Genomic DNA, 72,089 nt, shown 5'->3' with positions numbered 1-72,089 from the left:
AGCAGACTTTGTCGCTACAGTGCAGATCCAGCACTGCCTGGATGCGGAACCACAGGGTGTACATTGTGGGTGACCAGCCTGCAGAATTTCACCAGGCCTAGGAATGCAAACCAAGCAAGGTTTTCCGCTTGCGTCCGAAGAGACGCCGCCAGAGGAATGAGGAGAGGCACCAGCTAGCCCAGGAGAAGTTCACCACCAGAGGAAACCAGAGAGAGAAATATCGGCAAGCCCACGAGAAGGTTGCCAGCAGAGGAAATCAGACAAAGAGATACCAGCAAACTCACAAGAAAGTTAACATAGCATAAGTGTCAAGTTCATTTTATTAGGATTATCAAAACACTTTGGAAGTTAATACCTTCTTGCACTACGATTTACGCTGCAGCTTGTGCTTTAAAGTTAGTTAGGCAACAGAGTGCCTCGGACCACACTCATGCTCATCAATTAATGCAGGAGTCCAGAATTATCTGTGACACAGTTCTTTAATACAAAATTCCTTTCGACCTATACAGCAGATGGGTAAACATCCGATAGCGTGATTCGCGACTGACCTGTCGCTTGTTCACATACAAAGAGTAACACAGTCAGGTTTAATATTTGTACAGAACTCTATGGTATGTAGCATATGCCTTTCATTGTTTCTACTACTCATATTGCTTTTACATTAGACAGAACAGACTGCCATCTTGGAGTGCATCCATTCCAATAACAAAGAATATAAATCTCACACTTTCTTACAATTCCAAGGAATCAAAACCCACAATGTTCACAGATTCGGGTAGGTGTAAACATGGACTCAACATAGTGCAAAGCACCCTGAATTGAAATCAACAGTCAGTTCACAAATGTCTCATGTAAACAAACGTGATCTAAAGTGGCTAGTGCTCAGAACATTTGAGTGTAGAAATGCATGTGAACAATTCACTCAATAAAGTGCCTAGTGCTATAATGCCACCATTGAATTACACATAGAAAGTACTTAATTTATAGCTACATGTGTACACTTCAGAAAGAAATATAATACATAAATATTATCTTTTCACAAAACGTGTCACATTGGCCAGATTTACAGGCGGATTCATGGAATTAATGTGTGCTGAAATTTTTGGCTCAAGCGTGCGAAATCGTGCAAATCGCAGTGCCAGTGCAAAAATCGCAGCGAAACCCGCGCACAGCAATTCATGGAAGTCTGTGCGTGTGTAAATCCCAGGATGTGCGCCAAAATTCTGCGTGGCGCACGCTGGCGCACATGTCTCCAAACATCGTGCGCTACGCGCACAGCGAAATCGCACATAGCGCGGTGCACACAACAAAAGTAGGAGGAACAGGGGGTGTGACACGCGGAATGGGGAACAACGCGTGAAAATGTGGGCGTCACGGGGGGGAAGTACAGGAGACAAATGCACGGAACGCCCACACGCACGTTCAAAACACGTATTCATGGTATCGAATAGGGCTAATGCGTGTGCTAAAAAAGACGCGCTAATCCGGAAACAGGTACGCCAGCAGGAAGCAGGCATACGTGGACCCACGCAGCATAAAAAGTGCGTGCAAACAACAAACAAGCTCAGACGCCAGGATGAATATACCGTTCCTAGCAGCAGTGGTCGTGGGATACCGCAGGAGGAGGAGGAGGATAGTCAGGCCCAGAATTTTCACAGCCAGAACCAGCCTTTTTGGGATGCCTGATGACCAGGTGTATGGGAGGTACAGGTTTCCACCTCAAATAATACTCGACCTGGTCAGTGAGTGGGAGGATGACCTCACATCACCCACCCTGTGATCCCAAGGGTGTCTAGTCAAATGGTCGACAGACAAATGGTCAACACAATTTGGTTGACAGGTCAAATGATCTAATTTTTTTTTAGTTATACATTTTTATACATAATATATTTATACGTAATACACGCACCCTACAATGACCTCTGAAGGGGAACGCGACACATGGGGCAAGCACAGTTGTTAAGTACGTGCGGAACTCACCGTCTGCCTGGAAAAAGAACATGAAAAATATGTGCGTGTGCACGTTGGCAACACCCCCGCCAAAAGAAGAATTGTACGCTGTCTGAGGAGACAGGACAAAAGGAGAAGTGAACCCTGTTTGAGGAAACAGGCCCAACAAAAAATCAGAAAAGAGCTGTCAGAGGTAACAGGGAGTACGAACTAGAAACGCTGTGAAGTAATCGCGTGTCAACCGACAAGAGTTACAGATTTCACCCACTCGCTCTCCATGAAAAGCACGTACAAGGAAATGGCGTCCTACATGTAGCTTTTAAACCGGCCCACACGTACACGTCAGATACGCGTGTACGCGGGCCCTTTCCTCCAATTACACGCGATGACACTGGGACGTGCAGTTTTTCCACGTGTGCTCTGTCATCACGTGCTATGAGGGAAATGGCCGCGCGCGTAATGTAATTTACGCGCTTACGCGCTAAGGGCCTTTGGTCCAATGAAATCTCGTGCGTGTGCTGACGCGCTTACGCGCTAGGGCCCTTTCCTCGAATTACATGCTGACGTTCAATTTATTCACGTGCCAAATCACTCCGTATCAAGCTGGCCACGCGAAAACGCACGGAAGACCATGCTCCTGCTCAGAAGGCTGAATTACTGCCCCCCAGAGCCCCGAGAACGCTCCCACCTGCCATCTGCTGCTGCCTGACTGTCTGCTGGCCACGTGCCCTGCTATTTGGTGTCTGCACATCAGCCATCTGCAGGGGTCCAGTTGCTGTGTCCACCCCTGCTGGAACAGAAGACTCCCGACTGGGATACCATCGCTCCACAGCCTAGCCCCAGGACCCAGTTGCCCACCCACTTCTGCCTCTGGGGTTGCCATGTCGGGCACATCTCCATTTGGCACCACTGGCAACCCCCAGCCAGAGAGGCAGAGGGCCACCAGCTTCACTGCCACCGAAGTTGGTGTCCTGGTGGAGCATGTCCTGGGGCATTATGATGCCCTCTTCGGAACATCACGCACCAACAAGGAAGGATGGGAGAGGATCTGGGACGACGTAGTGGTTGCCATCCACGCGGAAGGGGTGGCAACCCGCGACATCAAGCACGTCAAGAAGCGCTGGGAGGACTTCAGGTCCAGGACACTCCACGCGGCCCGGCACCTCACGGAGGGGGGCCGGGCACGCATGAGTAACATCCAGATGAGGGTCCTGGAACGGGTAGGCCCAGCGCTCCATGTCCAGATCCTTCGGAGGCAGACCTGTCTGGAGTTGAGCGGTAAGTGGCCAAGCATTGCTGTGTGAGACAGGGCATGTTGCAGTGTGCTGGTAGTCTGATGCTTGCCTGTATGTGTGACATAGGCCATGTATGGATGTGTGTGTGCAGGGACATCATGGTCATGCATGTGAGACCAGTTATGTGTGAACCACATGGTTGGTGCATGTGTTTTAATGCAACATGGGGAGCTCTATGCGGAATGCACACATGAAAGCATGGCTGTCTCTGTTCCTGGACATGGAGGAGGGGTGAGGAATGGGTGCTGATGTCATGTACATGTATGGTGCACATGTGTGTGTGTGTGCCTGAGAAGTGTGTGTGTGACTTTGAAACGCCATGGATGCATGTGACTTTGAAGGCAACATCTTGGTTTACAGGGGCCCTTCTACATGGATGTTGATGTTGATTGCAGGCGCCGGGACTGTTTCTGCATGTGTGTTGTGTGCATTCACCCATGTGTTGTGGAATGACAGGATGGAAGTGACATTTGACAGTGCCACTCATGTGTTATTGCTTCCTGTCTAGGGTATTTTGTACTGTACCCTGATGCTTGTGTTCTATGTCTCCCTCTACGCAGTGTCAAGTGAAGAAGAGGGCAGAGACGGCGCTGTGTAGCCAAGTGGCGGGGATGCCTCCACTGGGCGGCGACGCAAGGCCCAGCCAATCTCCCAGGAATTACCATCATCTGGGAGCGAGGGGGCTGGTGCTGCGTCTGCCACAACGGCTGTGGCGGAAGGGCCGGGTGAGCCCCCACAGGGGCTTCCAATGGCGGAAGACGGTGTGGAGACATCCAGGTTGGTGGTCTCCACTGAGGAGGAGGAGCCCGTTACTGAGCTGCACATGGGGCCTGGTGGGGGTAGTACCACTGGTGCAAGTGGTGCAGACCAGGGCCAGGGTCAGGAGGCAGCACAGGTCACCGCAGAGGGGCCTGTGCATGTCGCTGTCCCTGACCCTGTGACTGCACCACCATGCACCAGCAGGGAGGCGCCGTCCCAGGCCCGTCCGCAGGTAGGGTAGAGTGCCATGTCATCTGCCTCTCCACTACCTGCGGACGAGGGGTCCCACGAATGTATGGTCTCCGTCCTGGTTGGTGTCGCGTAGCGCACGCGTGTCAGTCGTGATGACGTGCATTCTTCCTGGGTGAAGAACGCACACCATCACGGAGAGCAGCGTCGTGACGTGGCACTGCTGGGAGGGGCCCTGGTTGGTGGGTTCCTACATGCGTCGCGCACTCTGGCGGACCTCTCCTCCTCTGTGGAGACATGCGCCAGTCGTTCTCCACACCGTCTTCCGGCCCAGATTCCACCAGGGCCCCCTGTGGACCTGGCCCGACCAACACAGCCAGCTGGTGGAGCTCAAATCCCTGCCACAGTCGGGAGTCGGCGGCCCAGCAGGGGTGGACACCACAACTGGAGACTAGCTGATGGAGGATGTGCAGGCACCATCAGACACGGCACATGGAAAGCAGGAGCAGGCTCTAGGTGGGAGCAATGATGGCTCAGGGCCATCAACATCGGAGGGGAAGGCATCGGCCAGAGGGCAGGAGGACCCAGGAATGGGATAGGTGCGGAGCGGCGGGCGGGCGGAAGAGGCGTGGCTCACCATGGTCAGGGCGGAGTTCTCCATGCGTCTGGCATTGAGGCGGGCAGAGTGCCTCGAGGCAACTCGCAGGGAGTTGGAACAGGCCATGAGTGCCTCCCTTCGAGACCTCGGGGCCAGGGCAGAGACCCGCCTCCGGCAAATAGACATGGAGTTCGGTGATGCCCTGGCCCGGGACACCACAGAGTGAGCCGCTGGACTTGCCCACCGCCATTGTATATAGTTAGATAGTGTTAGGTTTCCTTTCGTATTTTCTTTATTTTGGTTGCGCTTGGACAATGCACCACGTTTTTGTATGTAGTTTTTATTAGGTAGTATTTTTGATAGGTTTCATTTCATCAGTTGGGCTCATGGACCCTGGATTGTTCATCTGTACATAATTCACCATTGGATTATTCTCTTTTTTTTATTTTCACCATGGAGCAATGGTTTTCACTTTTTTTTTCTTCACTTGGATTTGCTTTGTTGGACTGTGACTTTGGACACCATTTCTTTTGGATTTCTTTAGATTATGATTTCTTGTTTTTTATTCTTTTACGGACATGCAGCTTTTCTTTTATTATTCCCATTGTTGTGTGTTGGATTTTAATTACATTCATGTTGTGTTTAATACATTTTTTTCTTCATACTTCGATGTGTGGTATTATCTCATTGGTTTCATGCATGTCATGATATGGGTTTTCACATTCACTTGCACCCATTGTGTGTGTGTGATGGACATGTGTTCATTTACATACTTGCCATTGGGGTTGTATCATGTAATTGCCTTTTCTATGTGGGTGGATGCAATACTTGGTTGGGTCTTTGGGCTAGGGAGGCTGGCCATAAGGGCCATGATTGAGGATTGACATGACCTGGGGGCAGGGGGACATGAGTGGGACATGAGTGGGGGCCTGCTGGCAGATGCCCTGCACTGCTGGGGGGTGGGGGTGCAGGGGGACATGAGTGGGGGCCTGCTGGCAGGTGCCCTGCACTGCTGGGGCGTGGGGGTGCAGGGGGACATGAGTGGGGGCCTGCTGGCAGGTGCCCTGCACTGCTGGGGGGTGGGGGTGCAGGGGGACATGAGTGGGGGCCTGCTGGTAGGTGCCCTGCACTGCTGGGGGTGGGGGTGCAGGGGGACATGAGTGGGGGCCTGCTGGTAGGTGCCATGCACTGCTGGGGGGTGGGGGTGCAGGGGGACATGAGTGGAACATGAGTGGGGGCCTGCTAGCAGGTGCCCTGCACTGCTGGGGGGTGGGGGTGCAGGAGGACATGAGTGGGATATGAGTGGGGGCCTGCTGGCAGGTGCCCTGAACTGCTGGGGGGTGGGGGTGCAGGGGGACATGAGTGGGGGCCCGCTGGCAGGTGCCCTGCACTGCTGGAGGGTGGGGGTGCAGGAGGACATGAGTGGGACATGAGTGGGGGCCTGCTGGCAGGTGCCCTGAACTGCTGGGGGGTGGGGGTGCAGGGGGACATGAGTGGAGGCCTGCTGGCAGGTACCCTGCACTGCTGGGGGGTGGGAGTGCAGGGGGACATGAGTGGGACATGAGTGGGGGCCTGCTGGCAGGTGCCCTGCACTGCTGCGTGGTGGGGGTGCAGGGGACATGACTGGGGGCCTGCTGGCAGGTGCCCTGCACTGCTGGGGGGTGGGTGTGCAGGGGGACATGAGTGGGGGCCTGCTGACAGGTGCCCTGCACTGCTGGGGGGTGGGGTTACAGGGGGACATGAGTGGGGGCCTGCTGGCAGGTGCCCTGCACTGCTGGGGGGTGGAGGTGCAGGGGGACATGAGTGGGACATGAGTGGGGGCCTGCTGCCAGATGCCCTGCACTGCTGGGGAGTGGGGGTGCAAGGGGACATGAGTGGGGGCCTGCTGGCAGGTGCCCTGCACTGCTGGGGGTGGGGGAGCAGGGGGACATGAGTTGGTGATCAGTAGTGCAAGCTGACATGTGGCTTGGCTGGGGGGCATGCCCATGGTGGATGGGCTGCCTGCGGGACATGACCAGGGGTGCAGGGTAGTCCCCTGTGGTGTGGGCTGCCTGCAGGGGCCGTGGAGGGTGTAGAGGGAACACCTGGGAGGACCCACACTGCCAATTCACGTGTTTGACTCCCTGCGCACCCCCGAAATACACGTACCCTGCTGAAATCACGTGTGAAACTTCCCGCGAACCCCAGTAATACACGTACCCCACTCACACAGGCCCTTTCGCGTGTGAAACTTCCCACGCACCACCGAAATGCACGTACCCTGCTGAAATCACGTGTGAAACTTCCCGCGAACCCCAGTAATACACGTACCATACTCGCACAGGGCCTATCGCGTGTGAAACTTCCCGCGAACCCCAGTAATACACGTACCCCACTCGCACAGGCCCTTTCGCGTGTGAAACTTCCCGTGCACCCCCGAAATACACGTACCCTGCTGAAATTGTGTGTGAAACTTCCTGCGAACCCCAGTAATACACGTACCCCACTCGCACAGGCCCTTTCACGTGTGAAACTTCCAGCGCACCCCCGAAATACACGTACCCTGCTGAAATTGCGTGTGAAACTTCCTGCGAACCCCAGTAATACACGTACCCCGCTCGCACAGGGCCTATCACGTGTGACACTTCCCGCGAACCCCAGTAATACACCTACCCCACTCGCACAGGCCCTTTCACGTGTGAAACTTCCCATGCACCCCCGAAATACATGTACACTGCTGAAATTGCGTGTGAAACTTCCCGCGAACCCCAGTAATACACGTACCCCACTCGCACAGGCCGTTTTGCGTGTGAAACTACCCACGCACCCCCGATATACACGTACCCTGCAGAAATCGCGTGTGAAACATCCCGCGAACCCCAGTAATACACGTACCCCGCTTGCACAGGGCCTATCGCGTGTGAAACTTCCTGCTAACCTTAGTAATACACGTACCCCACTCGCACAGGGCCTATCGTGTGTGAAACTTCCCACAAACTCCAGTAATCACATACCCCACTCGCACAGGCCCTTTCGCGTGTGAAACTTCCCATGCACCCTTGAAATACACGCACCCTGCTGAAATCGCGTGTGAAACTTCCCGCGAACCCCATTGATACACATACCCCACTCGCACAGGCCCTTTCGCGTGTGAAACTTCCTGCGCACCCCCGATATACACGTACCTTGCTGAAATCGCGTGTGAAACTTCCCGCAAACCCCAGTAATACACGTGCCCCGCTCGCACAGGGCCTATCGCGTGTGAAACTTCCCGCGAACCCCAGTAATACACGTACCCCACTCGCACAGGGCCTATCGCGTGTGAAACTTCCCGTGCACCCCCGAAATACACATACCCTGCTGAAATCACGTGTGAGACTTCCCGCAAACCCCAGTAATACACGTACTCCGCTCGCACAGGGCCTATCGCGTGTGAAACTTCCCGCGAACCCCAGTAATACATGTACCCCACTCGCACAGGGCCTATCGTGTGTGAAACTTCCCGCGAACCCCAGTAATACACGTTCCCCACTTGCCGTGCTGGTACAGGGTTAGCGCAGTCCTTTGCGCTGGATTGGGGATTTTGATGGCTTTTCCCTGCGCGATGGGCGTTGTTGGGGGCGTAACTGGCGCTGCTGCAGGGTCGCTGCGCCACTGTGCGCCACGGCTGGTTTTGGTAGCTAAAATCCATGAATACGTTGTGCGCGGAAATGGATTTTAGCGCACGCGGCTGGCGCAGAGATTCGCACGAGCACACTGTGCGCCAGCCGCGTGCGCCACTTGTGCGCTAAATTCTATGAATTACCCCCATAGTGTTCAAAAACACAAAAACCTTAAAACTGCTCTCCAACAAGCTCATAATAAATGTTATTGAGGTACAAAAATTGTCTTTTCTTTTTTCATGACAAATTAGATGTAAACATAGACTGATGAAAATGCCAAGTGCCCAAAATATACCTCGCAAATGAGTTCATAATCATCTCATGTAAATAGATCCACTCCGAAAGTAGCTAATACTTAGAACATTTGAGTGCAAAAATGCATGTAAACCATTACTCAATAAATAGCTGATGCATTATACCGTTGCTTTTTTCTTTCTCTTACATGCTACAAAGGATGCAAATATAGACTGATGAAAAATGCCAAGTACCTAAGCTATACCTCACTAATGAGTTCATAATCATCTCATATAGATGAATCACAGTTCCACAGTGGTGCTCAATGGGTACATGAAGACCGAAAAATACATTTCAACTTTATAAGACACATTCAGCCCTAATATTCATTATTACATGAAGAGCTGCAGGAAACAGGAGAATATGACTCTAAAAAATGAATGAAAAAGGAGTGCAAATGTGCTAATAGTTAACTCAAGCAAAACCCAGACCATAATAAATCACTATTCACATTGATATGTTAAACATAAAACTAATAATCACACTAACGACAATATGAACCCAAATAAAATGAAATAAACAAAATGATATGGTCAAAAAAGAAAAAAACACAAAACTCACTCTGTCAAAAAATATGTATGCATTATATATGATTGAAAATGACACTTGTGACTAAAATGTCCACAGAAAGAGAAGGAAAAAAAGAGAAGGGAAACGAGAAGGAGAAAACCAATGTCTAAACAATTAAAGAGGGACCCAGAAGATATATATATATATATATATACGTATATATATATATATATATATATATATATATATATATATATATATATATATATATGTGTGTGTGCATATATTTATTTATTTCCCAAAGAAGGAACAAGTTACTTACCTGTAACTGTTGTTCTCCAGCATGGGTCTGGCATGGATTCACATGCTCATGAATATTCCCCGTCGTCAGGCTGGGAATCCTCGGTAAAGAAAAAACCAGTATCAGTTTCGTTTCTGATCTGTCTTTCGTAGTAATAACCAATCACTGGTCTCTGCGTCATACTGACCACAGCCAATGACTGCCCTCTACCTAAGCACCGCCTCTGGCAGCCATCTTCAGATTTGGAAGCACGTGAAGTGGCAGTATGACCAAGTGAAGAGCCGCAGAGGGGTAGGCGGGAGGGTTCGCATGTGAATCCATGCCAGACCCATGCTGGAGAACAACAGTTACAGGTAAGTAACTTGTTCCTTCTCCAGCATGGGGTCTGGCATGGATTCACATGCTCATGAATAAAGAATACATAGCAGTACACACATGCACAACCACGGGAGGTGGCAAAGGCTCAACATTAAGCATCACATCAACTCAACATTAAGCATCTTACCTCCTCACCAGGCTCACCTCAGGCGAACAGGTTGCGCAGCACTGCTTGGCCGACCCTGGACTCCTCCCTGGAATCCCGGTCGACGCAGTAGAATTTCGTGAAGGTGTGCGTCGACCTCCACGTAGCAGCCCTGCATATGTCCAGCAGGGGCACACCAGATAGGAACGCCGTGGTAGCTGCGATCGCTCTGGTGGAATGGGCTCTCGGACGGCCAGGCAGCGGTCGGTTTGCCAACCGGTGACAGTACATGATACAGCCGGAGAGCCATCTGGAGATGGAAGCCTTCGAGAGAGCCTTCCCCTGATTGACAGGTCCAAAGTTCACAAAGAGTTGTGACGTCTTCCGAAAACCTTTCGTGCGGTCCACGTAGAACTTCAGCGCTCTAGCTACATCCAGCGAGTGCAAAGTCCTCTCAGCCGGCGACGAAGGCGACGGGAAGAACACGGGTAACACCAAGGGTTCGTTGAGATGAAAGTCCGACGGTACCTTGGGCATGAAGGAGGGGTGCGTCCTGAGCACTACCCTCGTGTCGTGGAAAGTCAAGTACGGTGCCTTGCAGGAAAGGGCCTGGATCTCTCCCACTCGTCGTGCGGAGGTGATGGCCACGAGAAAAGCTGTTTTCCACGATAGAAACTTCAACGGGGCCGAGTGCAGAGGCTCGAACGGAGGTCCCATGAGTTTGGTCAGTACCACGTTGAGCTCCCACGCCGGGGCCGGAGCCTTCACCGGCGGGAACGATCTGAACAGTCCCTTCATGAACTCTTTCACCAGACGATGAGACCACAAGGACGTCCGGCCCGTGGTTCTGGTGTATCGGGAGATCGCAGCAAGATGAATCTTGATGGACGCGTGTGCCAGACCAGCTTTGGCCAGCGTCAGCAGGTACGGCAGCACTTGGGGAGCCGTAATCCGTAGAGGGTTAATCTTCTGTGCGTGGCACCAGACAGAGAACCTCTTCCATTTGTGTCCGTAGCATTTAAGAGTCGAGGACGCCCTGGCCTTTGCAAGAACCTCTCTGCAGTCGGCCGGTATGTCGTATCCTCCAAACTCTAGCGCTGCAGGAGCCAGGCCTGCAAGTTCAGCGACTTCGGGTCGTGGTGGAGGATGGCGCCTCCTTCCCTGGAGAGTAGATCCGCGTCCGCCGGCAGCTTGATTGGCGGGGACGCCGACAAGTCCAGAAGGTCCGGGAACCATATCTGCCTCGGCCACGCAGGTGCGACGAGGATCATCCTGCACCGTGACCTCTTGAGCTGGTTGACGAGCCGGATTAGCAGAGGCAAGGGAGGGAACGCGTAGAGGAACAGGCCCTCCCAGGGGAACGAGAAAGCATCGCCCATGCTCCTCGTCTGGGGAAACCTGCTGGCGAACCTCCGGCACTTGGTGTTCGTCGCCGTCGCGAACAGGTCGATCTGGGGTGTGCCCCACCGTCGGAAGAGGCGATCCACCAGATCCTGCCGTAGTTCCCACTCGTGGCACGAGCGCAGCTCCCTGCTGAGTGAGTCGGCGATGGTGTTTTTTATCCCTGCCAGATGAAACGGCACCAGAAGAATCCCTTGGGCGACGGCCCAATGCCACAGGTCCTGCGCCTCCTTGGACAGCGCTGGGGACCTGGTTCCGCCCTGTTTCCTGATGTAAAACATGGTGGTGGTGTTGTCGGTGAAGATCCTCACCACCTTGCCCTTGAGGGACGGAAGGAAGGACCTGAGGGCCCAAAACACTGCACGGAGCTCCAGGACGTTGATATGCAGGGACTTCTCCGTCGGGAGCCAGAGTCCCCTTGCGTGCAGATTTTCGGTGTGCGCTCCCCACCCTTCTAGGGAGGCATCCGTGGTCACAGTCACCTGGTGGGCTGGGGTCTGGAAGTCCATGCCCGCCGTCAGATGCGCGCGGGTGCCCCACCACCGTATCGCTCGTCGGAAACTCTCGTCGAGCTTGATCCTTTCCTCGAAGCTGCCCGTCGTCTGGATCCAGCGCGCATCCAGGAACTCTTGCAACGGGCGCATCCGGAGCCTGCACATGGGAATGAGGTAGATGCAGGAAGACATCATCCCGAGGAGGGACTTGATGGACCTCACCTTGGCCGCGTCGGCCACCAACATCCGTTGCACCTTGCCCAAGATGGTCCTGGTCCTCTCCTCCGACGGGGAGGCCAGAAGGGACACTGTGTCGAGCCTCGCTCCCAGAAACAGTGCGACTTGCGCGGGCACCAGGTGGGATTTGGCGCAGTTCACGGAGAATCCCAGGTCCGTGAGGAGTTGGACGGTCCTTGCCGTGTGGACCACGGCGAGCTCCCTCGTCTTGGCGCGGATGAGCCAGTCGTCCAGGTAGGGGTAGACGTGAATCCCCTCGCGGCGCAGCTGCGCCGCCACCGGTGCGAGGCACTTGGTGAAAACCCTGGGTGCCGACCGCAGTCCGAAGGGAAGGGCTTTGAACTGGTAATGACGCCCTTGGACCACGAATCTGAGGAATTTTCGGTGCCCCTTTAGGATGGGAATGTGGAAGTAGGCATCCTCCAAATCCAACGACGATAGGAAGTCTCCTTCCTCCAGCTGACCCAGGACGTGCTGGAGGGTGACCATCCGGAACTTCTGCGCCTTGATGAACTTGTTCAGGCGTCGCAGGTCCAGGATGGGGCGCCATCCTCCCGTCTTCTTCTTCACGAGGAAGTAACGCGAGTAGACTCCGGAGCCCCGAAGCCTCTTTGGGACGAGTTCGATGGCGCCCTTCCTGAGCATCGCCTTTACCTCCAGGAGAAGTTGAGGGACGTGAAGTTCTTTCCTGGCCACGGGGGGGACGCGCGGGCACCTTCTTTGAAACTCGAGCGCGTGGCCCCGGGCCAGGGCGTCCAGCACCCAACGGTCGGTGGAGATGGACTCCCACACGCTGACGAAGCCCGCCAGCCGGCCTCCCACCGGGGTGCTTCGGTGGGGGCCCGACCCCACGGCCGGTTCAATCCTGCTTGGACGCGGCCTTGCCGCCTTGGCCTCCTTGGCGACGACGGCGGGGGCCGCCAGACTTGCCTCGTCCTCTGTAGGCCTCTTGCGACGACGAGCGGGCCGCTTGACGGTAGGAAGCGAAACCGCCGCCGGAACCTTTGGAGGCGCCCTTGCCTCCGCCGCTCCGAAAGGGCGTCCGCCGTTGCTGCAGCACTCCAAGGGCCCGGGCCGTCTCAGTATCCGCCTTGATGGCCTGAAGGGAATCGTCCACTGTCTTCCCAAACAGGTTGTTCCCGTCGAAGGGCATGTCCAGGACCCTGTTCTGGACGTCCTGCCGAAAGTCCGTAGCCTTGAGCCATCCGCGACGTCGAAGGCAAACGCCGTTGCCCATCTGGCGGAACCCAGTGTCGGCGATGTCCGTCGCCACGGTGATGGCGTGGTCCGAGGCCACCTCACCTTCCTGCAGGATCTCAAGGGCCTCCGCCCTCTTGTCGTCCGGCAGAAAATCCAGCAGGGGAGCTATCTTGTACCAGAGTTCCCTGTCGTAGCGGGCCACGATAGCCAAGGCGTTGGCCGCTTTAATCGTCGTCGCCGCCGACGAGATGACTCTGCGTCCCATGGCATCCAATTTCTTTCCCTCGCCGTCCGGCGGGGAAGTCGACGTGGAGGCCGCACCCCCCCCCGCTTTCTTCCTGGCTGCCGCGGAGACGACGGAGTCCGGGGTAGGCTGCGCCCGGAGGCATAGGGGGGCCGAGTCCGGGACCCGGTACTTTTTCTCGTACCGGTCTCTTTTCGCTGGCGTCGTGGAAGGGTTCTTGAGGAGGGAAAGGCCCTCATCCCAAATGTCGTCCAACAGAGGCACTGCGAGGACCGTCTTCCTCTTGGTCTCGCGCCGTTGGTAAAGGAAGCCTTCCTTTTTCTTCTCCTCAGGGCAGAGTTGGAAAAGCTCGGATGCCCTGGCGATCATTGAGTGGAACGATCCAATCTCGTCGGGCGGAGAAGCCCTGGGGGGAGGCGACGACGGAAAATCCTCGTCGTATGCCTCGTCGTCCGTACCCGTCGCTGCCGTGTCAGTCCCCGTATCATCCCCTCGGGTGGACGGGGAGGAGGGCTGGACGGGGCGCGATGGTTGAAAAGGAGGCGGTGGATGGATCCTTCTTTTCTTGGTAGGGGGAACACCAGAAGGTCCCGGTTCTGGATCCCCCGACGGGAGAGGTTCCTCCGTCGGTAACGGTAGTCTCGTCCTTATCTCGGAGCATAAGGACTGTATAGCCAACAAAATGGCCGCTGAGTTGTCTTGCGGCGCTGGCAGAGGGGAATCCGACGGGCGAGCAGGGGCCCCGTCGGTATCCTCGACGATGTCGTCGTCGTCACCTGCGTCGGGGCCCATTCCGACGGGCTGGTCTTGTTCCACGCCTAGGCCGTGGCTTAAGACCTCGATCAGTTCCTCTTCTGAGGTTGAGGCCGAATCTACGACGACGCCCTGCCCCCCCTTCTTCCCCACGGAGGGTTTCACGGGGGTCCTATCGATGGGCACGAAAGAAGACTCCCTCCGAGGAGGCAGGGAGATTCTGGGCCCCGAGGCCGCCACCACTGGTGCAGCCTCCACAGGCTGGGCCAGGGCCGCCGCGACCGTTTCGATAGAGGGCTTGGTCGAATGGATCAAGGCCTTCACCACCTTAGGTGCGCTCACCGCCTTATCCTTGAGGGAGGGGGCACTGCCACGCTCCTCCTCTGCCTTAGAGCTCGACCGGGGTCTCTCCAGGAGCTTCGCCGGGTGCTCGGCCTTCCTCTTACCCGACCCAGAGCGTTGGCTCGTGGTTGATGGTGCCGGGGAGGGTGCGCCCTGCCTGGCGCCCGTAGAGCCCGACCGTTCGGCGCTCCCGGTGCCAGCGGACTCGCGGTGCTTGGCCTTATGTTGGGCCCCCGTCGCCGGGGCGCCCTCAAAGGTCTTAGAAGACCGCTCAGATTTCTTCTTCTTCTCGCCAGACGGGCTCTTACCCTCCAGCCAGCTGGCGAGACGTTGATGGCGGTCCTTCATGGTCCGTTCCGACATGTTGCCGCAAAACGCACAGTCCTTCTCCACGTGCGTCTTGTCCCCATGAAGGCAGTAAAGGCAGAAAGAGTGTTCGTCCTCCTTGAAGACGTTCTGCAGCTGGCATCCAGGGCAGGCCCTGAACAGCTTTCCGGGCGTCGAGCTTCCCTTCTCCTGGGCCATCTCCGAGACCGGGCCTGAGAAGCTTCTGGAGTCCTCCGAAGTGTAGCTCGACGAAATCTTCACCCTTGAGGGGCACAGATGAATCCGACACGGGTCCCCGTTGATCGGATGTAGGATCGGTGGAGCTTGAGGCTCTTTTGACCGAAAGAATCGAAGTTTTTGTGAAAAAGCGCGAAAAAATAGCACTAACGCTCGAGAGCAATAGCACGAGGATCCCAACACATGAACGTGCGGTAAAAATCTGAAGATGGCTGCCAGAGGCGGTGCTTAGGTAGAGGGCAGTCATTGGCTGTGGTCAGTATGACGCAGAGACCAGTGATTGGTTATTACTACGAAAGACAGATCAGAAACGAAACTGATACTGGTTTTTTCTTTACCGAGGATTCCCAGCCTGACGACGGGGAATATTCATGAGCATGTGAATCCATGCCAGACCCCATGCTGGAGAACTGACAAACCGCCAGTCATCGAGGAGCACTCTCCTTCCGGTGCGTTATTCGCTCGAATCAGAACACCAGTTTAGTTCACATTTCTTCTTTATTAGTTTTCACCAATTCGTGTAGCACATCATGCCTCCACAATGTGCAGCCACCATTCATCCCGGCTCTCCCAACGAAAAGTTAACGCGTTTCACTGCAACCTTGCCAGTCTATATTGGGTGCCCATTTTGCACATCATGCAAATGGTACTTATTGCATTTGCACTTTAATTGCTGCTCTTTAGCATGCTGAATGTTATAGGAGCAGTGTTATCAATGCATGTCTTTGCACTTCAAATCAGTTATTTTAACCACTTTGGTTGTTTAACTTCTATGCATATCATATCTGTATGATTTCACCATTGTTTGCAAAGAATCATAATCTAGAATTTGGTTTTAAACATAATTTTGCATTTGTTTGCAATTTGGTCTCTTAACACAGGTTTGATGCCTATTCTAACATGTGTGCCTTCAGTGCAAGTTCCACATTCATTGATATGTGCATTTCCAAGAGTAAAGAAGGACTTCTTAGTTTTAAAAGGTCCCTTGGATCACGTGAGCAAGCACGCAGGAAGTGTGAAACATGTCATTTTTCTCACTTTGTACCATGCATTTGTCAGTGAATAATTTTAACAATAAAATTCTGTATCATTCTCTAATCACGGTTTTGCCTTTTTTTTTTTGGTGCCCTGCGGCTTTCATTCTCTTTGTTTATATATATGCAAAGTTTTCTTTCTTTCCTTTTTTACTTATCACTTTTTATCTTTCACTTTTACTGTGACTTACAATATGACTCAAAATCTTAATTTACTTGGCAAACCAGTGTACACAAGGGGGCATTTATATTCATGACAACACGATTTTAGCATGTTATCTGAGCAGTGGTATCTTTTATACATCTTTTAGATATCTGATGTTTTTATAATAGTGCGATTAGAAATGTATTTTAGTGTTAGGACTGTTATTCTTTGTCCTATATATGCACATGGCACTTTAGAACATATTTCTCTTGTACACCCATTTCGATACTACTATGCCTAAAATAGCAACTATAGGAATACATTATTGCAAACTTATTATTTGAGGTAGATCCTATGTATGTGATTCTGCAAGAAATTTGGTTTTTAGTGTTGTATTATGCAATTTTTAATGTATCAAAGCAGTTTAGAGAATGTCAGTAGTTTGCACTATGCACTTTATACTATGACAATGTTGTTCTTTTTAATGTGAAATTATCCCTATCATAGGAATGCATTTTTTGCACATGAAAATATCTATGTATACTGAAATATCCTTGAATACATTACATATGCACTAAGCACTTTATATTTTTACAACACTGTCCATTAACTGAGACACTAATTTGAATCACATACATATATCTCCATTATTATGGTGATACACATATGCAATGACTACCTTGGTCTGCATACATTTTTTGCAGATTTTAATGCATTATATAATTTCTGTCATGGCTCAGGGTAGAGATTGTTCCATGTCTATGCACTTGGCAAATATTTTTTCTTAAAAATCAGGCTCCGCCTTTTTATCATGGACCGAGCAACATGCAATTGTTCAGTTCGTAAATACTAACATCTAAAGGCTATACATTGTGTTTTCATTACTCTTGTTTAAAAGTCATGTTTTACTTGTGTAATACAAACTAAACAGGTTAAGAGGCTGATTCATGGAATAATTAGCGCGGCGCAAGTGGGCAAAAACGTGCGATTCGCAGTGCAATTGCGAAAATCGCACGAAAAGCAGCGCACGTCGATTCATGGAAGGCTGTGCGCGAGAAAACCAGCGGATGCGCGATAAAAAAGTGCGTGGTGCACGTTGGCGCACAGGCCATCTAACAGCGTGCGCCAGGTCACAGCGAAAATCGCACAGGCCATAGCGAAATTCGCACATAGCGCGGCGCACGCAACAAAAGTAGGCGGAACACGGGCGTAACACTCGGAATGGGGAACAACTTGCCAAAACGTGGGCGTCACGGGGGAAGTACAGGGCACAAGTGCGCGGAACGCCCACACGCTCGCCTACAACATGTATTCATGGAATAGAATAGGGGAAAAAAGCGCACGCTCAAACCAGCGCACAGGCACAAACACGACCGCCACAAGAAAGCAGGCGGTAGCGTCTCTGCGGCTGTAAGAAATGTGCGCCAAAAGGTGCGCCAACAAATAGCACCTATATACTGCCATGATGAATGTCCCATACTGTGGCCCTCCAGGAAAAATGACGTGCAAAGGGGTACCCACAAACACGGACACCCGCTGACAAAAAATACGTGTGCGTGTATACCGGGGTGCGCGGGAAGTCTAACACGCGATTTCAGCAGGGTACGTGCATCACAGGGGTGCGCGTGAAGTTGCACACGCGAATAGCCTGGGCGCGTGTATTTCAGGGGTGCGCGGGAAGTTCCACACGCGAATAGCCTGGGCGCGTGTATTTCAGGGGTGCGCGGGAAGTTCCACACGCGAATAGCCTGGGCGCGTGTATTTCAGGGGTGCGCGGGAAGTTCCACACGCGAATAGCCTGGGCGCGTGTATTTCAGGGGTGCGCGGGAAGTTCCACACGCGAATAGCCTGGGGGCGCGTGTATTTCAGGGGTGCGCGGGAAGTTCCACACGCGAATAGCCTGGGGGCGCGTGTATTACAGGGGTGCGCGGGAAGTTCCACACGCGAATAGCCTGGGCGCGTGTATTTCAGGGGTGCGCGGGAAGTTCCACACGCGAATAGCCTGGGCGCGTGTATTTCAGGGGTGCGCGGGAAGTTCCACACGCGAATAGCCTGGGCGCGTGTATTTCAGGGGTGCGCGGGAAGTTCCACACGCGAATAGCCTGGGCGCGTGTATTTCAGGGGTGCGCGGGAAGTTCCACACGCGAATAGCCTGGGCGCGTGTATTTCAGGGGTGCGCGGGAAGTTCCACACGCGAATAGCCTGGGCGCGTGTATTTCAGGGGTGCGCGGGAAGTTCCACACGCGAATAGCCTGGGCGCGTGTATATCAGGGGTGCGCGGGAAGTTCCACATGTGATTTGACAGTGTGGGTCCTCCCAGGTGTACCCTGTACACCCTCCACGGCCCCTGCAGGCAGCCCACACCACAGGGGACTACCCTGCATCCCTGGTCATGTCCCGCAGGCAGCCCACCCACCATGGGCATGCCCCCCAGCAAAGGCACATGTCTCCTTGAACTAATGAACACCAACTCATGTCCCCTTGCACCCCCACCCCCCAGCACTGTGGGGCACCTGCCAGCAGGCCCCCACCCATGTCCAACTCATGTCCCCCACCACCCCCACCCCCCAGCACTGTGGGGCACCTGCCAGCAGGCCCCCACCCATGTCCAACTCATGTCTCCCACCACCCCCACCCCCCAGCCACCAGGGTCATCCTCCACCAGGCCCCCACTCATGTCTCCCACCACCCCTACCCCCCAGCCACCAGGGGCACCCTCCACCAGGCCCCCACTCATGTCTCCCATCACCCCCACACCCCAGCAGTGCAGGGTCACCCTCCACCAGGCCCCCACTCATGTCTCCCACCACCCCCAAGCCACCAGGGGCACCCTCCACCAGGCCCCCACTCATGTCACCGACCACCCCCACCCCCCAGCCACCAGGGGCACCCTCCACCAGGCCCCCACTCATGTCTCCCACCACCCCCAAACCCCAGCAGTGCAGGGTCACCCTCCACCAGGCCCCCACTCATGTCACCCACCACCCCCACCCCCCAGCCACCAGGGGCACCCTCCACCAGGCCCCCACTCATGTCTCCCACCACCCCACCCCCCAGCCACCAGGGGCACCCTCCACCAGGCCCCCACTCATGTCTCCCACCACCCCCACACCCCAGCAGTGCAGGGTCACCCTCCACCAGGCCCCCACTCATGTCACCCACCACCCCCACACCCCAGCAGTGCAGGGTCACCCTCCACCAGGCCCCCAATCATGTCACCCACCACCCCCACACCCCAGCCACCAGGGGCACCCTCCACCAGGCCCCCACTCATGTCTCCCACCACCCCCACACCCCAGCAGTGCAGGGTCGCCCTCCACCAGGCCCCCACTCATGTCACCCACCACCCCCACACCCCAGCAGTGCAGGGTCACCCTCCACCAGGCCCCCACTCATGTCACCCACCACCCCCACACCCCAGCCACCAGGGGCACCCTCCACCAGGCCCCCACTCATGTCTACCACCACCCCCACCCCCCAGCCACCAGGGTCAGCCTCCACCAGGCCCCCACTCATGTCTCCCACCACCCCCACCCCCCAGCCACCAGGGGCACCCTCCACCAGGCCCCCACTCATGTCTACCACCACCCCCACCCCCCAGCCACCAGGGTCAGCCTCCACCAGGCCCCCACTCATGTCTCCCACCACCCCCACACCCCAGCAGTGCAGGGTCACCCTCCACCAGGCCCCCACTCATGTCACCCACCACCCCCACACCCCAGCAGTGCAGGGTCACCCTCCACCAGGCCCCGACTCATGTCACCCACCACCCCCACCCCCCAGCCACCAGGGGCACCCTCCACCAGGCCCCCACTCATGTCTCCCACCACCCCCAAACCCCAGCAGTGCAGGGTCACCCTCCACCAGGCCCCCACTCATGTCTCCCACCACCCCCACCCCCCAGCCACCAGGGGCACCCTCCACCAGGCCCCCACTCATGTCTCCCATCACCCCCACACCCCAGCAGTGCAGGGTCACCCTTCACCAGGCCCCCACTCATGTCTCCCACCACCCCCAAGCCACCAGGGGCACCCTCCACCAGACCCCCACTCATGTCACCCACCACCCCCACCCCCCAGCCACCAGGGGCACCCTCCACCAGGCCCCCACTCATGTCTCCCACCACCCCCAAACCCCAGCAGTGCAGGGTCACCCTCCACCAGGCCCCCACTCATGTCACCCACCACCCCCACCCCCCAGCCACCAGGGGCACCCTCCACCAGGCCCCCACTCATGTCTCCCACCACCCCCACCCCCCAGCCACCAGGGGCACCCTCCACCAGGCCCCCACTCATGTCTCCCACCACCCCCAAACCCCAGCCACCAGGGGCACCCTCCACCAGGCCCCCACTCATGTCACCCACCACCCCCACACCCCAGCAGTGCAGGGTCACCCTCCACCAGGCCCCCACTCATGTCACCCACCACCCCCACCCCCCAGCCACCAGGGGCACCCTCCACCAGGCCCCCACTCATGTCTACCACCACCCCCACCCCCCAGCCACCAGGGTCAGCCTCCACCAGGCCCCCACTCATGTCTCCCACCACCCCCACCCCCCAGCCACCAGGGGCACCCTCCACCAGGCCCCCACTCATGTCTACCACCACCCCCACCCCCCAGCCACCAGGGTCAGCCTCCACCAGGCCCCCACTCATGTCTCCCACCACCCCCACACCCCAGCAGTGCAGGGTCACCCTCCACCAGGCCCCCACTCATGTCACCCACCACCCCCACACCCCAGCAGTGCAGGGTCACCCTCCACCAGGCCCCGACTCATGTCACCCACCCCCCCCACCCCCCAGCCACCAGGGGCACCCTCCACCAGGCCCCCACTCATGTCTCCCACCACCCCCAAACCCCAGCAGTGCAGGGTCACCCTCCACCAGGCCCCCACTCATGTCTCCCACCACCCCCACCCCCCAGCCACCAGGGGCACCCTCCACCAGGCCCCCACTCATGTCTCCCACCACCCCCAAACCCCAGCCACCAGGGGCACCCTCCACCAGGCCCCCACTCATGTCACCCACCACCCCCACACCCCAGCAGTGCAGGGTCACCCTCCACCAGGCCCCCACTCATGTCTCCCACCACCCCCACCCCCCCAGCACTGTGGGGCACATGCCAGCAGGCCCCCACCCATGTCCAATCCATGCCCCCTGCACCTGGGTCCCAACATTCCCCAATCATGTCCGTAATGCCCATCCTCCCCTGCCAAAAGGCCCAACCAACTATCACACCCACCCACATATCAAAGGCAATTACATGTTACACCCCCAATTTAAATAATGCAATTGAACACATGTCTGTCACACACAATGGCTGCAAGTGAATGACAAAACACCCAACATGACATGCCTGAAAGCAATGAGATGATACGACACATTGAAGATTAAAAAAATAATATGTATTTAACAGCAAGTAGAATGGAAATGAAATAAGAAAAAACACAAAGCAAATCAAACAAAACAAGATGAATGTCCAAGAAAATAATCTGAAAAATTAAAATAAGCCAATGAAGAAGATCATCCTGGGTCCATGAGCCCTACCAAATTAAACCTAACTATGACTACTAACTAAAAAGTGAACTATATACAAAAAAGTGGTGCATTGTCCAATCGCAACCAAAAAAAAAATCAAAAAAACAAAGGAAACCTAACCCTAACTATACAACTATATACAAAGGCAGCGGGCTATTCGGACGGCTCACTGGTTGTTGTCATGGGCCAGGGCATCATCGAACTCCTGGTCAATGGCTTGGAGGCGGGCATGTTCCCTGGCCCCGAGGTCCCGCAGGGATAACGCAGTGTCAAGCTCAAACTCCCTGCGAAGACCCTCGAGGCACTCAGCCCGCCTCAGCGCCCTCCACATGGTGTCCTCCGCCCTGACCATCGTGAGCCGTTCCTCCTCTGCCCGCTGCCGCTCCGCACCTATCCGCTGGCACAACCGCTCCCACACGGAAGCCACTCCCATTCCAGGGTTCTCCTGCCCTCCGGCCGATGCCTGCACCCCTGATGTTGATGGCCCCGAGCCATGATGCCTCCCACGTTGAGCCTGCTGCTGCCTCCGACGCAACTGCCTGTGCCAGCACGACGGCATCCAGGCTGATGGAAACCACCAACGCCGTCGTGCACGTGCCCTGCCCGATGATGCCGTCACATCCTCCATCTGCTGGGGTCCAGTTGCTCTGGTGTCCACCCCTGCTGGATCTCTGACTCCCGACTGTGGCAGGGATGGGATCCCCACCGAGCTGGCTGCATTGGTCGGGGCAGGTCCACAGGGGGCCCTGGTGGCATCTGGGCTGGAAGACGGCAAGGAGAACGACTGGTGGATAGCCTGCACAGAGGAGGAGAGGGCCGCCACATTGGCCAACACATGCAGGAAACCCCCGAACATGGCCGATCCCAATTGGGCCACGTCGGCACGGTGCACTTCGTGATGACGTGCGTGCTCCTCCCGGGAAGCACGCACGGCATCACGAATCACAGCCGTGCGCATCGCGACCCCAAACAGGACCTTCTCCGCACGGCCAGGGGTTCCCACGTCCGCAGGTGGAGGGGAGTCAGGTGACATGGACATCCCCTCTACCTGCGGACAGGCCTGGGACGGGGCATCCCTGCTGGTGCATGGTGGTGCACTCACAGGGTCAGGGACAGCGACATGCACAGGCCCCTCCACGGTGATCTGTGCTGCCTCCTGCCCCTGGCCCTGGACTGCACCACTTGCACCAGCAGGGATGCCCCCACCAGGCCCCATGTGTGCCCCAGTGGCGGCCTCCTCCTCCTCTGTGCAAACCACCAACCTGGATGGCTCCTCACCGTCTCCCACCGTAGCAGGCCCCTGTGGGGGCTCACCCACCCCTTCCGCTGCAGCCGTGGGGGCATCCCCGCCGCCTTGCTCCACAGCGCCGTCTCCGCCCTCTTCTTCACTAGCCGCTGCGTAGAGGGAGACAAAGAACACAAGCATCAGGGCACTGTACAATGGTCCCCTAGACAGGAAGCAATAGCAGATGAGCACCACTGTCAAAGTACACTTCCATCATGTCCCTCCACAACACATGGGTCAGTCCAGGCAAAACACACACAGTAACAGGCATGGTGCATGCCATGGACATTTCCATGCATGTCCAATGGACTCTTGAAACATTCAATGATATGTAACTCACATGCATCATGGCTCATGCCCATCACATGCACACACTTCACCTCAGTCACATCCATCTGGCCCCAAACACACCAAACACAGCGGATACAAGGGTAATTTGGCTGCTTTACTGAATCTCTGCATTGTCACACACATGTGACATGCATCCATGGCATGCACAAGTCACAGACACGCAGGTCAGGCACACAGACATGGCTACCATATATGTACCTGGCATCAGCACCCATCCCTCACCCCCACCCATGTCCAGGTACAGAGACTGGCATGCTCTCATGTTCAAAATCTGAATAGGGCTCCCCATGCGGCATTTCAACACATGCAACAACCATGTGCATCACACATCACTGGTCGCACATGCATTACCATGATGTCCCTGCACACATACATGCATACATGGCCTATGGCACACATACAGGCAAGTATCATAGAACCAGCACACCGCAACATGCCCTGTCTCACACAGTAATGCATGGACACTTACCGCTCAACTCCAGACGGGCCTCCCTCTCAAGGATCTGGGCGTGGAGCGCTGGGCGTACGCGTTCCAGGACCCTCATCTGGATGGAACTCATGCGGCCCCGGCCCCCCTCCACGAGGCGCCGGGCCTTCACAAGGGTCCTGGACCTCAAGTCCTCCCAGCGCTTCTTGATCTTCAGGACGTCGCGGGTTGCCACCCCCTCCGCGTAGATGGCAACCACACAGTCGGCCCAGATCCTCTGCCGTCCTTCCTTGCTGGCGCGGGACGATCCAAAGAGGGCATCATACTGCCCCAGGACATGCTCCACCAGGACACCAACTTCGGTGACAGTGAAGCTGGTGCCCCTCTGCCCCTCTGGCCTGGGGTTGCCACTGGTGCCAGATGTGGAAGTGCCCGACATGGCAACCCCAGAGGCAGGTGTGGGTGGGCAACTGGGTCCTGGGGCTGGGCTGTGGAGCGATGTAATCCCAGTCGGGAGTCTTCAGTTCCAGCAGGGGTGGACACAGCAACTGGACCCCTGCAGATGGCTGATGTGCAGGCACCAAATGGCAGGGCACGGTGGCAGCAGGCAGGCAGGCAGGCAGCAGCAGATGGCACGTGGGAGGCTGCTCGGGGCACTGGGGGGCAGTAACTCGGCCTTCTGGGCAGGAGCGTGGTCTTCCGTGTGTTTTCGCGTGGCCAGCTTGATACGGAGTGATTTGGCACATGAAAATCCTGCACGTCAGCGTGAAATCCGAGGAAAGGCCCTTAGCGCGTAAGCGCGTCAGCACGCATACGCGATTCTATTGGACCAGAGTCCCTCAGCGCGTAAGCGTGTCTGTGACGTGACCCGCACGGGTGTTCCCCACTCAGCACGTGATGACGGGGCACACGTGGAGATACTGCACGTCAGAGTGTCATCGCGTGTAATTGGACAAAAGTGCGCGTACACGCGATTGGCCTATGTACGTGTATTTAATGGGTGCGCGGCCACTTACACATGCAAGTACGTCAGCGAACCTGTATCCCGTGGTGCGTGTGAATTTCCACACGCTATTGGACTGGGAACTGGATTCCAGGGGTGCGCGGGTCACACGCTGTATCCCGTGGTGCGTGTGAATTTCCACACGCTATTGGACTGGGAACTGGATTCCAGGGGTGCGCGGGTCACACGCTGTATCCCGTGGTGCGTGTGAATTTCCACACGCTATTGGACTGGGAACTGGATTCCAGCGGTGCGCGGGTCACACGCTCGCCTAGAACACGCGCAAAGCATAAAATTGCGGACTTTAACAATAACAAGCTCAGGCGCCAGGATGAACATACCGTTCCTAGCAGCAGTGGCAGTGGGCTACCAAAGGAGGAGGAGGAGGATAGTCAGGGCCAGAATATTCACACCCAGAACCAGCCTTTTCGGGATGCCTGATGACCAGGTGTATGGGAGGTACAGGTTTCCACCACACATCATACTGGACCTGGTGAGTGAGTGGGAGGATGACCTCACATCACCCACCCTGTGCTCCGAAGCACTCAGCCCCCTGGAGAAGGTCCTCAATGTACCTCACTTCTTAGCCACTGGATCATTTCAGCGGACAAGTGCCATAGTGGGTGGGGTGTCACAGGCCACCCAGTCACGCTGCCTACACCAGGTCTTGAACATCATGACTGCACGCCCATCAGTCCGCAGGCACATATACCTGCCCAGAACACCTGCAGAAAGGCATGCTGCCGCCCTGGATTTTTACGCTGTGGCACGATTCCCCAAAGTGCTAGGTGCCATCGACTGCACCCATGTGGCTCTACGTCCCCCCAGGGCATCTGAGCACATCTATAGGAACCGCAAGCACTGGCATTCCATCAACGTGCAGGTAGCATGTAATGCCAAGGGAATCATCACCTCAGTATATGCCAACTATCCCGGCTCCACCCACGACAGCTTCATTTACCGAATGTCCAACCTAAGCCGGGACCTAGAAGCTGGGCGGCATGGCGATACATGGCTGCTTGGTGAGTATGTATGCCACTGCACATGCATGCATGTTGGATACTGAGCAAGGTCACAACCCCACCAATGATACCAATCACCACCTCCACAGGGGACAGTGCCTACCCTCTCAGCCCCACATGATGACGCCAATTCGGAACCCCACCACGCCACCCCAGGTAAGATATAACACAGCCCACATTACAACCAGGGGCATAGTGGAGCGCACATTCGGAGTGCTAAAGTCACGCTTTCGCTCCCTTGACCGTTCTGGCGGGCAGCTGTTATACGCTCCCCCAGTAGTGTGCAGGATCATAGTGGCAGCATGTGTCCTGCACAACGTTGCAACACGCCGGGGCCTGGCCGTGGACATGGTGGTGGCCCCACATCCCCAACCACATGCACAGCCGCTGCGCATGGGAGGGGAAAGGGCACGGGGGGAGGCAGCCCGTACACAGCTAGTGGCTAATTACTTCACATAGAAATCACACCCCTGTGGAGTGCACACTGCCCTGGCACATTCCATCTGACAATCAATGATGACTCAACCTGACACTGATCCTGAATGTCTGGAGAATGAACCGGGAATACCATGTCAGCCTGAGATTGTTCACCTGGAAGTGTCACAATGTGTGCATCCCTACCCACACAGACACCACCAATGCAGTTTTGTGAAGTTACACATTGAAGCAGCTAAAATGAATACCCACTTGCAAAATGCAACAAGAGGACAGTGCCATGTCAGCCAACCCAACCCCAGCACTGCCACACGACACACCGTGCCATGTCATGCTAATTGCAGGTAAACAAAGTAATCCCCACAACATGACATCAGTCTCACTATGTACAGTGGCACTATTAGAAACCTGCAACACCTGAAATGCTCACAGCAATGCCGGACCAACAACATACTTGAGCACGTAGTACCATTAACATGACTTCACAAATGTTACATATTAGTAGTCTCACCACCTGGAAATGCCTGCACTCCCACCACTACCAACTGTGCAGTGTTGTCGCCATGTAGAGTTGTAGGTGCACTGCTGCCAACATGGTCCCCATCTCCAGACTAGAGGTCCTTGTGTGGACATGAGGAAGGGACCTGCAAATTGGGAGGTAGACACAGAAGAAGAGTTACACATCAATGCAACATGCAGTGTACAACACAACAGCAATATGCACTATGAATGTATACACAGTATTGACTACAGACTGGCCACACAGCTCATGGGAGTCCAACCTCACTGTGTAATTCACTGTCACTTGGGCACACCCTTTGCAAGCCCATGGAAACGGGAAGCAGGAGGGGTGTGTGTGACTCAAACCCAAGCATCTGAACCAAATACATTACAAGCCTGCATGTGCCCAGCCACAATGCAGCGTATGCCCACAGGAACCACGGAAGCCAACAGATTGTCCCAAAAAAATTGGGAATAAAAGAAATCAAAATAAAAATAAGAAACAATCAAAAATGGCCATTGATGGGCCCGGGGGGGTTGGGGAGGCCACCCAGGAGGTCCGAGGACAGGATGCACACCAGAACCCACCTGCGTGGATCCTGGGAAGATAAAACACCTCCATGGGCTCATGGCCCACACGGCTACCCTATTGTGGGAGTATCACTGCTGTCGCTATTATCACCCTGTGCAGCTGCATCCGGAGGTGGTTGCACTATGGGAGGCAGCCCACGCAAGGCCCTAGTCTGCTCCTCCATGGCTGCAAGCATGCGGGTGTGGTAGGTCTGGTTCTGGAGGATGAGTGTGCGGAGGTCCCCATGCAACAACTCACGGGATGCCCGGACCTCCGCCCTCGTTGCCTGCATCTCAGCTGAGAGCGTACGGGTGAGACGCTCCAGCTGCTGTTCTGTCCTTTGGTGTGTTGAAGCCTCAAGCTCAACAAGAGTCGTCCTGAGGTGAAGGAGCTCCTGCCTCAGGGCTTCCCTGTGGCCCTGGGACTCAATGGAGATGGCCTCCTGCAGAGTCGCCAGTGCCGCCCGCCTGTCCCTGTTGGACCCCAACATGTCCTCCCTGTGTGACTGGCAGATGGAGTCGGTTGCCTGCTCTAGTCGCTCCATCAGCCTTTCTGGGGGGACAATGGAAGTGGCCACCCTATCCATGGCCTGAGCCATCATCTCGGATGATGCAGCCTGTTGGGTAGCCATACCGTAAATGGATTGCTCCCATGCGGTATTGCCGGGTAGTGTACGGCCACCACGTCGGCGGGCACCACACCTGTCTGGGGCAAGGCGAACTGCGCCTTGCTGTGCCGGCACTGCCTGAGGCTGCAGGACTGCATTCCCCCTCTGATCTGCTGGCCCAGGAACAGGATCAGATGTCACGGAGTGTGACCCTGCATCCGTAACCACCGAAGGCGTAGCTGCCAACACTGACATCCCCATGGAGGGTACTGACCCTGGTGCAGGTGGGTGAGACAGAACAGAATCCCTCCCTGGAACACTCACCTGCGACGGCACGTAGGTCTCATCCGAATCAACACCTGAGTACAGCTCGGGGGAGGTGCAGCCAGAGACACCCCTTGAGAGCACGACCTGCAGCACTTGTGGGTTCTCCCCCACCACCACACCACGTCCCTCACTGGTGGTTGGTCGGCCCTGGGACACCTCCTGGGTCTGCACCATCTCCACAACCCCAGCAGTATCAGGTGCGTCTTCCCCTGCAAAGACATGAAAACAAAGAAATGGAAACAGGCATTAGCACCATGGCACACATTGAGGGCTGAGAAGCAAGAGAACCAGTACTTGATTGACACATGTCCCACATGACTAAAACCCTCCCATGCATGCACCCTCACTGCGTATGAAGTGCAGGCAAATGGCACACACTGATGACACCAAGATGGAAGATGAACACATTTTCTGCATGCTGCCTGGCAGTGGCATCACACATTGGCCTGTGATTGGCAGGTGAAACACACATGCCATCACACAGATGGCATGTACCATTGCTATTGAGTGAAGATGGAGAGGAGGGCAGCACCTATTCATTCAGTCCAGTTCCCGCATGTAATTGCTTTTCTAATTCTAACAGGTCAGATTTTTCACCTGGAGCTGCCAGTCTGAAATGGTCAAATTGCACAGGGACATGTGTGTACAAATGATATCCAGGTAACAAAGTCACTCCACTTTACCATACCCATGTCAGACATGTGACTAGTGGACAGCGACATGCCTAGTGAAAGTGGTGGAATGCAAACAAACTGACTGAATGAACAGTGAAAAAGAAGCAAATATGTTGTGTCAAGGTGACACTTCAAGGGCAACTGGCGTGCAGTTGTGCTAGATGTCTACTGTTGGCAGAAGGGATACTGCTATGGCCAAATGCAGCTGCGCAGGAAGGATTGCATGAAGCACATGGCTGACCCATACGACTCAGGCGCACACACTCTCACCTGGCACCCGAACAGAAGCCCTCACACACACACCATGCACATGGATGACACACACATGCATGTGCACTCACCGGACAATGCCTCGTAATCAGCCAGATCTCCCACGCCTTGGATCTGTTCCTCCGTGATGTAGGTCCCAGCGACTGACTCATGTGGAGTGAGTTCCATGTCTACTACTGGAGACCCACCTCCAGTCACTAGAGTTGCGGCATGACTTGAGGCCAGCTTACTCTTTGCCCTGCGCTTTAGGTCATTCCAGCGCTTATAGCAATCATTGGCTGTGCGCCTCACGATTCCAAGGGCACTTAAGATGTCCGCAACGGTCTGCCAGTGTGCCTGGCGTTGTGCAGGTGTGGTCTTGGATCCTGCAACAATGACCATCTCGTTGTCATGTCCGGACACATACTCGACAAGTGCATTCAGTTCGTCATCCGTGAAGCTGGGCTTCCTGGACGGGCCGGACTGTGTAGCCGTGTCTGGGGCATCAGCCTGTGCCGGACGAGCACTCTTCCTCTTCCGCTTGGAAGGTGGTGGTGATCCTGAGTGTCCTGCGCCGCTCTGGACACTAGGGGCAGGAGCCCTGGTGGACTCTGTATCAGGAGTGTGGGATTGCACACTCAGCATGGGAGTTGGTGCAGGCATTGGCTCTAGTGTGATGGTGTCAGGGGGAATGTCAGCAGCATGGACTAGGACCGACACTGTCCTGGCTGGGTGTGTGAGGGCTGGGGTGGATGGAGCCGCAGCTGCCCCTGCAGCCTCTCCGCCCTGCCTCCTTGGTGCAGCAGATGACCTTGCTGCCCCAGATCCACGTGGCATGATGGCATCAACGTGCACCAGCGCACGTGTCGTAGCCCTGCTGACCTGGAAGTCAGCCATGGAGTCAGCCAGGTCTGGTGCCACAATGGGCTGGTCCAACAAGGGCTGAGCATGGATGGTGTCAGCCACATCAGCCTCAATGGGAGGGGGGCAAGGGGGGGGATTGTGGGTGCCCGTGACTGGTCCTCCACACATGGGGGGACAGGCTCACCCTGCAAGTTACGACCACGTCCCCTACCGGATCCACCACGGCCACCACTTGTGGCTCTTCCACCTTTGCCACCCTTACGGAATCCTCGCCTCCCAGCCATGGCACTGATGTTAATGTGCGTATGGGAGTGGATGTAGACTATTGTCCTGGGCAATTGGGGGTCAAAGGGGTTGGGTACCAGATGGTAATTGTACCCTAGTGCTCTAGCAAGGCTGAATGTAACCCCTGGGGAAAGATGACGGGTCACGCAACGCACAGGAGGCCCAAAAAAGGGAGATGACGTGCACGCAACCCCTCCTAGACCACGTGTGCAGAAAGAAAAACCTGCACTACGCTGTGGCACCCAGTAACACAAGAATGAACGTATGCGTGTCACACGCAGCCTAGAATGACCTCTGAAGGGGTAGGCTACACACGGGGCAAGCACAGATGTTAGATACGTGCGTGACTCACCGTCTGCCTGGTAAACGAGCGTGTAAAAGGAGCACGTTTGTTTGGCAACACCCCTGCCAAAAGAAGATTTGTCCGCTGTCTGAGGAGACAGGACAACAGTAGAAGGGAACACTGTTTGAGGGAACAGGCCCAGGTAAACCAGTAAAAGAGAAAAAAAAGAAAAAGCTGTCAGAGGTAACAGGGAATACGAACTTGAAACGCCGTGAAGTAAATCGCGTGTGAAACGACAAGAAGTACAGAATTCACCCACTCGCTCTCCACGAAAAGCACGTACAAGGAAAACGTGTTCTACACGTACCTTTTATACAGGCCCACACGTCCAGCGTCACTTACGCGGCGTGTACGCGCTAGGGCCATTTCCACCTATTCCATGCTTTGTCACTTCTGCGTGTAGGGCCATCTCCACCAATTACACGCTTTGTCACTTCTGCGTGTAGGGCCATTTCCACCAATCACACGCTTTGTCACTTCTGCGTGTAGGGCCATTTCCACCAATCACACGCTTTGTCACTTCTGCGTGTAGGGCCATTTCCACCAATCACACGCAATTACACTCTGACGTGCAGTCTTTCCACGTGTGCTCTGTCATCACGTGCTGTGTGGGAAACACCTGTGCGGGTCACGTCACAGACGCGCTTACGCGCTGAGGGCCTTTCCTCAGTTTTCACGCTGACGTGCAGGATTTTCACGTGCAAAATCACTCCCTACCAAGCTGGCCACGCGTACGCACACGGAATACCACGCTCCTGCCCGGAAGGCCGAACTACTGCCCCCCAGAGCCCGAGCACTCCCACCTGCTGCTGCCTGACTGCCTGCTGCCCCTGCACTGCTGGGGGGTGGGGGTGGTGGGTGACATGAGTGGGGGCCTGGTGGAGGGTGACCCTGCACTGCTGGGGTGTGGGGGTGGTGGGTGACATGAGTGGGGGCCTGGTGGAGGGTGACCCTGCACTGCTGGGGTGTGGGGGTGGTGGGAGACATGAGTGGGGGCCTGGTGGAGGGTGACCCTGGTGGCTGGGGGGTGGGGGTGGTGGGAGACATGAGTGGGGGCCTGGTGGAGGGTGCCCCTGGTGGCTGGGGGGTGGGGGTGGTGGGTGACACGAGTGGGGGCCTGGTGGAGGGTGACCCTGCACTGCTGGGGTGTGGGGGTGGTGGGTGACATGAGTGGGGGCCTGGTGGAGGGTGACCCTGCACTGCTGGGGTGTGGGGGTGGTGGGAGACATGAGTGGGGGCCTGGTGGAGGGTGACCCTGGTGGCTGGGGGGTGGGGGTGGTGGGAGACATGAGTGGGGGCCTGGTGGAGGGTGCCCCTGGTGGCTGGGGGGTGGGGGTGGTGGGTGACATGAGTGGGGGCCTGGTGGAGGGTGACCCTGCACTGCTGGGGTTTGGGGGTGGTGGGAGACATGAGTGGGGGCCTGGTGGAGGGTGACCCTGCACTGCTGGGGTTTGGGGGTGGTGGGAGACATGAGTGGGGGCCTGGTGGGGGCTGCCCCTGGTGACTGGGGGGGTGGGGGTGAAAGGGGACATGAGTGGGGGCCTGGTGGGGGCTGCCCCTGCACTGCTGCAGGGTGGGGGTGGTGGGAGACATGGGTGGGGGCCTGGTGGAGGCTGCCCCTGGTGGCTGGGGGGTGGGGGTGGTGGGAGACATGAGTGGGGCCTGGTGGAGGCTGCCCCTGGTGGCTGGGGGGTGGGGGTGGTGGGAGACATGGGTGGGGGCCTGGTGGAGGCTGCCCCTGGTGGCTGGGGTATGGGGGTGCAGGGAGACATGAGTGGGGGCCTGGTGGAGGCTGCCCCTGGTGGCTGGGGGGTGGGGTGGTGGGAGACATGAGTGGGGGCCTGGTGGAGGGTGCCCCTGGTGGCTGGGGGGTGGGGGTGGTGGGTGACATGAGTGGGGGCCTGGTGGAGGGTGACCCTGCACTGCTGGGGTTTGGGGGTGGTGGGAGACATGAGTGGGGGCCTGGTGGGGGCTGCCCCTGGTGACTGGGGGGGTGGAGGCGATAGGGGACATGAGTGGGGGCCTGGTGGGGGCTGCCCCTGCGCTGCTGCGGGGTGGGGGTGGTGGGAGACATGGGTGGGGGCCTGGTGGAGGCTGCCCCTGCACTGCTGGGGGGTGGGGGTGGTGGGAGACATGAGTGGGGGCCTGGTGGAGGCTGCCCCTGGTGGCTGGGGGGTGGGGGTGGTGGGAGACGTGAGTGGGGGCCTGGTGGAGGCTGCCCCTGGTGGCTGGGGGGTGGGGGTGCAGGGGGACATGAGCAGGTGTGCAGGGTAGTCCCCTGTTTTGTGGGCTGCCTGCAGGGGCCATGGAGGGTGTACAGGGAACACCTGTGAGGACCCACCCAGCCTAATCGTGTGTGTAACTTCCCACGCACCCCTGTAATACACGTACCCAGCCAAATCGCGTGTGATAATTCCCGCGCACCCCTGTAATACACGTACCCAGCCAAATTGCGTGTGATAATTCCCGCGCACCCCTGTAATACACGTACCTGGCCAAATCGCGTGTGATAATTCCAGCGCACCCCTGTAATACACGTACCCAGCCAAATCGCGTGTAAAACTTCCCGTGTACCCCTGTAATACACCTACCCAGCCAAATCGCGTGTGATAATTCCCGCGTACCCCTGTAATACACGTGCCCTGGCTAATAGCGTGTAAAACTTCACGCGTACCCCTCTAATACACGTACCCTGGCCAATCGCGTGTTAAACTTCCCGCGTACCCCTGTAATACACGTACCCTGGCTAATCGCGTGTAAAACTTCCCGCGTACCCCTGATATGAACGTTACCCGCTTTGCGTTCCTTGTTTGGCAGCCCTGTAAACTGGTCCAGGGTTAGCGCAGCCCTTTGCGATGATTTAGCGATTTTGATGGCTTTTCCTTGCGCGAGGGCGTTCTTGGGGGCGTTACTGGCGCTGCTGCAGGGTCGCTGCGATACTCTGCGCCACGGCTGGTTTGGGAGCCTAAAATCCATGGATACGCTGTGCGCGGAAATCGGTTTTAGCGCACGTGCCTGGCGCAGTCAATCGCACGTGGACACTCTGCGCCAGCCGCTTGCGACACTTTTCTGCGAAATTCTATGAATTACCCTGTATATTGGGCGTTACTTTACGTGATTATTAATGAGATCTAGTTTCCTAAGCCAAAATGGCTAACAGCCATCATGTTGATTTTGTAAGTCACCTTTTCTCTGTTTTCACTGAGGTGTGTTTTTTATAAAAACGAACTTCCTGTGGGTGATGAGTGACTGTGAACAAGCCACTGGGTAGTGGCGAAACACGTCAGGCTGCCGTCTGGCAAGAAACTCTCACTGGGCGAATTTAATGGATTTTGTAACTGCTGCAAATGAAAAATAAATGTTGTTTTATAACATACAACCGGCGTTGCAGTGTTTGCTGTTGGCTGCCCGTGATTACCATCTGCCATTTGGAGTGCTGCTCGCCTGACCAGTGTCTTTTGATGCTGTTCTCATTTGAAATATATATATATATATATATATATATATATATATATATATATATATATATATATATATATGCAGATATATATATATATATATATATATATATATATATACACACTGGCGGTGGCTAAGGAGATGCTTCCTACATGCAGATGAGTCCTCCTTCATCGGAGGATAAACGGAGAGTCTGACGTGCTGGTAAGTGCTACCTGATTCCTACAGTGTGCTCCAGTGTATCTCCTGCCCTCATACGCTCGTTCAGTGCAGACATATGCAGACATATGACATTGTTCTCATATGCGCTAAAAGGATAAACTAGTCTCCAACGATCCATCCCTTTTTTCTTTTTCTTTCTAATTCATGAAAGTGGTTGCCAACAACCATTTCCAGTACACACATACACCTTATAAAACATGACATTGCAGTCAGCAAAAGAAAGTGCCCGACGGGAGGAAGCTCAGTTATTGTTCTGTGAGACACAGAATGTAAGCATTTGTGCTAAAAAAAAGCACACCACCACAAGTAAATGTGGGAAACAATGACCTTAATCTGTTAAAGGAGCTAGAGAAACTGCAAAAAAGAGAAATCAGAAAATGGTGGGGAGAGCATTCGCTCCAGAATTATGTGGGTGTAGGTAGAATCCCACGTGGCCTAAGGATCCTAACCTCACCGTCATTCGAGGACCAAGATCCAGAAATGTTAAGAGAATGGGGCGACTCAACAAACATATGCTCGGGACAGTTTCTGAACATTCTAATTAAATATGCTCAGATTGACAGACAGAACATCTTAGCAAAAATGGTAGAAGTCATCACTCAATTATCACAGATAACAGCTAGTGAAGATGGAATAAACTGAGAATGAGCATAGATGAAAGCCTAAAAATATACGAAGATATAAAGCTATGCAAGCAAAGAACATTTCTTTTGTTTAAAGAAGACTATGAAAAAGGCAGAGTTTGCACTTATGTCCATCGTTTTGACAATCTGAGGGAGAACATTACAAGCTTGAATGCGCAGAATGAGAAAACCACCTCAACCGCAAGTGAAGTAGCTTCCACTTCAGAATCTGATACTACCGACAGTGAAAACGAAAACCCCACCAGAAAAACAATTCTTTTAGACGAGATGAGAATGCTGGGACTAGTTGGTCGAAACAACCCCAAACAAAACTCAGGCAGAGGCCAGGGCAAACCACAGGGACAGGGAGGAAAAGACAAGGGGGGGACAAAGGAATAAGCAGCTCAGACTCCGACAGAAGTGTAAGAACACGCTCTGGGAAAAAAACAAATCAAGCAACATCAGTAGTGATAGGAGCATCGTAAATCTCTCTGATTGTGTGTTCACAAATGTAAAGTACTCCAATACGGCTTCAACTTCTGTCCGACATACAACTTTGCTTATGCTGAAACAAGAATCAATTTGGATTCAGACTAATTTTATACCATGAATCCAACAAAAAAGAAACCAAATTGGCCTGGAATGTAGCACAGAGGTAGCTATAGAAGATCGGATTTAGCACATTTGGAGTTAACAAGACAACCAGAGGAAACTGGCACATATATTCATTTAGAAATGCCCAATATCAATACAGATTGGCCTGCAAAGAGCAAACTAAAAACCAAGTCTGAATTTAATCCATTATTTCAACCAGGTGGACACATTGAGGCTTTCCAGGATCTGGGCATTCATGATCTCAAGAAAGCTAGACTACAAAAGAGCAACGTCAAGAATAATTTTTCACACAGAGAAAGAGATATCCTTAAGGAATTACTAAATCTTAAGGACTATGTTATAAAAGCTTCAGACAAAGGCACTAACATAGACTGTTCATAACATTCTGAATAGATTTGAAATGTAACACCCGGTGACGCACTGTGCACTTCATTTGAAAAAATAATTATGTTTTACTTTGGAAACACTGTGCCCCAACTTTCAGTGCTATGTGAACAATACTCTGCTCCTTTTCAGGCACCCTTCTGCCACCTCTTCTCCTTCTCTCATCTCTGACTATCTGTCTGATATCCAGGAGTGGTGTGCCAAAAATGATGTCTGCCTTAATGTCAGTAAGACCAAGATTCTCCTCATCGGCAGATTCTCCCTCCTTTCCTGTCGCTCTCTGGCTGGCCTCTCTTTGCCTTCTTCCTTCTCCAACCTGTGAGGCTAAAAACTACAAGCTCATCTTCGACTCCACCCTCTCCTCACATCTCTGACGTCTCTAAGAAGTCACACTACCAGCTGCACCTCCTCAGAGGTATTCTTCCTTCCATCTCCTTCCCCCAGTAGCTCACTGTCTCCAGAGCTCTTGTTCTCTTTAGGCTGGACTACTGCAACAGACTCTTTCTATATATGCCTGCTTTTACTCTCCACCATCTGCAACTCATCCAGAACAGGACTGCAAGACTTGTCCTTGGCCTCAAGCCCAGGGATTGTATCTCTCCAGGACTGAAATTCCTGCACTGGCTCCCAGTGGCTGCGAGGAATAAGTTCAAAACTCTCTGCATTGTTCACAAGGACTTTGGGGGCCTGGGGCTTCAATACCTCCAACTCTCTCTTCCTAAATATCTTCCTTCTCAAGCTCTTTGCTCATCCGCCTCAAACTCCCTCAGGGGCAGTCGCTTCTCCAAGCAACGAGTTGGTGGTAGATCTCTTTCTTCTGCTGGGGCCTCCCTCTGAAACAGCCTCCCTGCCTCCCTGAAACTTGAGGAGAACCATCTCCGGTTCCGGAAGCACCTTAAGACCTTCCTCTTTGGTTCTGCTTTCTCTCCTCCTCTCCCCTGCTGAACTTCTGAAACTGAAACTGCACTGGTCACCCGGCTATCTTCTGATCTCGGACCCAGGTCCCCTTGCCCGCCAGCTGCATTCTACACTGCCCACTGGGCAACCCCTGCACTTGGGGGCTATTTCTGTATCGCTACAGTCCCTACCAGCTCTTGACAAGTGACGTCTGCACTTACCCCTGCACTTGCCACTAAATGGCCACACTTTTACCTACTGTGTTTATGTATTCTATTTATTTTTTACTGTTGATTCTATATATTGCACTGTCCCCTCCCCCTACCTGCACTTTCCCTATCCTCCAATCCCTGCACTTGCACGATCTCAATGTCACCCGGCCTAGTAAGTCTCTGTGTCCCTCTGTTACCACTCCCTTGCCTCGTCGCACTTTGAAACACTTGTGTATAGGTGCGTTATGAATGCCATATCATGTCATATCATACTACTAAATGGCCACTGCATTTTGCAACCAAATATGTATATGGTCAACACTAGAGAACACAAATAGAAAAAGGACAATGGAGAGAAAGAACCATAGATACTGTGCAAAAGTTCTATAAAGTATTACTATGTATCAAGCTATGTTTACATGAATAAGTAGTGGGTATGCTACAAAACTTGTACTGTGTTTCCTTCTTTTCAATCACGGGTGTCAAAATAAAAACTGGAACTTTTTTAAGAAACAGTAATTGTTTGGAACCTTTATGCGAGGCAATTTTCTTGGAGTACTTTTTCCTGTGTGTGCCATCCTTCGTGTGGAGACAGAAGTGTTTCTTCTTTGTTTAATATATTCACTGAAAACTTTTAAAGTGCAGTTAACGCAACAAAACTCTTGAAATTCAGCGGATGTGGGATGTCATGACCAGGTTAACTCAGCGTGCTTTCGTTGATGTCCCCCATAATGCCATGTCTCCCATAATGCAATTTTGTATATCTCTACTCTTGTAATCTGTATGTGCGCATGGGCTTTGCAACAGGAACGTGCAGCGTTAAGCTGGTCATGGCTTCCCACATCCGCTGAATTTAAAAGGTTTTGTTGCATTAAATCTGGCCAACTTAACTGCACCAGTGAATTTCAAGGGTTTTGTTATACCATCGTTTTTTTTACACGGGCAAATAGCCCATGACCAGTGGACACGGACATTGGCCGAGTTCTCTGTATATGTTCCCCCAATATGTTTCTTCTACACCCACTAGGTGGCCACGGCCACTATATATCTCTTTTGGTCCCACTACCAGGGGCCTTCGGCCCTGACCAGTGAACACGACCTTTGGCCGTGCCTACTTCATATTCTAAATCACTACCGGGCCACTAGCCATGGCCACTGTACATATTCCCCTAATGTGTTTCTCTTGGTCCCATTAGGTAGCCACGGTCACACCAATCTCAATACAATTTCATTTATTTTTTGACTAATTGCGCCTAAAATGTTAATTTTAGTGGGTGGGGGGGTCCTTGAAAATCCCTTGGTTTAGAAAAATTCATCCATCTAAATCCATCCAACAAGTGAAAAGTCATTAGCCTCTCTCAGCCTTTTACCTGAAAAGCACCAATACCGGTATAAAGGTTTTAAGGTGCAGGGGGCACCCCGATCTCTGTCAAATATTTTAAAAACTAGTGGATGGATTTACCACCAAAACAGTCAAGGAAATACAATTTCAAATTGTTCCTTATTTGGTCCAACCAGCCGGTTTTCACACTACGGCTGTTCAAAAACTGCACTTTTTTCTATGGGAAAATGAATGGGCTGAAAACTGTGAAACTGTGGTGTTTTGTTTTCTTAATAACTTTTTCATTCTATAACGTATTGTTCCAGAACTTCGCAGTTGAGGGGAGTGGGGAGTGCCATAACACACTGTTTTGGAAAATTCATCAAAATCCATTGAGCAAGTCAAATGTTATTAGCAATAGAACTGTGGGAAAAAAATTATCCTTTTTAATTTCTGAAAATGCTGTCAGCGTCTGCTGAAGTGCACTATGGGAGATATAGCTATCATTTTGGGAAAAGAGGGCGACCCCTTATCCTTCAAATATTTAAAAAACTTCTGGATGCAATAAACCCAGACCCCTCCCATAATTCGAGTCAATGCTTCGTGCTGAAGTTGTTTCATAGCTGGTCAGGTTCCGTCCAGCGGTTTTGGCTGTGCGCTTGAGGAAAACATTTTCTCTATGGGAAAATGTATGGGACTAATTAGGCTGAAACAGCATCTTTTGTTTACTTTCTTAATAACATATTACTTTTTAATGGATCTTTCCCAAAATTCTGAGTCCGTGGGGCCTATGGTTACAGTCTTGTTTGCAAACCTTCAGCCAAATCCGACATACGAGTCAAACGTAATAAGCAGTTCATTTTTAGGGTTTCCTATCAAACTCAGTACTCAACTTAACTACAGTGCAGTCACGGCATTTACTCGATTTCTGGGAGGGGTCTGGGGTTATTCCATCCAGTAGTTGTTAAAATATTTGACGGAGAAGGAGGTGTCCCATTCTCCCAAAATTATAGCTATGTGTGTCCCACAATGCTCCAGCGAGGCTTTTCAGAAAATCAAGCTCTATGCGAGAGATAACCAAGGTTATTACTGGTATAACCGGAGTTGGCCGAAAACGAAAACTAAACAAAATGTCCTTTGAATGAGGAAAAAGGATGAAATAACATCAAGCTAGAGGTAGGGAGGGGGAAGAGGACACAAAGTGAAATTGGGGAGTTGGGTGTGGGCTTTGGGGACCAAATCCAGACCTTCAAATGTTTTCGCATAACCAGGGTTTATTTGTTTTATTTATTTATTTGTATTATGCCATAGCCCGCAGCCATCAGGGCGGACATTGACACGTGGACATTTTAGTTAGACGAGACAGACTTAGAGGGTCACAGCTAGTAGATTGATTATTCAAATAGGAGGGGTTTCTGGCATTTCCTGAAGTCCAGAGGCCTTTTTTCTAGGCATAGATCAACCAGTAGGGTATTCATCTATTAGCCTTGCTCTCTTTACACAGGGGATAGTTAGACTTTGAGATGAACTGGAGCGTAAAGATCTGATTGGTTTATATTGAACCAAGTTCTGTTTCAAATTTAGAATTAGAGACAGTATCTTAAAGCGCACTCTCGCGGCCACAGGCAGCCAGTGGACTTCTTTATTGATGTTGGTTATATGTTCGTTACTTGGGGTGTTACTCACAATCCTGATTGCATCGTTTTGGATTATTTTCAATTTATGTATACATTCTTTACTTGCTCCGCTGAGGAGGGCATTACAATAGTCCAGACTTGGCATTATTACGGCTCTGACAAGGTCTTGCAGTTCTTGCACGTTACTAGGAGTTTGATCTGTCTTAATACCGTTAGATGGTAGTGGGAGCTTTTAACAGCCCAATTGACATGGGCATCAGTACTGAGGGTAGCTCCCATAAAGACTACAAGGGTCTTTACTTTATCCGACACAGGAATTTGGCAGCCTTCAACCTCAAAAGTTGGGTATTCCTATCCGAATTTGGCCTTTGATTGCTAAGATCGGTAGAGCATCAGTTCTGTTTTGGAGCTGTTTAGGCGCATTCAGATTTTACTCATCCAGCCCCTAATGGATCGATCGATGTTAGATGTTTTTTCAGAGTCCTTTGTACATTTTTCAGTGAGTTTCATCACTAGCTGGATGTCGTCAACATAATTGGTGAAGTGTTGCCCCATATGATCCAACTCATTGCACAGAAGTTTGATATAGATGTTAAATAGAGCTGGACATAAACATACCCCCTGTGGTACACCATAATGTATATGTACTGACTCAGAGGTAGTGTTTTCTCAACAAACTCTGGATCTTCTTTCAATCAAAAATGAGTTGGATCCAATCAAGGGACTCCTCAGAGCAGATTCCTGTGCCCGCTAATGTCTGTAGCAAGCGCTTGTGATCCAGCAAATCAAAAGCTGCTAAGAGATCTAACAGGATCAAGATTCCTGTTTGCTGTCGTCCAGTGTGCCTAGCATCTGAGTTTGTAAATCTAAGAGGGCACTTTCAGTCCCATAATTGCTTCTGAAGCCTGTTTGTTTAGGGTGAAGAGACTCTGATGTTTCAAGGCATTCTTGAAAATGTGAAGCAGCAATTGTATCAAATATCTTTAGGAGGAAAGGAGTCTTAGTGATATGCCTCAAGTTGGATGCCCCCTTGGGCTTTATTCCCGTTTTCTTAATCAATGGTGTTACCACCACTTCCTTGATTGTGTTTGGAATTGATTTGTGAGAGAAGAAAGCACTGACAAATCCTCTGAGAAATGGGGAGAAAAATGTTGTTGTCCAGGAGGATTTTGGATAGAAGTAGCTCTGCTGGGCAGGTGATTGGGTTCATGTTATTGAGAGTGTTCTCCATCTCTTCCATGGAGACTAGTTTGAAAAAGAACTTGCAGAATTTGTTCTTGAACAACTCGTTACTTGCCAAAGGGGTTCCCGTGGGGTTCCCTTCCATATTTAAACCGTTTTTTATTTTACTATGTGCTGAGTTGACCTTATCAGCGAAAGCTTGTTACACTCTGACACAATCATCCTGTAGAGGAGGAACCAAATGCCTCTACCGGAAGTCCCGCACCCATTCTTGCTATATGTTTGAAACGGGAAATTGCGACATGCACAACGCCAATAATGGTCCATATACCGCGAAGAATCCTCGAGACAAAGTATCCATTGAGAAAGCACTATATGATGTACCCACGGAGAAATTACAGTCTTTTGAAGGTTTCCGGAAGAAGTGTGAAAATGAATGAAAGAGAAGACTAGATTGGTGACGTCACATGAAGCAGAAATGACGCACCTGGAGGAGATGCTAATGAAGAGCATATATATATATATGTATATATATATAGACTTTATAGAATCTGATGACGAAGTAATGAGTCGAGCAACATTTCATGTGCGGGAATGAATATTGCAAATGTGGAGAGCACTGAAGAAAATGCAAACCATTTTATAATTGTACAGATGCTGAAACGCAAGTAGACTAAGTAATCGTAAGGCTGGCTATAAATAGTGAATAGTCTGCAGGCGGTGGCATCAATAATCTGGATGTTTCACGTCGTGTTTTAGCGAAGTGTGGCGCAGTAGAACAAAACAGCTGATGATGAGGGAAGATTCGAGAAAGGTTGTCTGGCCCAGTGTCAAGGGTTGCGGCAACCAAGAAACTAGTTATCTATTCCAGAAGATACAATGAACGTGAGAAGCTAGGCAAGCTCCTGTTGAGGTGTAATGGAAAAACACTAGAAGTGCCAGGTTTCATTCATTTAATAATGTTAAATACGAAAGAAAGAGCTCAAACACAGTCTCCTGTCACATGGTCAAGATGAAAATAGACTTTGGGCAAGCTACACCGAGACTTGAAGATAAGACCATGCTCACATTCTGTCTATTCTCAGGCGCAGTTATACATTGCAAAGCCGACTTCAAAGACAAATCCAATGGCAGACAGCAGGAGTGATGATGGGTGATGGGATAATCGGGTGGGGAGGTATGGTCAAGTCCAATCCAGAACCACCTGGGGTACCGGCTTGCGTGCTGCTGGTGAGTAGAATATTCCAGAAGGATACAAGCGTGCCAACCAATCATAGAGGGCCACATAGCGAAGAACACTATAGTTTGAAAGCCAATGAAACGTGTATTTTATGACAGCGAATATGACTTGCACTAGGGGTGGGCATAGCTGTCCACCTGACCTTAGAGACCCAATTACAAGCCTGTCCCCCATAGAAAGTATACCTAGTTGTTCCCTTTAAGCCTATTGCAAACTCAAGTAGGTTTCCTTATTTTACAGTGATGACACATTTTTACTACATAAATGTAATTTTTTATGAAATGCTTTGAGAGTTCTTGAGGGAGACTTGAGCGAATGTCTGCTGATGTCTGTTGTACTCCATGCTTTAAGACAATTGCAATTAAAACACTTATGTTTTTGCCAACTTCATGAGTCAGTCTTATTATTGGTGTAAGAGTAAAATCTGCATCCCCATCCATCCCATAGAGCGCTACCTTGTTTAAAGGGCCTGCAGGTTCACGTGGTAGCAGAGGGAGGATGGTTCAGACCAATCGACCAGTAGGTTTCTAGTGTTTCGGATGATCAGACACCATCTGCCATCTAGCCAGAAGATTGCAAAGTTTCCTGTGGACAGCGGCCGATATAGAAAACTTGCAAGGAGATCAATACAGGTGGGACGTGTCCCTCTTTGAAGAAATCCCTCCTGGTTTCCACAGGTGCTGAGTGGACTGAAGGAGACGGTGGTCGAATGGAGGAGGGGGATGATGCCGAAGGTCTTCAGCTGAACAGCAAATGGTGAGTAGTTTGAGGGGAAATGGCAAAATAAGGGAATGGGATTGTGGCAATAAAGAAAAGTAATGAGGGGTTAAACAGTATAGTGCAGAGTGGGTAAAGTGCACAGCAGACAAGATGTTCATGCCATTGCCACAAGGGGGATCGCTGTCAAAAGCGGTTTTGCAAGGCATGACCAAATACTTCCACGCTGCACACACAGGGAAGAAATTTGAGAATAGGCTAGCTATTTTAGAGCTCTGGAAAATGTACCGGGAGGAGTGGGAGGATCCGCCTCCTGAGGAGTGGATGCTAAATCAATGTATGGAGGAAGATGTTCAGCCTTCTGCTCCCCTTACCTCCCGAAGTAAACAGCTATAGTATAGAAGATGTAGGATTGTATCAATTAAAGGAACTAAAACTGGCAACAGGATATAGTATTTCAATATATGAACCGCCTGCCTACATCTGTAACGATAGTCCAGAAGAGAGTAAAAGAAAGGAGATCTTTAAGTTCTTACAGCCAAGGAGGAGAAAAGTAAATGACAGAATATATCAACAGAAATAGAATGTCAGGTTAAGAGATGGAAAGGGGAAAAGGATAAAGCTGATGAGGTAACGCTCGTACAGAACAAATGGATGGGCGGACAGATATTGCTCAAGCTTGATGGGAAAAGTATCGAGAAAGTTAGGCAAAGGGAAGATCAAGACAAACAGGATAGAAAAGACAGGGAACAAGAGAAAAGACGGAAAGAAAGAAGAGAAAGAATAGGCAGAAACGAGAACAGATGTATCAGGAAGAACAGAAAAGAAAGGAAGAAAGGGCAGAAGAGGAAAGCAAGAGAGCAATCGAAGAACGAGAAAAGAAGAGAGAAGAGGAAGAAGTGCATAAATTACAGGATAAGAAGAAGAGCATAGAGCTTAGGAAAGAAGGGAAGAGAAAAGACAAGAAGAGGAAAGGGTTAGATGGGAAGCGAGAAAGCAAAGGGAATTAGAGGAAGAAATGGAGCGAAAAAGAAGACAAAGGGAATGCAACATTGATCACATCCAGAAAGAGTTGATGGAACCGAGTCCAGTAATATCATGGGGCCGTATAGAGGAGTACCTCCCGTCACAGAGAGCAACGTCAGGACTGTCTAGGGTATCCCTAGAGGAGAATTTTGACATAGGGAGCATCAGAGATAGGATCGATAAAGCCTATCAAGACTTAAGGGAAAGTAGAAAATTGGGAAGCCGAGGGAAGGGAGCACAGTCCCTGTTCCTCTAATCACAAACCGAAAAAAGAGACCTGTTCAGTCTCGAACATAGAGCCTTGTCATTAGACATGCTGACTTTAAATAAGGCTGATGGGGACAAAAGCCATACTAGTTGGGGTCTAGATATGTCAGACGAAGAGAGAGAAATCTTCTGTGGGGAGGAGGGAGGAAATGCATGTGGTCCCGAGAGATGTCTGCAGACAGACAGGGAAGTGAGATGGTCTGATCTAGAGCAGCCTAAGGATAGGACGCCAGATCCAATAGCATATCCAGAGTGGCCTAAAGGACGATTGCATAGCGAGAAGGGAGAATCACCACCATATGTGAGCAGGCTGAGGTAATTGCCAGGCAGAAGGCGATCAGGAACCATTGTCCCCACTATGGATAGGCAGACGATGGGGGCCGATTGTGGTTTTGGGTTCACGCAGTTCCCTTTATTGAAGAAAGGAGGGGCCAGACGGCAGTATAATACCCTGGCCACAAATTGATAAGAATAATTTAAGATGTAAACTTCCCAGTTTAACCGCGGGTGCAGGGAAATGGATTTCTGAGCTAAAAAAGATGACAGGAGGAAATACTCTAGCAACAGAGGACATTAGGGGTCTCCTAGCAGTCATTCTTGGGGAAAGGGCTGATGACATTTGGACGAGAGCAGGTTACTCAAGTGTCACCGCACAGAACACAGCGCACAATGGAGTGCCATTTAATAATTGTAGGGCAGATGCCTGGAAAGTACTCAGTGTACAGTATCCTGATACGTCAGATATGTGTGCAATTATGGCATGTAAGATGAACGATGACGAAGATCTGCTTGCTAATATTCAAAGTATTCAGGAACGATGGACTCTAGAAATGAGGGAACCATGGGGGAAATCAGTGGCAGTATTTTAGCTTATTTTATGCCAGGGCTTACCGGAACAGGTACAGAGACAGCTCAAGAAATTAGTGGGAATGGAAGCGAAACCATGGGCAGAGATACAGTTGACTATAGCGCATTACTGCCAGCTGTTACAAGAGAAAAAATAAGAAGGAAGATGCTAGAAAACTTGAGGAAACCAAGTTAGTTCCGAATAAATTGTCGAAGTACACCATAGAAGGGGCAGCACTGACAAGCGGAGAAGGATTGGGATTGCAGCAAGCAGTGGTTACACCACAGGCAAATAATCAATGCCAAATGGATCAAGGAGGGAATGGGTGTATGCCACGAGGCAGAGGAATGGGCTTCAGAGGAAGAGGTGGTTTTCAGAATAATCAAGGCGGGTTTCAGAACATGCAGAATGATAATCAGAATGTGAAAGGAGGATTCAACCAAGGGGGGCTAGTCAGAAGAGTTCCTCCTGTATGCTGAACATGTAGAATGACGGGGCACATCACGGGCACATGTGGAAGCCAAGGGTATGTACAGAATGGCAATTCTCAAGAGGGGGGACAGCTTATCCACCAGTATATAGCTCACAAGCTAGGGATGGGTTTGCAGTGTATGAAGCACAAGTGTATCAAGCACACTGACATCTAGACAGACTACTACTCTGTCTGTATTATCATTGTAATTGCAATGTGTATTGATGTACTTTGCCTATTGTAATATAATACACCGGAACTGTATCAGTGACCTTTTAAAAATATGTACAATAGTAAATTATATTTCACACCTACTGTGATGTAATGTATTGCATTGTAATACACCTGTAAGGGGACATAAAATGTGTACTGTGATGTAATGTATTGCATTGTAATACACCTGTATTTTGACCTGCAATCTACGAAATATGTATTTCTCAAGTGTAACATATAAACTTGCGCCCAGATACCTTTGGGTTGGGTGCGCTATATAAATAAAACAAACAAACAAGAACCACAAATGCAACAGGCATTGCAGCCATAGCAAGCACCATTGAATCCGCTGCAAGGGCAGTTACAGCACGCACCCATGCAGATACAGCAGAATGCAAACACAGGACAGTTATTGACACCTAGAGTAGGGGGTGTCACTGTGGTTGGGGGGAAGTCCTTTTACATGTACAGGGAAACGCATGTACCCACAATAGGACATCTCACAGGGCAACTTGATATGTTCAGTACTATCGGTGACACCAGACCCTCAAGAGGAACCAAGGGTTGATGTGCCGATAGGAGGCAAATGTTTTTCTTTTTTAGTAGACACTGGGGCTACTCGTTCATGTATACGAGAGGGAAAATATCCATTCTCGGGAAATGCCATGAATGCGCACGTTTTCTCTGGAGCTACAAGCAGAGTTCCTTTTACTAATGAATTACCAGTCTCTATAGGAGAGTGCAACATGTCTGTTCCATTATTGTATTCAAGGCAGACACTGGTTAAAATTTTAGGACGAGATCTAATGACGAAGCCAAATATGACGATTTTGTTTACTGATGAAGGTATAGGGCCTCATTACGGCCCTGGCGATAGGCGGTTAACGGGCCGGTAGAGCTGCTGGCCCCGTTAACCACCTACCGCCTCATTACAAGGTCTCCTCGCGGGCCACGCGAGTAGATCAGGATGCAAACAACGGGCCTGTCATTAACAGGCCCGTTGTTTGCATCCTCCCCATTCCCATTGAGCCCTGTGGGGGTTCAAATGGGAATGGGGATGTACAGGGTCCGGGTACACTGAATGGGGAAATACCGGGCCCTCGAAGGTCGGAATGGTCCGGTATTTCTCCATTCAGGGAACCCGGACCCGGTACCCGGTATGGGGGTAGCCCTGCCGTAAACAGCGGCATGGCTACCTCCATTGTCGTAATGAGGCCCATAGTGTGTTCGACTCTAGGGATACATTATATGAGCTTGGGTGAATGTATATTGGCATTTACAGGGCAAATGGCTCTCCGAGGACTGCCATTGGAGCCAGAAGTCTTTCTTTATGGGGTACACATTCTGTTGATATCGCTACCCGGCTAAGTGGGAAGGTTTATCAGAATACCTGATGAGTTTTTGCTCAGGCCATAGATACCTATGGAGGAAGAGAGGGGACAGACTATTCCCCTAGAGTTGAATGCAGCCATAGTGCAAGGGGAATTGGCCATGCTTGAAGGAACAGATTACGAGAGCAGGCCATGGAGAACAGCGATTGCCATCTGGTAATGGTATAGATTGACTGACGTCCCTGACGAGAATATGTTTAGAGATGATCCATCAGATGATGAAGTAATATTCGAGATGAGTATTACATATTGGATCAGAATAGAGAAAAGAGAAATCCCACAGTGAATAGTGATAGTGCGGCAGTGCCCAGAATTGTTTGATGAAGATTTGGGAAAAGTGCCAAATTCTTTATGGACTACAGGGCCCTATGACGTAGGCTTATTGAAGAGGGTAGGGGAGGTTAAGATTAAGCTGAAGCCAGGAGCAATTTTGCCTCAAGCAAGGCAGTACCCAATTTCTCGACTGGCAGACAAGGGTATTTTTAAGACTATACCAGCCCTGATAGAACAAAGTATTTTAGTGACGTCAGAGTTACTGTGTAATACTGCAGTGTATCCGATTCAGAAATTGAAGGGAGGGTCGTAGAGATTTATTCAAGATATCAGACCGATTAACCAGATTGTAGAGGCAGAGTTTCCTTGAGTTCCAAATCCAGCAACGATATTGTGTAGTATCCCAGCAGAAGCATGATATTTTATGGTGAGTGCGTTTTTCTCAATCCTGTTTCAAAAGGACTCCCAGGACCTAACGTCATTTACATTTCATCAACCTAAACCGAAGAGCACCCGTTTGCCCCAAGGGTACTGTGAGTCTCCATCAATCTTTAATAGGGTCCTACAGATGGACCTAAGTAACATTGATTTGCAAAGTGTTGAGCTGCAGCACTTAGATTATATTTTGGTTTGTAGCACGACAGAAGATGAGTGCAGACACGATTTAATTCAGTTAATGACTATTTTAGCAGACAAGGGATATAAAGTGGATAAGGAGAAGTTGCAATATTGTAAAAAAAAGAGGTGCTGTATATAGGTCAGTTAATCTCACATGAGGGGAAGAGAGTCACACCTGAAAGAGCTGAGGCTATTATGAAAACAGCAAAACCACACACAGTAAAACAAATGCAGCAGTTTTTGGGATTATGCACTATGTTAGAGCATGGGTATTTGATTATAGTTCATTCACAAGGCCCTTTTTGCAGGTTCTGAAGACAGCACACGTGAACAAGGAAAGAATAGAATGGACTAAGGAAATGGAGAAATGGTTTGAAGAATTAAAGAAAGCAATTTGTACAGCTCCGGTTTTAGGAATTCCCAACTATGATGAGGAATTATTTTTGTTTTCCAATACGAATGAGACACTTATGACAGCAGTGCTTACACAGAGGACTACATTGGGGTACAAACTCCTGGCATATTACAGTGTGATTTTAGATCTGGTTATAAGAGGGCAGTTTCCTTGCGAACAATCGCTGGCAGCAGCAGCGTTCGCAATAGAAAAGTCTACCAGTATGGTGTTGGGTGTTCTATGACATTGTTTGTTGAGCATGCTTTGTTTGCCATTTTGGAGAAACACCTAAGGGTACATTGAAATTTCAGAGGGCTTCAGCATATGAGGTAGTTATATTGAATCCAGAAATCAAAATAGCCAGGTGTAAAATAGTGAACCCTGCCACATTTGTAGCTGAGCCTGTGCTAGAGGGTAAACATGTGCATGATTGCACTAACTATGAGGGGTTCTATGATGACATCCTGTGCGTAAAGGAAAATGCGCTAGGAGGGGGAGATTCTCTTTATTGATGGGTCTTCAAAAAATGATCAAACTGATGGGGAAAGGCATTCCGGTTCAGCTGTGATAAGACACAGGGCCAATGGTGAATTTGAGGTTGTAGCAAGTGCAAGACTACAGTGTCACTTTTTAGCGCAAGCAGCAGAATTGGTGGTACTTATTATCGCGCTCGAGAAACACGCAAAGCAGGAAGTAGCGGTCTACAGTGACTGCACCTATGTGAGGTCAACTGTGCACGCAGGGCTAGCACGTTGGAAAAGGAGGGCTATCTCCGAACGGACAGCACTCCAGTGCAACACACAGCATTATTGGACCGGCTTATTAAGGCACTGCAACTCCCAGTAGCCATTGCAATAGTTAAATCCACAGCACATACTAAGCAAACTGACTTTATCTCTTGTGGGAACAAAGCCGCAGACCAAGAGCCAAAAGGGTTGCCTATTCACCAGATATTTCAAGTTTTGATACTCCAGATGAGAAGGAAAAAGTAGTCACCATTATGATTGTAAAGTAAGGGTTTAATCATTTATCAAGAACACAGTTGATGGAGGTTCAAGGCGGTGCACCACAGGAAGAGCAGGAATTGTGGAAACGAAGGTGGTGTTCTTTATCCCCCTGTGAAGCATTGTGGTGACAGGACAGCACTGGAAAGCCGGTGATGCCTGTAGCCTTGCTAAGGGTAGCGCTTGAACAGCTGCACTACCATGCGTATTTAACTAGTGAAAGCCTAGCCGCATACGATGCAATTTATGTAGTAAATTGCATCGTATGTCAAAGGTTTTCCGCTGGGCATACACTGCAAACGATCAGAGGAGTGATTCCTCGACCAAACGGTCCTTTTCAGCATTTACATATTGACTATGTTGATATGCTGCAAGTATGTAATGGATACAGGTATATGATAGTGGTGGTGTGTCCCTTTTCCAGGTGGATCGAAGCAGGTCCTTGTACACACCCTGATGCCACTTGTGCAGCAATGTTTTAGTACGAGAAGTCTTTCCCAGATGGGGAGTATGTGAGGTGCTAGATCCAACAAAAAGGGGCCTTTTTGTTAATTAAGTATTTAAACAGATTAGCCTATTGCTTACTATAAAACACAAGCTTTCGTCTGCTTTTCACCCGGAAGCAAACAGGATATGTGAGAGACTCAACGGTCTCCTTAAAGAGAGAATTGCAAAATGAAAGTTGACATTGAAGAAGGGATGGCTGTATTGCATGCCGCTTGCATTATATGCATAAAAGAATCAGCCTGGGTCGGACCACCACCTCACACCCCACATGCTAGTGACAGGAAGGTGAATGAGAACGCCTTTGTCTCCTCCATCAAGGAGCAGAAGTGATGCCCAGAAGACTGCAGAAATGTTAAGAAATGAGTTATGTGCTTATTTGTCATGTATGTCCGCTAGTATCTCATCATTTCAAATCAACTCAAGCGCAAGGGGGGTCAGTCTCATGACACAAATGAAGACTATTCAGCAACCAGACTTCAAGAACTACTTTCCCTACCTAGATTATTTGTGGGAGATTCAGTCCTTGTGTGTAACTTCACAAGGAAGTGACACAAGACCCGTTTAAGTGGTCCCTATATTGTCTAGCACATTATCCCCTCAGCAGTAAAAGTCCAAGAGAGACACGCATGGATCCACTTAAGTGATGTAAAGCCTTACGCTGGTGAGACCAACGCACCCCCAACCATTGATTCGGAAGGAAGACAAGAAGAAGATGTTCAACACGTGCAGACTTGATCGATGACGAGGAAGAAACATGTCAAGGTTGCCGATTAAATAATGTGATATGATATGATATGGCATTTATAACGCTCCTACACACAAGTGTTTAAAGATAAATGCAAGTGTGCATTGGACTGTGACTCACACCGGACACTCTTTATAGATATTATAGCAAGAGTGCAAAAGCTAAGTTCAGAGTCACAGGAATCTTCTGAATTGGACTTTAGAGAGTATTGAAGTATTACAGATATGCCAACGACTGGAAATGTGAGCAGTTTCCAAATTCACTGTTCACTGAGTTCCTTTTTGGTTGATCAAATGGTCTTATCTGATGTTGATGCACATAGAATCCTTCTCGCTGTTTTTGTTTATATATTTCAAGCTTATCCTGCTCTTGTTGGGCGTAGTACTAATATACGTGTTTTTCTGCAAGATCCTAAAAATGGCCCTGCAATTAGGAGGCTACTTGTGGTGATAGTTGAACAGATGCTGCAGTTAGGTGATCATTTAACAAGGCTGCCTGATTAAAAAGGTGTTTTACTTCCTTAAAGCAGTACGCAGGCACAATGAGGATTATCGAGAATGGTACAGTTTCGGAACGTGAACAAACTCAACGACGTGTGGAGAATCGTAAATGGTGGGGACTAATGTACTGGTGCATAATTCATGCATGCTCAACATTTACCATTGTTTTTCTGATTTTGCTAACCCATACTGTCTATTTCATTGGCCCAAGCAAGGTAGAGGTCCCTTTGATTCTTCCCACTCCAGTGACTTATGCAGATTTATCCATTGGTGAAAGGCCAGGACCATTTGTCATTATCCCTACACCAGTGACACATGTAAGGTCACCCATTTCTCTCACAAGTGTTCGCATGATTACCCCTGTAGCAATAACCCTTATTGATGTACTTTATGAGCATTATGCATGCACCCTTCTTTCAAGAGAGAAACACAGAGGAGACGCACAAGGGAAGATGATTATGAATTAAATAATTATCTAGATGTACAGTACATTTGGGGAATAACATATGTTATCAGCACATGAAAAAGGTAGGAGAAAGAACCTCTAAGGAGAGTTGCTATGTCTGTGCTCTCATACCTTATGCCATGGGGAATTCTAAGGCGTTCATAGCTATAGCAGTAGCAGCCCAGAAAGCTCAATGACTGATATACCTTGCACTCTGGCATACGAGAGGTCAGTTCCAGGGTTGAACAGCCTCCTTGGCATACCATAGTTGACCAAGTGGACAGCCTCAGAAGAACATGATTATGTGCAATATTTAAACACAAGAGCGAGAGCACACACCAGAGATCATGTGATAAGATATGGACAGCCTGGAATGGAGTAGGAATCATATGGGAAATAAACAAAATGCTCAATTGTCAAGGATAGGACTCTGAAGAAATACGAAGATATAAGGAAAGAGGTCAGCTGCAAATCAAGAGAACTGTGCTTTATCCATATGGATGGGAGGAAGGCCTGATTGTGTGCGGAGAATGAATGCAAACAGCATTGGCCAAAGATTGCAAAGTTGCTGACATGGGTTGATGATAAAGGAGGCCTGTTGCAGATAGTGCCTCTGGCTAGTGCAGTACTATGTTTCAGAAACAATGGCACAAGAAAGGTTGGAATGAATCAGCAGTGCGGTCTAATTTTCGATGTACCAGGAATGAAGGATGGAACAGTAGTGATAATGGACCACTTCTGGGACTGTGGATCCAGAGCACATAAAAAGTTGCCCAAGGACTGGGGAGGGCTGTGTTCGATAGTGATTGTCCATGTTCCAGCATTGGTGATTCCAAAGAGTGACTTGAACATTGGGGAGTTTCCAAAAGCAGCTGAGAAAGAGAAGATCAGTTGAATTTCTCAATCGAGCAATGAGGGAGCACTACTTTTCAGCTAAATCAATAGAAGCCTTTGATTCTATTCCATATGAACACAGGTTGTTTAGTCAGACTTCGGCAGTATTCGTGACAATCTTCATGCCAGGGATCCAGACGATGGCGAATGGCAAGGGGTTGCAGATTACCAGATGGGAGCTCCTGCAGATGTTCAACGCTACCATAAAGGGATTCAACACTATCAAAGGAGAATTGAGAGCCATAAGACTGATGACCCTGCAGAATAGATATGTCTTGGACATGATTACAGCCATGGATGGAGGTTTTTTGTGCCAAAATCGGAGAATCAAGTTGGACATTCATACCTTCTGACAATGACGACAATGGGACCTTGACAGAGGCCATAATGATGCTGACACATTTGCCCGTCAAGATGGAAGATGAAGTAGAAGATATTGCAGATGGCAGCTGGTTTGCATCAATCTTCTCATGGGTTCCACAATGGATGGCAAATATCTTCAAGTTCCTTGGAGCATAGTTGGTGATGATCACCTTTGGATTCTGTGTAATCAGAATAATAATCACACAGTGTAAGAAGACAGCAAAGAAAGCAGTAGGAATGAAGATCATGATCAATGTTGAGTCAGGGTTTGGACCCAAAGAGCTGTCAGATGAAGAAATCAGAAAGTATATAGAAGCAAGTATTCTAGCACCTGAGGGGACGAAGTTCCTGTATCCTAGAAAACACAAGAGGTATGTGGGAAGATGGATCTACTGCAGCCCGAATGGACAATGTAGTCACATGACCTGGAGTTTTGATGAACATGTAAAATCAGCAGGATCTCTGAAAAGAGTAATGAAGATATGGACTCAGAACAAGCATTTTTTCAGACGAGGATGTCTAGGTAAAAACTGATGAGAGAGTGGTCGATGAATCAACCAGGGGGGGGAGTATAGAGGAGGAGCCAAATGCCTCTACCGGAAAGTCCCGTCCCCATTCTTCCTATATGTTGGAAACCGGAAATTGCGTCATGCACAATACCAATAATAGTTCCTATACCGTGAAGAATCCTCGAGACAAAGTACCCATTGAGAAAGCCCTATATGATGTACCCACGGAGAAATGATAGTCTCCTGAAGGACGTTCCAGAAGAAGTGTGAAAATGAATGAAAGAGAAGATTGGTGACGTCACATGAAGCAGAAATGATGCACCCAGAGGAGATCCTAAAGAAGAGAGTATATAGACTTTATAGAATCTGATGACGAAATAAAGAGTCGAGTAACATTCCATGTGGGGGAATGACGACTGCACATGTGGAGAGCACTGAAGAAAATGCAAACCGTTTTATAATTGTACAGATGCTGAAACGCAAGTAGACTAAGTATTCATAAGGCTGGCTGTATGTAGTGAATAGACTGCAGGCGGTGCCGCCAAAATATATATAATATATATATATATATATATATATATATATATATATATATATATATATATATATATATATATATATTACATGGCCACGGTAGTGGCCATGTAGTTATGGTTAAGTTGGTGTTTCCATAGGAAGAGCACTTTTTGGGCGGCTTATAACTTCGCTCCCCCTGGACGAATCCACACCAAACTTTGCAGAGAAAGTATATGGCCTACTCTGAATTTCTTTGCAAAGTTTGGTGAGGATTCGTCCGGGGGGGAAAGTTATAGGGGGGTCCAAATAGTTCTTTTTTCCCATAGACTGAATGGGAAAAAATGTTTGCTCGCGCCTACAGCCCAAACCGCTGGACGGATTTTCACCAAGCGTGCTTTTGCAAATTTGGTGAAAATCCATCCAGTAGTTTTTTTTAAAATGACCAAAAAGTAGGTAAAAAAAATGAGTGATATCTGTGTTCAGTCCGCGGACACACTTCCCTGTTCGCTCCGCGGACAGTATCCTGATTGGCCGAGTGGCTTACGTCATGTCCGGACAGCGCAGTGAAAGTTTGTTCAAAATGTGTATTTAGTAGAGTGTGTTGGTCTGTAGAAGTGTTTGGGGAGGATGGGAGGTGTGGTAGACGTTCTTTTTGTGTTCGATTTGTCTGCGGACATCACAGGTGTTCTGAAATGTTCTAAGTAAACTGAATGGGGGGTGTTCTGAGGACTCAATATGTGTCCGTTTTTGTTCGCAAGCAAGCTGAAACTGTTCTAAGAACACTCGCGGTGTTTTGAAATGTTCGCAAATAAACAAAATGGGGGTGTTCTGGGGATGCTGTCCGTATTGTTCTGTGGTAAGTTGAATGTGTTCTAAGAACACTCGGGGTGTCCTGAAATGTTCGCAAATAAACAAAATGGGGGTGTTCTGGGGACACTGTCCGTATTGTTCTGTGGCAAGTTGAATGTGTTCTAAGAACACTCGGGGTGTCCTGAAATGTTCGCAAATAAACAAAATGGGGGTGTTCTGATGACGCTGTCCGTATTGTTTGTTGTCAAGTTGAAAGTGTTCTAAGAACTCTTGCGTTGTCCTGAAATGTTCGTAGGGGGTGTCCTGAAGACGCTGTCCGTATTGTTCGATGGCAAGTTGAAAGTGTTCTAAGAACTCTCGCGTTGTCCTGAAATGTTTGCACATAAACAAAATGGGGGTGTGTTCTAAGAACACACGCGTTGCCCTGAAGTGTTCTAAGAACTCTCGCGGTGTCCTGAAATGTTCGTAGGGGGTTTCCTGAAGAGGCTGTCTGTATTGTTCGATGGCAAGTTGAAAGTGTTCTAAGAACTGTCTCAGTGTCCTGAAATGTTCGAAAATAAACAAAATGGGGGTGTGTTCTAAGAACACACGCGTTGTCCTGAAATGTTCATAGGGGGTGTCCTGAGGACGCTGTCCGTATTGTTCGCTGGTGAGTTGAAAGTGTTCTAAGAACTCTCGTGGTGTCCTGAAATATTCGCAGGGGGTGTCCTGAAGACGCTGTCCGTATTGTTCGATGGCAAGTTGAAAGTGTTCTAAGAACACTCAGGGTGTCCTGAAATGTTCGCAAAAAAAATGGGGGTGCTCTGAGGACGCTGTCCGTATTGTTCGTTGTCAAGTTGAAAGTGTTCTAAGAACTCTCGCGTTGTCCTGAAATGTTTGCACATAAACAAAATGGGGGTGTGTTCTAAGAACTCTCGTGGTGTCCTGAAATGTTCGCAGGGGGTGTCCTGAAGACGCTGTCCGTATTGTTCGATGGCAAGTTGAAAGTGTTCTAAGAACACTCAGGGTGTCCTGAAATGTTCGCAAACAAAATGGGGGTGTTCTGAGGACGCTGTCCGTATTGTTCGTTGTCAAGTTGAAAGTGTTCTAAGAACTCTCGCGGTGTCCTGAAATGTTCGTAGGGGGTGTCCTGAAGAGGCTGTCTGTATTGTTCGATGGCAAGTTGAAAGTGTTCTAAGAACTGTCTCAGTGTCCTGAAATGTTCGTAAATAAACAAAATGGGGGTGTGTTCTAAGAACACACGCGTTGTCCTGAAATGTTCGTAGGGGGTGTCTTGAGGACGCTGTCCGTATTGTTCGTTGTCGAGTTGAAATTGTTCTAAGAACTCTTGCGGTGTCCTGAAATGTTCGTAGGGGGTGTCCTGAAGACGCTGTCCGTATTGTTCGATGGCAAGTTGAAAGTGTTCTAAGAACTCTCGCGTTGTCCTGAAATGTTCGTAGGGGGTGTCCTGAAGAGGCTGTCCGTATTGCTCGATGGCAAGTTGAAAGTGTTCTAAGAACTGTCTCAGTGTCCTGAAATGTTCGAAAATAAACAAAATGAGGGTGTGTTCTAAGAACTCACGCATTGCCCTGAAATGTTCGTAGGGGGGTGTCCTGAAGACGCTGTCCGTATTGTTCGTTGTCGAGTTGAAAGTGTTCTAAGAACTCTAGTGGTGTCCTGAAATGTTCGCAGGGGGTGTCCTGAAGACGCTGTCCGTATTGTTCGATGGCAAGTTGAAAGTGTTCTAAGAACACTCGGGGTGTCCTGAAATGTTCGCAAACAAAATGGGGGTGTTCTGAGGACGCTGTCCGTATTGTTCGTTGTCATGTTGAAAGTGTTCTAAGAACTCTCGCGTTGTCCTGAAATGTTCACACATAAACAAAATGGGGGTGTGTTCTAAGAACACACGCGTTGTCCTGAAATGTTCGTAGGGGGTGTCTTGAGGACGCTGTCCGTATTGTTCGTTGTCGAGTTGAAATTGTTCTAAGAACTCTTGCGGTGTCCTGAAATGTTCGTAGGGGGTGTCCTGAAGACGCTGTCCGTATTGTTCGATGGCAAGTTGAAAGTGTTCTAAGAACTCTTGCGTTGTCCTGAAATGTTCGTAGGGGGTGTCCTGAAGAGGCTGTCCGTATTGCTCGATGGCAAGTTGAAAGTGTTCTAAGAACTGTCTCAGTGTCCTGAAATGTTCGAAAATAAACAAAATGAGGGTGTGTTCTAAGAACTCACGCATTGCCCTGAAATGTTCGTAGGGGGGTGTCCTGAAGACGCTGTCCGTATTGTTCGATGGCAAGTTGAAAGTGTTCTAAGAACTGTCTGGGTGCCCTGAAATGTTTGCAAATAAACAAAATGGGGGTGTGTTCTAAGAACACACACGTTGTCCTGAAATGTTCGTAGGGGGTGTCCTGAGGACGCTGTCCGTATTGTTCGTTGTCAAGTTGAAAGTGTTCTAAGAACTCTTGTGGTGTCCTGAAATGTTCGCAGGGGGTCTCCTGAAGACGCTGTCCGTATTGTTCGATGGCAAGTTGAAAGTGTTCTAAGAACACTCGGGGTGTCCTGAAATGTTCGCAAATAAACAAAATGGGGGTGTTCTGAGGATGCTGTCCGTATTGTTTGTTGGCAAGTTGAAAGTGTTCTAAGAACTCTCGCGTTGTCCTAAAATGTTTGCACATAAACAAAATGGGGTTGTGTTCTAAGAACTTACGTGTTGTCCTGAAATGTTCGTAGGGGGTGTCCTGAAGACGCTGTCCGTATTGTTCGATGGAAAGTTGAAAGTGTTCTAAGAACTGTCTCGGTGTCCTGAAATGTTCGCAAATAAACAAAATGGGGGTATGTTCTAAGAACACATGCGTTTTCCTGAAATGTTTGTAGGGGGTGTCCTGAGGACGCTGTCCATATTGTTCATTGTCGAGTTGAAAGTGTTCTAAGAACTCTCGTGGTGTCCTGAAATGTTCGCAGGGGGTGTCCTGAAGACGCTGTCCGTATTGTTTGATGGCAAGTTGAAAGTGTTCTAAGAACACTCAGGGTGTCCTGAAATGTTAGCAAATAAACAAAATGGGGGTGTTCTGAGGACGCTGTCCGTATTGTTCGTTGTCAAGTTGAAAGTGTTCTAAGAACTCTTGCGGTGTCCTGAAATGTTTGTAGGGGGTGTTCTGAAGACGCTGTCCGTATTGTTCGATGGCGAGTTGAAAGTGTTCTAAGAACTCTCGTGGTGTCCTGAAATGTTCGTAGGGGGTGTCCTGAAGACGCTGTCCGTATTGTTCGATGGCAAGTTGAAAGTGTTCTAAGAACTGTCTCGGTGTCCTGAAATGTTCGCACATAAACAAAATGGGGGTGTGTTCTAAGAACACACGCGTTGTCCTGAAATGTTCATAGGGGGTGTCTTGAGGGCGGTGTCCATATTGTTCGTTGTCGAAGTTGAAAGTGTTCTAAGAACTCTTGCGGTGTCCTGAAATGTTTGTAGGGGGTGTCCTGAAGACGCTGTCCGTATTGCTCGATGGAGAGTTGAAAGTGTTCTAAGAACTCTCGCGTTGTCCTGAAATGTTCGTAGGGTGTTCTGAAGACGCTGTCCGTATTGTCCGTTGTCAAGTTGAAAGTGTTCTAAGAACTCTTGCGTTGTCCTGAAATGTTTGCACATAAACAAAATGGGGGTGTGTTCTAAGAACACACGCGTTGTCCTGAAGTGTTCTAAGAACTCTCGTGGTGTCCTGAAATGTTCATAGGGGGTGTCCTGAAGACGCTGTCCGTATTGTTCGATGGCAAGTTGAAAGTGTTGTAAGAACTGTCTCGGTGTCCTGAAATGTTCGCACATAAACAAATTGGGGGTGTGTTCTAAGAACACACGCGTTGTCCTGAAGTGTTCTAAGAACTCTCGTGGTGTCCTGAAATGTTCGTAGGGGGTGTCCTAAAGACGCTGTCCGTATTGCTCGATGGCAAGTTCAAAAAGTTAAAAGTGTTCTAAGAACTATATCAGTGTCCTGAAATGTTCGGAAATAAACAAAATGGGGGTGTGTTCTAAGAACTCACGCATTGCCCTGAAATGTTCGTAGGGGGGTCCTGAAGACGCTGTCCGTATTGTTCGATGGCAAGTTGAAAGTGTTCTAAGAACTGTCTCGGTGTCCTGAAATGTTCGCAAATAAACAAAATGGGGGTGTGTTCTAAGAACACACACATTGTCCTGAAATGTTCGCACATAAACAAAATGGGGGTGTGTTCTAAGAAATGTTCATAGGGGGTGTCCTGAAGACGGTGTCCGTATTGTTCGATGGAAAGTTGAAAGTGTTCTAAGAACTGTCTCGGTGTCCTGAAATGTTCACAAATAAACAAAATGGGGTGTAAACTAAGAACACATGCGTTGTCCTGAAATGTTTGTAGGGGGTGTCCTGAGGACGCTGTCCGTATTGTTCATTGTCGAGTTGAAAGTGTTCTAACAACTCTCGTGGTGTCCTGGAATGTTCGCAGGAGGTGTCCTGAAGACGCTGTCCGTATTGTTCGATGGCAAGTTGAAAGTGTTCTAAGAACACTCGGGGTGTCCTGAAATGTTTGTAGGGGGTGTCCTGAGGACGCTGACGTATTGTTCATTGTCGAGTTGAAAGTGTTCTAAGAACTCTCGTGGTGTCCTGGAATGTTCGCAGGGGGTGTCCTGAAGACGCTGTCTGTATAGTTCGATGGCAAGTTGAAAGTGTTCTAAGAACTCTTGTGGTGTCCTGGAATGTTCGCAGGGGGTGTCCTGAAGACGCTGTCCGTATTGTTCGATGGCAAGTGGAAAGTGTTCTAAGAACACTCGGGGTGTCCTGAAATGTTCGCAAACAAAATGGGGGTGTTCTGAGGACGCTGTCCGTATTGTTCGTTGTCAAGTTGAAAGTGTTCTAAGAACTCTCGCGTTGTCCTGAAATGTTCACACATAAACAAAATTGGGGTGTGTTCTAAGAACACACGCGTTGTCCTGAAATGTTCGTAGGGGGTGTCTTGAGGACGCTGTCCGTATTGTTCGTTGTCGAGTTCAAATTGTTCTAAGAACTCTCGCGGTGTCCTGAAATGTTCGTATGGGGTGTCCTGAAGACGCTGTCCGTATTGTTCGATGGCAAGTTGAAAGTGTTCTAAGAACTCTCGCGTTGTCCTGAAATGTTCGTAGGGGGTGTTCTGAAGACGCTGTCCGTATTGTTCGTTGTCACGCTGAAAGTGTTCTAAGAACTCTTGCGTTGTCCTGAAATGTTTGCACATAAACAAAATGGGGGTGTGTTCTAAGAACACACGCGTTGTCCTGAAGTGTTCTAAGACTCTCGTGGTGTCCTGAAATGTTCGTAGGGGGTGTCCTGAAGAGGCTGTCCGTATTGCTCGATGGCAAGTTTAAAGTGTTCTAAGAACTGTCTCAGTGTCCTGAAATGTTCGAAAATAAACAAAATGAGGGTGTGTTCTAAGAACTCACGCATTGCCCTGAAATGTTCGTAGGGGGGTGTCCTGAAGACGCTGTCCGTATTGTTCGATGGCAAGTTGAAAGTGTTCTAAGAACTGTCTGGGTGTCCTGAAATGTTTGCAAATAAACAAAATGGGGGTGTGTTCTAAGAACACACACGTTGTCCTGAAATGTTCGTAGGGGGTGTCTTAAGGACACTGTCCATATTGTTCGTTGTCAAGTTGAAAGTGTTCTTAGAACTCTCGTGGTGTCCTGAAATGTTCGCAGGGATTCTCCTGAAGACGCTGTCCGTATTGTTCGATGGCAAGTTGAAAGTGTTCTAAGAACACTCGGGGTGTCCTGAAATGTTTGCAAATAAACAAAATGGGGGTGTTCTGAGGATGCTATCCGTATTGTTTGTTGTCAAGTTGAAAGTGTTCTAAGAACTCTCGCGTTGTCCTGAAATGTTCGCACATGAACAAAATGGGGTTGTGTTCTAAGAACTCACGTGTTGTCCTGAAATGTTCGTAGGGGTGTCCTGAAGACGCTGTCCGTATTGTTCGATGGAAAGTTGAAAGTGTTCTAAGAACTGTCTCGGTGTCCTGAAAGGTTCGCAAATAAACAAAATGTGGGTATGTTCTAAGAACACATGCGTTTTCCTGAAATGTTCGTAGGGGGTGTCCTGAGGACGCTGTCCGTATTATTCATTGTCGAGTTGAAAGTGTTCTAAGAACTCTCGTGGTGTCCTGAAATGTTCGCAGGGGGTGTCCTGAAGACGCTGTCCGTATTGTTCGATGGCAAGTTGAAAGTGTTCTAAGAACACTCAGGGTGTCCTGAAATGTTCGCAAATAAACAAAATGGGGGTGTTCTGAGGACGCTGTCCGTATTGTTCGTTGTCAAGTTGAAAGTGTTCTAAGAACTCTCGCGTTGTCCTGAAATGTTCGCACATAAACAAAATGGGGGTGTGTTCTAAGAACACACGCGTTGTCCTGAAATGTTCGTAGCGGGTGTCTTGAGGACGCTGTCCATATTGTTCGTTGTCGAAGTTCAAAGTGTTCTAAGAACTCTTGCGGTGTCCTGAAATGTTTGTAGGGGGTGTCCTGAAGACGCTGTCCGTATTGTTCGATGGCAAGTTGAAAGTGTTATAAGAACTCTTGCGTTGTCCTGAAATGTTCGTAGGGTGTTCTGAAGACGCTGTCCGTATTGTTCGTTGTCAAGTTGAAAGTGTTCTAAGAACTCTCGCGTTGTCCCGAAATGTTTGCACATAAACAAAATGGGGGTGTGTTCTAAGAACACACGCGTTGTCCTGAAGTGTTCTAAGAACTCTCGTGGTGTCCTGAAATGTTCGTAGGGGGTGTCCTGAAGACACTGTCCGTATTGTTCGATGGCAAGTTGAAAGTGTTCTAAGAACTGTCTCGGTGTCCTGAAATGTTCGCACATAAACAAAATGGGGGTGTGTTCTAAGAACACACGCGTTGTCCTGAGGTGTTCTAAGAACTCTCGTGGTGTCCTGAAATGTTCGTAGGGGGTGTCCTGAAGACGCTGTCCGTATTGCTCGATGGCAAGTTAAAAAGTTAAAAGTGTTCTAAGAAATGTCTCAGTGTCCTAAAATGTTCGGAAATAAACAAAATGGGGGTGTGTTCTAAGAACTCACGCATTGCCCTGACATGTTCGTAGGGGGGTGTCCTGAAGACGCTGTCCGTATTGTTCGATGGCAAGTTGAAAGTGTTCTAAGAACTGTCTCGGTGTCCTGAAATGTTCGCAAATAAACAAAATGGGGGTGTGTTCTAAGAACACACACTTTGTCCTGAAATGTTCGTAGGGGGTGTCCTGAGGACGCTGTCCGTATTGTTCGTTGTCAAGTTGAAAGTGTTCTAAGAACTCTCGCGTTGTCCTGAAATGTTCGCACATAAACCAAATTGGGTTGTGTTCTAAGAACTCACGTGTTGTCCTGAAATGTTCGTAGGGGGTGTCCTGAAGACGGTGTCCGTATTGTTCGATGGAAAGTTGAAAGTGTTCTAAGAACTGTCTCGGTGTCCTGAAATGTTCGCAAATAAACAAAATGGGGTGTGTTCTAAGAACACATGCGTTGTCCTGAAATGTTCGTAGGGGGTGTCCTGAGGACGCTGTCCGTATTGTTCATTGTCGAGTTGTAAGTGTTCTAAGAACTCTCGTGGTGTCCTGGAATGTTCGCAGGGGGTGTCCTGAAGACGCTGTCCGTATTGTTTGATGGCAAGTTGAAAGTGTTCTAAGAACACTCAGAGTGTCCTGAAATGTTCGCAAATAAACAAAATGGGGGTGTTCTGAGGACGCTGTCCGTATTGTTCGTTGTCAAGTTGAAAGTGTTCTAAGAACTCTCGCATTCTCCTGAAATGTTCGCACATAAACAAAATGGGGGTGTGTTCTAAGAACACACGCGTTGTCCTGAAATGTTCGTAGGGGGTGTCTTGAGGACACTGACAATATTGTTCGTTGTCGAAGTTGAAAGTGTTCTAAGAACTCTTGCGGTGTCCTGAAATGTTTGGAAGGGGGTGTCCTGAAGACCCTGTCCGTATTGTTCGATGGCAAGTTGAAAGTGTTCTAAGAAGTCTCGCATTGTCCTGAAATGTTTGTAGGGGGTGTAAGCAATATTCAATCAACACTACAGCTAAGTCAATGCCTAGTCTGGGATGCTGAGGAAAACCCTTATTGATGTATTTTTATATCCAGTTCAGTACTCTGGATGACAACCCTTGTATAACACCCCCCTCTTAGAATCCCCCTGACCCCACTGAGCCAAGAAGTAGGTTTGTTTTGCAAATTTAAAAGGTTTTTTTGGACAATTCAACAATATATATCTATCACACTTTATAAATAAATTGATAACTGATATCACACTTCAGAATACGACCGTGATCAACAATGGATGTTACAGGGGTACACTGATTTGGTTACTTAGGAGTAGTGTAGAGAATGAGGTAGCTAAAAATGCTTGATGGTTTCAAGGAAATGCAAGGTGGAATAAAATGCAGTACAGAAATAACTTGTTATGATTTTAGCAAAAGGTAATATGATCACTTTTTCTTTTGACAATACACTCCCCCCCTATGCAATACAAGAAATGGAAGGAGAGCACATAGTCTTCAAGAATCCCAATAAATCACACTTTATAATGCAATACACAGTTCCAGTTCTACCAGCAAGCTTAGGGAAAACAGGGATGAGTTTTAAACACAGGCAAATTACTTTAATGTGGTTTGCAAGGAAGTGAAAAGGTGCTAAAATTGCTTTTAATTCCCTCTAGAGGTTCAGGGTAGGTGATGGCTACTTTATATTAGTTCAGGCTCACTTTAACACTACTCTATGAATGATTAGCAGATTGCAAACGAATTTTAGCAAAGAGAAGCAAAAGGCTGCTGATTTCTACAGATGAAGAAATCGGGCCAAATCGCAAATCGCGGTAAATTTCGCGAGTGCGTGTCTCGCGATTATGGAAAAAGTATAGGGAGTAGGAAGTCGGTTCTAGGTTCGATGGAGAGCCGAGATTCTAAGCTTTCAGGTGAAAGTTAAATTCCGTTCCTAGCCCAAACGGTTCAAGAGATACGGACTATTTAATAAAGGTAGATTTTCGGATTTAAAGTAAAACTCAAAATTACAGGTGACAGTTTGCAGCTTCAGAATTGACAGGTGACAGTTGGAGTAAGACCCTATTTTCCGCTACTATCCCCAGGAACATACCACAGGGTCCTAACCCCTCTTAAAATGCGCACCGAAAAATCACAAGAATAATGGTATTATTTATATAATTTTGACCAGTCCGCACTATGAGTTTTCTATCTTTTTAAAATTATGCCCTGGTCAAAAAGGGGTGTGGCTTCCCACATCACATGGTGGAATAACTGGTTTATCCACTTCCCCCAAGCCAGCTTGTTCACAGAGGCACAGCTGCCCCCCAGTTTCTCCCAAGAGGAAGCTATTTTACGACGCCCCCAATATAACATTTGCCTGAGTCAAGGAAGTTGCATTGTTCGGTCCCTTCCAGTTCCCAGGTCCCCTCCCTTAATTCAATCAGAGAGGTGTCAACTCCTTTTGGCAAGGGGCAGCAGGATGCAGCTAGGCCTGGGAAGAGTGGCTGAGCAGGTTTCTAAGAACTGTCTCGGTGTCCTGAAATGTTCGCAAATAAACAAAATGGGGGTGTGTTCTAAGAACTCACACGTTGTCCTGAAATGTTTGTAGGGGGTGTCCTGAGGACGCTGTCCGTATTGTTCATTGACGAGTTGAAAGTGTTCTAAGAACTCTCGCGGTGTCCTGAAATGTTCGTAGGGGGTGTCCTGAAGACGCTGTCCGTATTGTTCGATGGCAGGTTGAAAGTGTTCTAAGAACTCTCGCGTTGTCCTGAAATGTTCGTAGGGGGTGTCCTGAAGAGGCTGTCCGTATTGCTCGATGGCAAGTTGAAAGTGTTCTAAGAACTGTCTCAGTGTCCTGAAATGTTCGAAAATAAACAAAATGAGGGTGTGTTCTAAGAACTCACGCATTGCCCTGAAATGTTCGTAGGGGGGTGTCCTGAAGACGCTGTCCGTATTGTTCGATGGCAAGTTGAAAGTGTTCTAAGAACTGTCTGGGTGCCCTGAAATGTTTGCAAATAAACAAAATGGGGGTGTGTTCTAAGAACACACACGTTGTCCTGAAATGTTCGTAGGGGGTGTCCTGAGGACACTGTCCGTATTGTTCGTTGTCAAGTTGAAAGTGTTCTAAGAACTCTTGTGGTGTCCTGAAATGTTCGCAAATAAACAAAATGGGGGTGTTCTGAGGATGCTGTCCGTATTGTTTGTTGGCAAGTTGAAAGTGTTCTAAGAACTCTCGCGTTGTCCTAAAATGTTCGCACATAAACAAAATTGGGTTGTGTTCTAAGAACTCACGTGTTGTCCTGAAATGTTCGTAGGGGGTGTCCTGAAGACGCTGTCCGTATTGTTCGATGGAAAGTTGAAAGTGTTCTAAGAACTGTCTCGGTGTCCTGAAATGTTCGCAAATAAACAAAATGGGGGTATGTTCTAAGAACACATGCGTTTTCCTGAAATGTTTGTAGGGGGTGTCCTGAGGAAGCTGTCCATATTGTTCATTGTCGAGTTGAAAGTGTTCTAAGAACTCTCGTGGTGTCCTGAAATGTTTGCAGGGGGTGTCCTGAAGACGCTGTCCGTATTGTTTGATGGCAAGTTGAAAGTGTTCTAAGAACTGTCTCGGTGTCCTGAAATGTTAGCAAATAAACAAAATGGGGGTGTTCTGAGGACGCTGTCCGTATTGTTCGTTGTCAAGTTGAAAGTGTTCTAAGAACTCTTGCGGTGTCCTGAAATGTTTGTAGGGGGTGTTCTGAAGACGCTGTCCGTATTGTTCGATGGCGAGTTGAAAGTGTTCTAAGAACTCTCGTGGTGTCCTGAAATGTTCGTAGGGGGTGTCCTGAAGACGCTGTCCGTATTGTTCGATGGCAAGTTGAAAGTGTTCTAAGAACTGTCTCGGTGTCCTGAAATGTTCGCACATAAACAAAATGGGGGTGTGTTCTAAGAACACACGCGTTGTCCGGAAATGTTCGTAGGGGGTGTCTTGAGGACGGTGTCCATATTGTTCGTTGTCGAAGTTGAAAGTGTTCTAAGAACTCTTGCGATGTCCTGAAATGTTTGTAGGGGGTGTCCTGAAGACGCTGTCCGTATTGCTCGATGGAGAGTTGAAAGTGTTCTAAGAACTCTCGCGTTGTCCTGAAATGTTCGTAGGGTGTTCTGAAGACGCTGTCCGTATTGTCCGTTGTCAAGTTGAAAGTGTTCTAAGAACTCTCGCGTTGTCCTGAAATGTTCACACATAAACAAAATGGGGGTGTGTTCTAAGAACACACGCATTGTCCTGAAATATTCGTAGGGGGTGTCTTGAGGACGGTGTCCATATTGTTCGTTGTCAAAGTTGAAAGTGTTCTAAGAACTCTTGTGGTGTCCTGGAATGTTCGCAGGGGGTGTCCTGAAGACGCTGTCCGTATTGTTCGATGGCAAGTTGAAAGTGTTCTAAGAACACTCGGGGTGTCCTGAAATGTTCGCAAACAAAATGGGGGTGTTCTGAGGACGCTGTCCGTATTGTTCGTTGTCAAGTTGAAAGTGTTCTAAGAACTCTCGCGTTGTCCTGAAATGTTCACACATAAACAAAATGGGGGTGTGTTCTAAGAACACACGCGTTGTCCTGAGGTGTTCTAAGAACTCTCGTGGTGTCCTGAAATGTTCATAGGGGGTGTCCTGAAGACGGTGTCCGTATTGTTCGATGGAAAGTTGAAAGTGTTCTAAGAACTGTCTCGGTGTCCTGAAATGTTCACAAATAAACAAAATGGGGTGTGTTCTAAGAACACATGCGTTGTCCTGAAATGTTTGTAGGGGGTATCCTGAGGACGCTGTCCGTATTGTTCATTGTCGAGTTGAAAGTGTTCTAAGAACTCTCGTGGTGTCCTGGAATGTTCGCAAGGGGTGTCCTGAAGACGCTGTCCGTATTGTTCGATGGCAAGTTGAAAGTGTTTTAAGAACACTCGGGGTGTCCTGAAATGTTTGTAGGGGGTGTCCTGAGGACGCTGTCCGTATTGTTCATTGTCGAGTTGAAAGTGTTCTAAGAACTCTCGTGGTGTCCTGGAATGTTCGCAGGGGGTGTCCTCGATGGCAAGTTGAAAGTGTTCTAAGAACTCTTGTGGTGTCCTGGAATGTTCGCAGGGGGTGTCCTGAAGACGCTGTCCGTATTGTTCGATGGCAAGTTGAAAGTGTTCTAAAAACACTCGGGGTGTCCTGAAATGTTCGCAAACAAAATGGGGGTGTTCTGAGGACGCTGTCCGTATTGTTCGTTGTCAAGTTGAAAGTGTTCTAAGAACTCTTGCGTTGTCCTGAAATGTTCACACATAAACAAAATGGGGGTGTGTTCTAAGAACACACGCGTTGTCCTGAAATGTTTGTAGGGGGTGTCTTGAGGACGCTGTCCGTATTGTTCGTTGTCGAGTTGAAATTGTTCTAAGAACTCTCGCGGTGTCCTGAAATGTTCGTATGGGGTGTCCTGAAGACGCTGTCCGTATTGTTCGATGGCAAGTTGAAAGTGTTCTAAGAACTCTCGCGTTGTCCTGAAATGTTCGTAGGGGGTGTTCTGAAGACGCTGTCCGTATTTGTTAAGGAAAGCGTCTCGTGGGCGCTGGGTACCTGAACGTCCAGTAGATGGTCGTGGTGAAGTAGCCAGGCTGTCCGACTGATGGTTGCAGAATGTATGACGCGAGGAACCAGCACAACACCCACCCTGAATACAAACAGGGTCAGTGGTGAACCAGCTCCCAACGCCACGGATGCGCACTTCCCTGATTAGTGTGACGTCGGGACAGTGCAAGCACTGACAGGGAAGGCGGGTCTTGACTGGATAGAAGGTCCACAGCAGATGGTGCAGAGAAGGTGTCGTAGACTCAGAACTCCAAGGAAGGCGAGGCACTGAACCAACAGGCAAGAAGCAGGAGGCAAGGCACTGAACCAACAGGCAGGAGGCAGGAGGGAAGGCACTGAACCAACAGGCAAGAGGCAGAAGGGAAGGCACTGAACCAACAGGCAAGAGGCAGGAGGGACTAGGAACCCTGGGGCAGAACAAGGGAAAACGTTGTCAGGAAGGAAGGGAGCAGGAAGGAATGAGACCCAGGGAACCTACTGGCTAAAACGGAATAGGGGCAAGAAAACCAAGAGGCAGACAAGGAAAGGAAACTACAGCTAGGAAGGACAAGAACAAGGACTGGGAATACTGACAAGGTGCCACTCGAGAGTAACACGAGCGAGAACGCGATCAGGAAACAAACCGCGTTGAGACGCGGTTTGTTCAAACAAACTGGCCCTTTATATAGGGCAGGCAGCATCCGGGAGGCTTGGAGCGCAATCCGTGATATCCCCGGGTGCTGACGCGCCCAAAACGAGGCTTGGGAAGCAAGCTTGCAACCTCCCGAGCGCTCTGTGGACGGCGCATGCGCGGAGAGCGAAACACGGCCCTCCGCGTCTGCGCAAAGCACGCGTACGGGAAATTCCGGAGGCGGCTTGAGCCGTAGATGACCAAGGATCCCCCAACCTGTATCGGGGATAGATGCGCCAGGACGGGAATCGCCGGGACCTGTGGATGCGTCCTGCACCCCGGGTAAGTGGCATAACACTATGTCCCCTCCCAGAAAGGCCAGGGGCCCCATGTTTCCAAGGAAAGCGGAGGTAGAAGTCGCGAACCAGACGGGGAGCGTGCACAAAACTGCAAGGTTCCCAAGTGCGATCACAGGCCGGGTAACCCTTCCAGTCCACCAAATACTGAAGCACTCCCCGTCGTATGCGCGAATCACAAATCTCCTGCACTTCGAATTCGGGTACACCATGGACAGTAACAGAGGCAGGTCGGGAAAAAGAATGCTGGAAGGTGTCAACCACATAAGGTTTCAAAAGGGAGACATGGAAGACAGGATGAACCCGCCAGGACTGTGGCAACCGTAGGCGATATGCTACAGAGGACAAACGCTTAATAACCTTGAATGGGCCAAAATAACAGGGAGCCAGTTTGGTAGGTAGATTACGCACTGGCAGATTCTTAGAGGACAACCAGACTAAATCTCCCACATGGAAATGTGGTTCGGGAGTGCGTCCTTTATCAGCCCGCTGCTTCATGCGCCCCTGTGCCTCAACAAGAGTTCTGCGTGCCAACGAGTGTTGCTTTTGGATGGTGACGACCAGACGATCAGCAGATGGAACTGTACTGGGTGGTACTGGATGAAAAGGCACCAATTTAGGGTGTTGACCAAAAGAACAGTAAAAAGGACTGAGTCCGGTAGCAGAATGTTTTGCATTATTATAGGAGGCTTCAGCAAGAACCAGATGTGTCTTCCAATTGGTCTGAGTGGCGTTAGCAAAACATCGAAGGTAGTGCTCCAAAGTTTGATTGGTTCTTTCCGTCTGACCGTTAGTGTGTGGATGATAACCTGAGCTCAGGGCTCTGTGGATGCCTAGATGACTACACAACTGACGCCAGAAAGAGGACAGAAACTGGGATCCACGATCAGATATGATCTTTTCTGGTAATCCATGTAATCTGTATATTTCCTGGAAGAACGCTAAAGCCATCTGGGATGCCGTGGGTATTCCGGGAAATGGAATAAAATGGGCAGTCTTAGTGAAACAGTCTACAACTACCATGATGCAGGTATATCCGTCAGATGGAGGAAGATCAACGATGAAATCTGTGGCTATGGTATGCCATGGATAAGGTGGTATCTCAGTGGGATGAAGTAACCCCAACGGTCTTTTCCTTGGGATTTTGGTCTGGGCGCACACAGGACAACTCTTAACATACTGCTCAATTTCTTCGGCCCAACCTGGCCACCAGAATTGTCTGGATATTAATTCTTGGGTGGCCTTTATGCCACGATGTCCGCCGATTCGGGAATCATGGAACCCGCGAAGTACAAGAGTTCGAAGAAAGACTCAGGGTATGTATAACATGTTCCGGTAAAACAGTAGCCCATTGTTTTCAGTGATCTGTGGTCGTTTCAAGAGGCTAGCCCGAACTGGATCTGTCATGGTATCCTGTGCAATCTTCTGGAGATGAGGCGAGAGCGTCAGCAGAAAATGCTTCGGAGAGATCAGTGGTTTGTCACTACAGTCGCCCTTAACTTCTCCTTCCAAAGAACGAGATAAGGCATCAGCCTTCAAGTTCTGAGCACAGGGAATGTAAGTAATATGGAAGTCGTAGTGAGAGAAAAAGAAGGCCCATCGGGCTTGGCGAGAGGTACGGCACTGAAGAGAACGTAAGTACTGTAAATTGCGATGGTCACTACGGACTTCCACCGAATGCCGTCCCCCGAGGAGATGATGCCTCCATTCTTCGAATGCTGCTTTTATGGCCAATAACTCCTTCTCAATCACGGCATAGTTCCTTTCACTAGGAGTGAGTTTACGGGAGTAATACGCCACAGGATGTTCCATGTCAGTTTCGGGTTGCTTTTGCAGGAGAACAGCACCAACAGCGAAGTCGGAAGCGTCTGCTTCTACAATGTATGGTATTTCGTCATTGGGGTGACACAGAATGGGTGCTGTGCTGAAGGCTTTTTTCAAGGTGTCAAAGGCCAATGTGGCCTGCGAATCCCAAAGGAAAGGTACCTTGCTGCTGGTTAGTCCAGTTAAAGGAGTCGTTAGCTGTGAAAAATGAGGTATGAAGTGCCGATAAAAATTGGCAAGTCCTAAAAACCGTTGCAGGGACTTCAGATCACGAGGTTGATTCCAATTCTGAATGGCTTGTACCTTTGCGGGATCCATGAAAATGCCTGATCCGCTGATCACATAGCCCAAAAACTCCATGCTTTCCTTGTGAAAAGAGCACTTCTCAGCTTTTGCGTACAGTTGATTCTGGGATAGCCGTCGAAGTACCTCTCGGACGTGTTTCACATGTTGTTCCTGGGTAACAGAAAAAATGAGGATATCATCCAGATACACCCAGACGGAGAGGCCGATCGAGTCGCTAAAAAGGTAGTCCATAAAGCGCTGAAAGACGGCCGGGGCATTACACAAACCGAATGGCATTACCCGATATTTGTAATGTCCGAATGGGGTTTTGAAGGCCGTCTTCCATTCATCGCCTTCCTTTATCCGGATCAGATGATAAGCACCACGGAGATCTAGCTTGGTGAAGACTTGAGCTGTTCGAAGGGATTCCATGATATTCCGGATCAAGGGCAGTGGATATCTGTCCTTTTGCGTGATGTCGTTCAATTGTCGATAGTCTATACAAGGACGTAGTGTACCTTCCTTCTTCTTCACAAAGAATAAAGGAAATCCAGCAGGGGATTTTGAGGTTGTTATGTATCCCTTCTTGGTGCAGTCATCCAAGTATTCCTGTAAGGCCTTTTTCTCGGTTAAAGACAAGGCATACACCTTCCCGTGAGGTATCACAGAACCTGGTATCAAATCAATGGAACAATCGAATGGTCTGTGAGGAGGTAGAGGAATATCCCCTGGTTCGGAGAAGACCTTCCGAAATTCGTCGTACACTTGAGGTATTGGGAACAGTGAGCAAAGACCAGGTGAATTATTGCTTCTAGTGAGAGGCGTAGAGATGACGATGTTCTGAGGCCTGCCAGGCAAGCAACAATTCCGAAGGCAATGAGCGGAAGCAAAAACCAAAGTACGTGCTTCCCAATCGATAGTGGGATTGTGGCATTGCAGCCACGGTAAACCCAGAACTATTGCATACGAAGGTGATTTGATAACGTCCAGAGCGATTCTTTCACCATGTTCATTGATCTGGATGAATAGACCCATGGTGTGTTGACGTATTGGCCCCGAGGATAAAGGAGTCCCATCAATCACCTCCACAGACAGAACATTCTTCCGGGAAAACAAAGGTATACCATGCCTTGCTGCGAAACTTTCGTCGATGTAATTGCCAGATGCTCCACAGTCCAATAAGCCAAGAGCCTTCACCTCTTTGTCTAACCATCTCAATTTGATTTCCAAAACTAACAAAACAGC

This window comes from Ambystoma mexicanum, chromosome 1q (genome assembly GCF_040938575.1).
Source record: "Ambystoma mexicanum isolate Mex_15411 chromosome 1q, UKY_AmexF1_1, whole genome shotgun sequence".
Classification (NCBI taxonomy): domain Eukaryota; kingdom Metazoa; phylum Chordata; class Amphibia; order Caudata; family Ambystomatidae; genus Ambystoma; species Ambystoma mexicanum.
The sequence above is the reverse complement of the archived record's forward strand: the minus strand, read 5'-3'. Positions refer to the sequence as shown.